The sequence below is a fragment of the Phytophthora infestans genome, genomic scaffold (genome assembly GCF_000142945.1).
Source record: "Phytophthora infestans T30-4 supercont1.8 genomic scaffold, whole genome shotgun sequence".
Classification (NCBI taxonomy): Eukaryota; Oomycota; class Peronosporomycetes; order Peronosporales; family Peronosporaceae; genus Phytophthora; species Phytophthora infestans.
Genome location: NW_003303751.1, coordinates 148,222 through 218,596, shown reverse-complemented (window position 1 = coordinate 218,596; position 70,375 = coordinate 148,222). Strand labels below are relative to the sequence as shown.

The window sequence follows — 70,375 nt, the reverse complement described above, 5'->3', positions numbered from 1 at the left end:
GGACGTGAACGGCCTCTGAGCATTCGGTTGAACAATGTGTCCGAACCTAGACTGTGTACCTACCAGCACACGACTCGATCGCAATGTGGATTCAAAGATGGGTATTTGCCGCGAGGTGACGGCTATGTGCGTCTGGATTCCAAAAAGTACCAAGACTGGCAAGTGTTGACCTTTGAAGGTTGTAGAGACCGCGAACTATTTCAGCGTGAGTGTGATGTCTACGACCAATGACTTGCAACTCAGCCTTCGGCAGTCGAGCGACCAGACTATCCAGAACCCCAGTGGGGTGCTGGCAAGGCCTCTTAAAGACTCGCTTAGGGGTTTAGTGATCGTCTGACATGTGCAGAGCGCTGATCAATGATCATGGAGGAGCGTGAACGTGTGGAGGCCTGTCTAGCGTCTGATGGTGACAGCCGGGGTCTCGGCTGGTGGTCAAATTTCCACAGAATCTGTGGACACTTATACTACAGCTCACGGCGGAAGCAATAATGCAAACGAACCCTCGGTAGCGCGTACACACGAGCTAATGAGCTCGGTAAACGATATACATACGCCAACGAGTGGTCGTTTCAAGTCTGGGGTGACAACGGAAGCGACAAGTAACAGCACTGGATTAGATGGAGTCACCAGTCTCGATGAAGTTGTCCCGGCCTTGTGCGCAGCCAAATTTGCGAACGAATCATCGATGATTGGTCCAGAGGATGCAGACGTCGCGCTTAAGATGGTGAATACGGCACCGAGTGTTCGTTACGAGATTGGTGCGAATGCCTAACTGTCAAGAAAACGGTCATACGAGGCGCTGAACAGAAGTCAACAACTCAATATGTCGACTGCCAGCGCATTCAATATTGCGAGAAAAAGAACTGAGCAGGTGGCCCAGAGATGGGAAACCAGGCGGAGAAGGAGATGGACACAGTACCGACTGTTGAAATCGAAGCGGATGCCCATGCTGAGTCAAGAAAAGAGTCCGTTGCGACTTTGGACGAGACGTACATGTCGGTTGCTCGCGTGTTAACGACCAAAGGAGATGAAGCAGCGGAGGACACAAGAAGTGATTTCTGCAAGCTCCCACCTAACAACAGCGGCCAGGAAGACTATGCGAAGGAGTTGGCATTCCTGCCAGACCATACCGAAGAAATCAACACAACAATAGACTACAATGCGCCCAATGTTGCTGATCCCCAGCTGTTGACCGATCGCAGGAAACGTCAAATCGCAACGCTGAAGAACCATGAGCACATCCTGATTTGCTAGTGGTAACGCACTGCCGCCGCCAGCCTACGGCGCGAAATGCGATATCGACACGCAGGGGCACGCCCCAATTAAACAGCGTGCCCGACGCGTGCCGTTTCGATTTCTCGGCAAACTGCTCGAGCTGCTACGCGCTTTGTTGCGAGCAGGACTGATCGTCTTTTCAGACAGTCCATGGGCATCGCCGATCATGATTGTGATAAAAAAGAACGGGCTGGACATCCGACTCTGTATCGATTACAAGATGGTGAATGCCATCACCGCAATCATGGAATATGCAATGCCGCTAGTCGACGATCTGTTGACCGATCTCGAGTGTAGCATATGGTTCTGCTCGCTGGATGCTGCTAGCGTATTCTGGGCTGTCATGACGACCTTGCGAGCACGTAAAGTGTCGGCGTTTGTCTGCGCACTCGGACACTTCAAGTGGTTACGAATGTTCTTCGGGTTAAAAAACGCGCCGATGATCTTTCAGCGTATGATTGACAACGCGCTCTGGGGGTTCATTCAGCCAAAGAGAAGCTGGTTTGAATACTCGGAGAGGATGCGTTTAGCTGATGAACAGTCCAAGGAACGTCATGGAACAAGCATCGAGGCATTCACGATTGCCAAGTCGACTAGTTCTAGGAAGACCGCCTTGTAGTACTTTCGAAGGAGCACCGAGAGTTGCAACGAATAGCGCTGTCGCCTTAGCTGGTCGTGGATATCAACCCCGCCCATCCAGCGATGATAGTCGCGCATCGCTTATGGGCAGGGTATGATTTCCTTTCTGCCGCCACGTAGATGCCGCCCTTCGATGGTACAGCAACAACGGCATAAGTTAGGAAGCCGTCGTCACTAAGACACGACCCAAAAGTAACTTACTGCAGGTTTCAATAGATGTACTGCTGCCAGTCGAGAGAAGGTAGACAGGAAGGCGGTCCCACCAAAGCATTACCTGTAGAAGATCGCAGCCCTTTGCGACGGCGATCGTGCTGGTCCCGCGGGGGATATGAGCTGGACGAGTTGCTGCTTTGGTCACGAGAGCTGGCGGAAACCCTTTCTTGTTTGGCTGTATAGTGCCAACCGTGTATACATTCCGAGCCAGGAGCTGCAAAGCTAGTTGGATCGACGTATAGAATCGATCCGTAACCACAGCGTGGTACACACCTTCTTCTGGGGCAGGAAAAACTTCATGCAGATTACGGATAACCGCTGCAGGGCCAGAGCTCGGGTCTGCTGAAAATCGGGTCGTCGATTGACCTCCGAGCTCGTCTGAGTGCTGGTTAGTCCCACAAAATACTTCCAGACTTCGATGCAGCACAATACAACATTCCAAACAATACAGAGGTAGACAAATACAACATGTGAGACTTAGGCAAAAAAAAATACTCCACGATGGAGGCCGTCAAACTACGTACCGTAGACAATACGCTGTGTCAGCACAGCATGTCATAAACAGTTTTGTGCCCCATTGGTGGGGCTTGTCCTTCATAAATTGCCTGGTCACGTTGTGACGACTTCTTGATGGAATCATGGCCTCGTCGAACGACACAACGGGAGGGACGTTGTATCCCCTTGCAAACGTCTGCTGTAGCGTGTCCACTACGGAGCGGACTTTCCAGGCGCGGTCCGTTTCAGCTCTCGGGTCTGTTTGTCGGTAAAATGCAGGTTTTGCATGATGCGCTCAAAGCGCGACTTCCCCACGAAGTCGCCAAATGTGCCTTTTGGAACAGCGCCTACCCGGGTCGTTCCCCAGTGATCCGCAAAACGGCGCTTGTGAGGGACCAACATCCTCGCGATAAGGAGCCCGATACAATGCACAATGTGCTCTGGCTTTATTTCCTTGTGTTTCTTGGTCTCCAGCAACATCACAGCTTCCCTAGTCAACTCTGCATCATCAGCCACTCGCTTCGCATGTATTCTGTCGACCCGTCTGATGATAGTATCGATTACTCTTAGTAGCCAAAGCCGACGAGGCATGAAGAAGAAGAAGAGTTGTAATGGGGACTCGGCTACTTCAATCGCTGCCTCCGTTGGTCCATTGTCACCACTGTATAGACTCGGGTATGGTTCTGCTCGTTTAGGATGCGATGCGGTATCTAAACATCATACAACATATACCACATTAGTTACATGTTGTATATACATCATCTCACAAACCTTACCAAACTCCCAGCCGTCTACTCGCATCTTCTTCAGAGCAGCATCATCCTGCGCGAGCGCTTGCATCTCGTCTTTTGTCAGCGTGTCCCAATTGTTTGTGGTTGTGTTCCACTCACGTCGCAGCTTGCCGATAGCTTGCCTGCAGACGTCGCTTCTCCAGCTCTCTTTGGGCTTTCCTCTTGTCACGATTGAGGAGCGCTGCACCGTCCAAACTACCATCACTATCACTTGAAAGAATTTCATCTGCATCTTCGCTGAGAAGGTCGTCGTCCGTGTGCTTTGCAGACAAGTCCTGCTCCTCAATATACCAGTCATCCGAATCTTCGCCTTCGCCATCCAAGTCCGAGTTGAGAGCTCCATTATCATAATCTTCAACGGATGCATTCATAGCTGGAGCGGAAGACGTGAGTGGCTTAGTCGTGTCCATACTCAAAACCCTGTCCCAAAGTAGTTCACATCACGCGTCAATATACATCTTCTATGCGCTCACACATGCAGTATATATATCATCGCAGAAGCTACCTGGCCGTTTGATGTCTGGTTGGAGGCAGGGCTGTGGCTTCGAGTGGTATTGGTGGTGATCTGAAACAACATAACATTAGATACAACATTAAAACAATTAGTTAATGTAGTATGTTTAGCATGTCGAGATTCACGTACTTTGATGCAGACAGCATACTCTCGTCGTCTGCATCTGAATCCTCAACTGGTTCAGCAAGGTGCGGACTGGCGGTTTTCTTCTGCTTCTTCGCTGCGGGAGGCTTTGACGATTCTTTCCTCCTTGCTGCTGCTAGTGCTTTCAGCGCTGCTTGGCGCGCTTCAGCCCCGCTGCGTTCTTCGTCGACCACGTGCGCACGTTCCCTTCCTTTCTCGGCATCACGTCGCGCAAATATAGACTCCACACGGGCTACAGCTTTCATTTCTTTGAACGCGTTCCTTTCCTTCGCCAAAGCTTCGCGCTGGGCCTTGGTCATCTTCTTCTTCCCTTTTCCAGTTTTTTTCTCCGCTTTGGCCTTAGCTGCGAGACGAGCTGCCCGCAGCTTCTTTGCCGCTGCAATGTACGACGCCGTCTTTCCAACAGGTGGTCGGCTCGGAAGCGCCGGAATAGATTGCCCACGAGTCATAGCCGTCGTCGTCCGCCTTACCTTCGTCGCGGCCACCGTAGTCGTCTGCGTTGCCCCCGCGGCCTCGTTCCCGAAGTCAGCATCCGTCTCCCTCTCTCCGTTCAGGTATGCTGTGTGTTGGGCAGTCAAGCGCACCCGATACTCCGAGCTTTTGCCTTCCAGGCGGGCGAGGAACGCTTCTGACTCGCGACGCGTTTTGCGCCGGCCAATCGTCTCTGGTCCCCGTTGCTTTTTCTCGAATGTGTGAAATCGGTGGATTACACGAGGCGAGAGTCAGCAACCTTTGTGACAAATCGGAGGAGTTTTGTGTGCGTGTTCTGTGCATTTTCAGCCTAACCCTGTGCATTTCACTGTCTTTAACATGTTGTATATACAACATGTGGAAAAACAGGACCTGGCGCCCCTTTTGGTCACATGTCGTCAAATCCAACCTATAAGCGCGGGGGGGGGGGGGGGGTAACGGCGTCACCCGCCTCAAAATGCTCAGTAATTCGTTGCCAAAGTAGTGACGGGGCATCCGTCTGATCAAGGATGGAGTTGATCTTGAATGTTGTCCGTAAATCCCCCGAGAGCGACAATGCTAAGGCTGAGAAAGCCCTCACCTTCCTTGCCTTGTACCACTCAGCGTACTTGGGCCTCTTGTAGCCCTCCACGGAGTCAAATCTCTCAGCACTTTAGGTAATCTCGCCCAGCAGGCGGCTCTCGTAGTGCAACGGCACATCACTAACCCACACCGTGTATTCTTCCTTCTTCGATAACGGGGGCAGCCGAATGTCGGCCGTGTTGCGCAGCGACTTCGTGTGCTCTGCGAGCTCTGCGTCGTCGTAGCGCCCGCCGGGGTTCTGGTTGTCCAGCATGCTAGGTAGGCTGCTCTGAGCTTCGCTGTGCCCTGTGCGGGAGTCACTGCCGTCACTTGGATTGCTTTGTGGCGGTGGTGGCTAATTTCTGACTGGAAAGATGCGAGCTCGCAATCTTTCAAGTAGATTTTCTACCAATGATCGGCCACCTTGAATTCCGGATAATGACCGGATAAGGTGTTCGGCTTCTTCGTGTGACAGAACATCATCGTCACGTCAGCCTCATTATCAGCCAATCGGCGCGCTCCTCGACTCCCATTCGTCAAAACTCCGCCAGCGTTGGTCTTCCGCACCAGGTGCATCCGTTGTCGAGCCGTGGACCCTTGTTGAGCTCATAACCTGAGGTGACGCAGAGCGCGTCACTGGACTGATCTCTAAGCGTAGATCACTTCTTAGCGTAGGTGCCATTAGAACAGACTTACACTTAAGTAGTAAAGCAATCAAAAGAGGTACGTAAACACAGTGAGTGCCGAGCAAAAGGACACGACAGGGCTGCAGTACTGGTGTGGGCTTGCTCTTCTCTCTGGGGTTCGCTGAACCGCAAATTGAGTTGTGTGTGTGAGAGAGAGAGCAAGCCTTACGCAAGCCAGTACGCCTCTTGTAATGGGCCCAACTCCAATTACATAAGTAGGTAGATATTTCTTTAGTTATTACATAAGTAGGTAAAGTGGCACACGGGTAGCGTGTGCCAAAGTGTCATCATCTGATTAGTTGATAGTGAGGAGCCAGACTCACTTATTGACCAATCAGATATAGACATGTGTTTGAGTGGTTCACACGAGGCCAGGGGTAGCCGCCCTGGTCCTAAATAAATCAGAGTTGAATTTGACACAAACCTAAGACTTGGTTTTATTATTGCGAGCTTCCTCCGCACTATAGTGTAAGCTAGTAACGGTATCTCTTACCCCGTTACACCTGGTAGCACTTAGTAGTCCTTCCAACGACCAAGTCTACGATGAGCCAAGTCGAGATCTCCGGGGCGACCCTGGAGCATGCTGTATTCCCCCATCTCACTCGCGTGGAGTGGGAAGCGCTTCACCGCCTCGTGGCGGTGTCCGGAGACGCTGTCGTCGCATCGCTGCTGAGCTCAGCGACGCCCGACCAGCAACGTCTTGCAGCACAAGAGTTCATGGAACGCGAGCTCGCCGATGCGAATCGGCGGGTGTCAACTCCCTCGCGTCCATCCCAGAATGACGTCGTCAAGATAAAGACGTCTACGTATTCTGGCGCCGGTGAAAACCGGCTTCCGCTAAACCGGTGGTTCCGCGAGATCGACATCGCAATCGCCTCGCGACACATCGAGGCGTCATCGGCCAAGATGAACTTCCTCCTCTCCCGGTTAGCCGGGAAGGCCAAAGAATGGGCCCTTGGGAAGCTGGTTGTCGACCCCGAGGCTTTCCCGACTCTGGAAACTCTCCAGAGCGACTTGCGCCTCGCGTTCGAGCCCCCGCAAGATGAGTCTCGCGTTTGCGCAGAGTTTTTCGCTCTGCGGCAAGGGCAGATGTCCATGCGTGATTACGTCCAGAAGACGCGACATCTGGCGTCATGCATCGTGACCAAGCCAATCGACATGGCCTCGCAAGTCCACGTATTTGTGTTCGGCATGCGCGAGGGTATGACCCGCTACTGCCTCACCAGAGCTGAGCCCTCCTCTCTCGAGGAGGCGTTTGCACTCGCGATTCGCGAGGATTACATGGTCGCTGCATCGTACGCCGCAGCCATACCTGCGGAAGCCCGGGAGTCTACCCCCGAGCCCATGGAGATTGACGCCATCAACGCGTCGAGCAATCGACGTCGCGGGTCCTACCGCGGCAGCGCTGGGCGAATCAATCGCTCCCTCATTTGCTTCCGCTGTGGGAAGAAGGGTCATCGCGCGGCGGAGTGCCGCGCGTCAGCTCCCGTCGTCTCTCACGTCGACGCGGAACACTCCTCGGTCGCTCATTCAAAAAACGACCAGGACCAGTAGGTGCGGGGCGCCCTACTGGCTTTAGCGAAGGACCGGGCCCTCCGGTGGCAGCCCAACCTTCGAGCCCTCCCGTGCTCCAAGCCCACACCAATGCCACCACTACGCCGGGCGACTCGAGACTGATCATTGTCAGTCTCCACGTCACCGGTGCCCGGCAACCACTGCGCGCGCTCCTTGACTCAGGAGCGACCAACAACTTCTTTCGCGCGTCGTGTTTGTCGGTACTACCCAAGAACGTCCGCGTCCGGAATGGTCCGGGCGAGATCCAAGTCAAACTCGCAGATGGTAAGGCTCGCCGCGTTGCGCGGCGTGACGTGTTTTTGTCGTACACGTTCGACGGCTTCCGTAGCAAGGACGACTTCTTGGTGATCGAGATGAGCTACGCGTTTGACTGCATCCTGGGCATCCCTTGGCTTGCGCGATATCAGCCGGAGATTGACTGGCTGGCCCAATCAGTCAAGCGTCGAAGTGGATTCGACGTGAGCGAGGTCTTCACACACCTCTTGGTGGCGCCAAGAGACTGGCCCCACGTCACAGTCGTCGACAAAACAGCAACGACACAAGCAGTGCGCAGAGCGAGCGATGGCCCTTTCTGCATGGCTTGTGCTACGTTGTTGGACGAAGAGCCCTCGCGGTTTCGCGAGGTAGATGATGAGGTGGTTGAGCAGCGGCTCCCACAGTACAAGACGGTGGTCGAGCAGAAGCTCCCACAACACGAGATGATGGTCGAGCAGGGGCTCCCACAACACGAGACAGTGGTCGAGCAGGGGCTCCCACACAACGAGACGGCGGTAGAGCAGAGGTTCCCGCCGAACGATTCGGCGGTCCAGCAGATTGGGCTCCCGTCAAACGATGCCGCGGTTGAGCAGGGGCTCCCGCGTGTTCCCGGCCCGGTCGAGTACGGTCTCCCGCGCCTAGAGGAGGGTGATGCATCGTCGAGTAGCAGTGCGTCAGACTCGAGCGTAAGCTCGAGGAAGTCGAAGAAGAAGTCGAAGCGACGACGCCTGAAACCTCGTCGAGACTACACGACCAGCGATAGCCCGCTGATGGAATCGGTCAGCGCGCTGGAGTACGTGAAAGGAGGCCCGAATCGGTCGCGCAGCATCGCAATCGCGAGCCCGCCGCGCGAAGCGGCGGCGATCACACGCCTTCCAGGCTTGTCCTGGACGAACTTTCTCTGGGACCTCAAGGCTGGAGACGTCGAGCAAGTATGCTTGGTCACCGAGGCAGTCTCGGTGGATGAGGCAGCAAATGCGGTCGCAACGGACAGTGAACGTTCACGTCTGCTAGGTGCTGAACCTAAGTCTGCTCGAGAGGAACGATTCCAAACGCAGTCTTGGGAGGCCTTGCGGGAGTCAGCGAATTTCGTATACGACACCGCCTGCGAGTACGCCGACGTCTTCCCGGATGAGATCCCCGCCGAGCTACCGGCGGATCGTGGGGTTCAGCATGAGATCGACCTCGCGCCAGGTACGAAGTACTGCTTTACCAGACAATGGCCACTTCCGCGTGATCAAGTGAAAGCAATCGATGACTTCTTCGAGGGCCGCCGAAAGGCGGGTCACGTGCGTGAGAGTACCTCTCCCCATTCCAGTCCAACGTTCTGTGTGAAGAAAGCTACAGGGGGATGGCGTATCGTTCAGGCATTCAACAAGTTGAATGATGACACCATCCCCGCGCAGACTCCGATCCCTCGGAAGGACATGGTACTGGACTCCATGGCTGGCAGCGTCATCTACAGCGCCATCGACCTGACCGATGGATTCTATCAGATCCTGATGAGAACATCTGATGTGCCTCTCACCGCCGTAAGTACACCGAGCGGGATGCTCTGGGAGTGGCTCGTGATGCCACAAGGCCTCAAGAACGCGCCTGCCACCTTCAATCGCATGGTCTCCCATGTGCTTCGCCCGCTTCGAGACTTCGCGCCGAGTTACTTCGACGACATCTTCGTGCACAGCCGCGCTGAGGGCAACCTCAGTGCCGTGGACGTACATCTGAAACACCTGAGACAAGTCTTCCAAGTGATGCGAGAGAACAAGCTCTACGCAAACCTGAAGAAATGTGTCTTCTGCGCATCGGAGATTCCGGTGTTGGGATGCTACGTGAGCAAGAACGGTGTGCGCGCGGATCCCGAGAAGGTATCGTCTATCTGTGCTTGGCCAACGCCGACAAGCCCCACTGAGTTGCGTCAGTGGCTTGGCATGGCCAATTACTTGCACAAGTACACGAAGAATTACGCTGGGCTGATCCAGCCGCTGTCCTCGCTGCTGAAGAAGGACGTGATCTGGGAGTGGAAATCGGACCACCAAGATGCATTCGACTCGGTGAAGAAGAGCTTGGCGTCTGCGCCGATACTGAAGCTTGCTGATGACTCAAAGCCATTCCACGTCGTCTGCGACGCGAGCGATTTTGCCATCGGTTGTGCGCTGATGCAGTTCGATGATGACGAACACGAACGCGTTATCAGCTATCAGTCGCGCCAGCTGAAGCCAGCCGAGAAGAATTACCCAGTCCACGACAAGGAGATCCTGGCAATGCGGTACGCTCTGATCAAATTCAGAGTGTACCTGCTCGGTGAACAGTCATTTGCGGTTTACACTGATCACGCATCGCTGCGGACAGCGATGAAGAGCCCTCACTTGTCGCAACGGATGGCCCATTGGCTGTCATTCTTCTCCGAGTACAACTTCGTTGTTCACTACAAGCCGGGCAAGAATAACATTCTCGCCGACGCGCTGTCTCGGCGTCCGGACTACGATCCCCGTGAAGCGCTAGGACATCAGCTCGCTGATGAGGACGACGGCGAATGTGCGGTCTGCGTGTCGTCAGGCTTCAACCTGACGTTGACCACGCCCACGCTCCCGCTGGGCGACGAGATTGCTACAGCGTACGATGATGACCCTATATACGGCGCCATCATGAAGCACCTGCGTGCTCCTAGTAGTGACACGCTAAGTGCCCTGTCAAAGACCACGCGGAATCAGATCGATCGATATCGACTGGACGGTAATCTGCTCAAGTACAGCATCGACAGGTTCGATGGACCTCGAGTCGTCGTCCCAAACGACGCTGATCTACGTGCGCGCATAATCCACGAGTATCATGACGCCCCGACTGGAGGACATCTCGGTCGCGAGAAGACGTACGCGGCTCTGTCGAGAGACTTCTATTGGCCGCACATGTACAAGTGGGTACGCAAGTGGGTCCGCACATGTGAAACTTGCCAGCGAGTCAAACCGTCTTCGACGTCTCAGGCCCCATTGCGCCCTCTTCCGGTCGACACGGAAGCCTGGCGCTCCATTTCGATGGACTTCATCTTCGGTCTTCCGCCCGATACAGCCGGGCGCACAGGTGTACTTGTGCTCGTCGATCGTTTCAGCAAGATGGTCCATCTCGTTCCGGTGGCGGCCTCAATAACCGCGGAAGAGTCCGCGGCCCACTTCGTCGACGTGATTTTTCGTCACCACGGCCTGCCGAAGTCTATCGTGTCCGACCGCGACCCGCGGTTTACATCCGCGTTCTGGTCACGCCTCTTCGAGCTCTTGGGAACCTACTTGCTGATGTCAACTGCGGCACATCCGGAGACGGATGGACAAACAGAACGCGTCAACCGCGTCCTTGAAGACGTTCTCCGCAGCTATGCAACTTCGTACACGAGCTGGAGCTCGTTCCTACCGCTAGCCGAGTTCGCACTCAACAACGCCGAGCACTCCTCGACGGGTATGACGCCGTCCTTCGTGAACAACGCTCGCCACCCACGTGTTCCGGCACTTCTCGCCGTGGGTCACCCCACGGATGCTGGCGGCTCCACCCTTGGTGGGGGAGAACCTCCTTCGGTCGACATGGATGCTGAAGCTGCGCTCAGCTCTAGGGACAACGTGTCCGTGTCGTGGTCATCACCGGTACGTGAACCGGTGTCTCAGCACGCACCGGTAGCCTCACCGGTGTCAACAAGCCTGCCGGCGCACTCGACTTCAGGGTTATCTTCGGGTGTAGCCAGTGCGAACGCCCTGACTCGTTCTCCGTCCAGGCAGTCCATCGAGCCTCCTCGGCATACTGCATCTCCGATAACGAGATGGACGTCGCAGAACTTGATCGATCCAGGCAGCAAGATTCGTGAGCAAGAAGTTACCACGGCAAACTATACACCGAAATGCTCGGTGCTTCCTGCCGATCGCTCGGCAGTTGCGGAATTTGTCATGCAAAGGCAATCCATCGCAAGGTTCGTCCGCGACGCACTGCAGAACGCAGTGGACAAGCAAAAGGAACAAGCTGATAAGCACGGTCGAAAGAACGTGAATGTATTCAAGATAGGAGATCGCGTTCTCCTATCGACCGAGGGAATCCGCGCTTCCGCCGTGACCAACCTCGGCGGCAACAAACTTGCCCCACGCTTCATCGGTCCTTTTCGTGTAACCAAGGCTGTGGGCGACGCCTACACCTTGGCCATCCCGTCATCACTTAGACTCCACCCGACGTTTTACGTCGGGTGACTCAAGCGGTACTTCCCTGCAACGATTCCTGATTCGAGCCAGCAGACGGAGCGTGCGTCGGGCGACCAGCCTGACGAGCCTGACGCGCCAAAAAGCCGTCAGCCCCTGGCGCCCGCTCTCGCGGACGATCTTCCTGCTGGGCAGAGCCAAGAACATGCGTCTCCAATCCCCGTAGGCGAGATAACAGCTCTCGATTCGACTGACGAAGCTCCGACGCGATCTGCTCAGCCCGCCAGGCACGATCGTCCGCCCGCTCAGCCCCAACCTGAGCGTCCAACGCGCGGTTCGAAGCTGCCTCCACCTCGCCCTGAACGTACAGGGCGTACGCCGTATCATCGTGAAGGCCCACCACCGATAATTGACTCGGTGGGTGTGCGCGCTGGATTGTGGAGCGTATCGTTGACCACGAAGATCCCCACAGCTCGACCGCTCAACGAAACGTCCGTAGTCGTGTTCCTTGCGCGGTTCCGACCGCGCGCCGCTACTTGGTACGTTGGCTCGGTTATCCCCCAGAACATGATACGTGGGAGCCCCGCGCCAACCTTCTCCGCGACGTTCCGGACGTGATCCACGAGTATGAGACCATGCTGCTTGAGAGGAAGAATTCCGCGGGTCACCCCGCGGAGACCGTGAATAAAATCGAGAACGGCCACGAGTACGACCCGCACGAGGAGGTGACAACGACGCCGCGCTCCGACGCGTGCAACGTCGGCGTGAGCCGCGGCGAACACTGACACAACTTGTCAGTGCAAGAATGAAAACAAGAAACCACCGGCGACATCGAACCGGTGACCAGTGGGTTGGCAACCCGACACGCTACGACGGCGCCGAAACGACTTCAATTACCAGCGGCGACACGGTGGCCAACAAGTATCTGATTCTGGTGACACCAGCGGGGACAATGTGATGCTCACTTGGGTTGCTCAAGTGGTTGACTTCCGTCGACAAGTCTCATGTCTTCGAGATGTTCGAAGCTATTCCGTTCTGGCAGCAAAAACAACACTCGCGTGTGGGTGAGTGAATGCGCCTCGTGGGAATCGAACCCTGGCGTCCTGACTGGAAGCCCCATGCATTGACCATTGCGCCACGAAGTCGGCTTTGTGAGGTTCCTCATGTCTGTGATCCAAGTGCCTCCAGCTCGGAGTCTTCTAAGTCGCATGTACGCTGGGCACTTCGTCGATGTGTGTCTTGGGAGCCGAGACGCACAGTGACGGTCCTCGCAGTACATCCAGAGCTTGTGGCGCACCTGTCGACCCTGGGCTTGCCCTTGTTACCACCGCCAGCGACGCGCTGGCGCTGCCGCCCTTCGCGCTGTCTCCGATGTCTCCGCCTTGTCGGTTTTCGAGTTTTCTTCAAATGTGTTCCGTGCGCTTATGTTGCGTAAGCGCAACTTAGAGAGGAGGGTGATGTAATGGGCCCAACTCCAATTACATAAGTAGGTAGATATTTCTTTAGTTATTACATAAGTAGGTAAAGTGGCACACGGGTAGCGTGTGCCAAAGTGTCATCATCTGATTGGTTGATAGTGAGGAGCCAGACTCACTTATTGACCAATCAGATATAGACATGTGTTTGAGTGGTTCACACGAGGCCAGGGGTAGCCGCCCTGGTCCTAAATAAATCAGAGTTGAATTTGACACAAACCTAAGACTTGGTTTTATTATTGCGAGCTTCCTCCGCACTATAGTGTAAGCTAGTAACGGTATCTCTTACCCCGTTACACCTCTCCGCAAGTTCTATTCGATACATAAACTAATATAAACCATACTTTACCTAAGTCAGTGTCGTCGTGAGCAGCACGGCGGCACGGTCGCTCTTGTCCATTGATCATAGTAAACTTGGTATATCCGCACGCCCGCACGTCAGTAAGTACGCAGCCGCAGGCTGCAGCAACAGACGTATGATAGGATGCAGGATCGGCTGTCAGTGTCAATGCCGGGCACTGACAGTCCAATTGTATGTACTGCTGGTGCTGGCCTCTTCACACAGGGGCTGGCATCTCACAGGAGTGGTTCTATTGCATCTGATTCGGCAGAGTTAACTAGCTGTTCGATAGTTCTCCGCTCATCGGCAAAGTCGGGTGACTACGTAGTAAGCTCCATCCTCTTTTTATACATGGTCCATCACAGCGAGAACGAAAACCCACATTAAAAAAGTACTAGATATGTGATGGCCACAGATCTGAAAAATCTGGAACCCTTTGGAGAAATCACAGTCGGAGCTCTCGATTTCTTCATTTTTCACTTCATGGCACCGATGGATGAGTCAGCTTTTACGTTTGAAAGCTCACTTCTTCACGAAATCAATATTGCAGAAACACAACAGAGAGATGTGACTGGCGCACCTAAAACGGTGAGGAATTTTAAGTGGGACGCATATCCTTACTATCTTTACCGGTCGTATTATCTGCACACATTAGTTTCTTTATTTGCAAGTGTTCCATGCAGGTCGATGCAGCTCTTTAATACATCGATTCTCATGCGACTTTAAAAGTTGGACACAAGCCCTCGTATTTTTTCGATCAAATGCACGCTCTACACGGAAAAAGGTAGCACAACAGAGTGTTTTCACTGATGCGACGTCTTATTCCTACATGGTCAAGCTGTAGCAAATTAATACATTTGACTGTGGGATTGTTGTTCTTTATTATTTCGACAAACTCCACCGCCATTTCGCCCGCCACAAGCCACAGCTACTCCAAAACAGGGTTAAGAAGATCTTATCAGGTTTTGGGCCGGCACGTGCTGATCAGGACAAGCAAAGGCTGCGTAGCCAGCTTAAAATTGCAGTTGCGGAAACGAGTGTAGTGGGTTAATGCTTACGCGTGACATTTATTCAGTCTTTTCTTACCACTAACAATTATTAATAGATGCTCGCAGCTTCTAAATGACAACGTGAGTTTTTTTTTCTCGCTTTTAGTAAGCCCAGCGATGGTGCTACGGTCTGGAAATTGCTCGACCACATCCCCTCATAAAATCGATTTGTGAATTCTGATCCTGGTATGGCAGCAGAATTAGCGTGGAATACTTTATTAAATAACTCTTTCACTAAAAATAGCTCCAATGCCCGATTGGCTAATAAGTTAAAAGAGATCGTAGCCAAAAAGAATCAGATCCCTGATTCTGTCAGCCTTAAATTCCCTAAAAAGGTGTCGCTTGAGGGATAGCTTGCATTGATATGGCGGGCGTCCGCTGTCCTCCCGTGAGTGGCGAAGCCTCCGTTGAACATCGCGTGATAACGACAGGACCAGGCAAGAGCGAGTGGCAATTTGCTGATCGTGGCTTGCGCTTCTCGTCTCGCTTCGACGGCGGGAACATGGCTCATGTACAGCTGAATCCGTCAGGGTCGTTCGACGTCAAAGTGTCAGAAGACGCCGCAGCTTTTGGCATTTCCACGGGCTACACTACCTGGTTCTACTTTGAGGTAGAACGGACTCTTAAGGCCGCCAAACAACCGCAAGATCTGCACGTGACATTGGTGAATCTGAATCCACAGCGAGGACTATTCAAAAATGGCTACACGATCATGCACAGCTCGGTTGAAGCCGGGGACGAGCCTGCCGCAACTACAACACCCCCCTGTATCTTCCAGGACGAGGAACGATGGGACCGGTTGCCTTCACCGCTGAGTTTCGAAAAATCCACGGAACTTCCAAGACAACCGACGAATGAGGTAGAAAGTGGACAGGGATTAGTACCACAAGAAACAATAGTAAAAGGAACATCGAACGTGACGGACGCAAAGAAGGAAGTGAAAATTCGACTGTCGCTCAGCTACAAATTCAAATTTGCTCGAGAGCGAGTGCGATTCGCATTCTGCTACCCGTACACGTACACGAGGGTGCAGGAGGAACTTGCAAGCTTGGATCGGCAATTTGCGGACCCAAAGCAACATTCAGTACAGTCATCGACATCACCTACGCCTCCTACAAAGGAGGAGATATCTTCGAACGTGTACTATCATCGCGAGCTGTTGACTCGCTCTCTCGAAGGTTTACGTGTTGATCTGGTTACCATTTCATCCTATGACGGCATCACGTCAAGCCATCAAAGCAGCGAGCGTAATCCATCCAAAAGTGCGTATCGTTTCGACTCCAAGCAGAAGAAAATGGTCGTCATCTCCGCTCGTGTTCATCCAGCAGAGACCCCCGCGAACTTCATGCTAAACGGGATGCTCCAGCTCCTTCTGCATCCAACAGACGAGAGTGCTACTGCATTACGTCGACACTTTGTCTTCAAGCTCATCCCCATGTTGAACCCCGACGCAGTGTGTCAAGGTTTCTACCGTACAGACACACGCGGTGTTAACCTGAATCGCGTCTATGAAGACCCACAACCGGACTTGGCTCCAACGGTGTTTGCATTGAAAAACCTGCTACTTGACCTTGTCAACGACTATGGGGGCGCCCAGTCTATCACAGCACAGGAGAACGTGGTGTATCTGGACCTACACGCTCATGCGAATCGACGTGGCTGCTTCATCTTCGGTAACAATCATCTCCCGGACATGCGAGATGTGAGTGATGCAATGGAGACGGCAATTGCGCGTCAAGTCCAAACGCAACTGTACGCTCGGCTTGTAGGACTCCACACTCCGTTTTTCGACTACATGGCGTGTTTATTCGACAAGGAGAGCATGACAAAAAATGATCTACGCGATAATAACAATGCCACCACGTCGCGTCAAGGATCAAGTCGTGTGGCTCTGTATCGAGCTACTGGACTCACGTACGTGTATACCATTGAATGTAACTACAACGAAGGTCGGCGTAATTTACGGACATCCACCGTGATGCCATCGTCATCTTCTAAGCGCTCGAAAGCGTCAACGACGAGCATTCAACCGGATAATCTGCGGATACCGCGTCGAACAGCTCCAACGAGCACTCGGCTGTATCTCAAATACTCGCCGGCGGACTGGAGAGACGTCGGCGTTGGCGCCCTCATTGCGCTCTTGGATTTGTTTGAACTTCCTGGTGCCGGACAGCGAATACAAGATTCTTCGTTTCGGTCTCGCGATGGGATCATGAAGAATCTGCTAGCAGAAATCAGAGCCACCACGCCAGGTGAAGCCACAATTTCTGTAAGACCAACTAGGCAGAAGTCACGGCTGGTTGCTAAGCAACAATCCAAAGTCAAGTAGTTAGACCCAGCGTCGCTATTTGGGTTAATTAGTAATTAATCGATCCAAAACGACTCTAACTTTTTATGCTCAGATCCAAACTAATGTTAAACACAAAACTATATTTATTGCAGCACTGATACGCCTATTTTATGAGATCTACGGGTGGATTGTCGTTTATAGTGGGTTTTCTCCTCTAAACGTGCTTAGCCTGTCATTTGAAAATCAGCACCTTTTTTTAATCAAGTAGAATGGCCTGTACCAGTGGTGTCACCAAGGTGAATGTTGATCACTGTAAATTACGACTAGCCGAAGTAATTTAATCCACTTGAATGTTGTTCGAACAGACTTCAGCTTTCGCTCAGAGTTGATGACCTTGCTTGGTCTCAGTTTTGGTAGATTCCCCTGTGAATGTATTTAGAAATGTAAACCTGTTTTAACTATTTACAACTATACTAGCAGCTCTTCGTTAACCTACGCGTTATTGAATGAGCTGCTGTGCCGTAAGGTGTCTAAAATGACCTCCTCAAGACTGCTTTGTCCTTATATTTAATACAAAAGTCGTCAAATTCGATAGTATAATCAAGTATAGTTTTAATTGCATACAAAGTGGCGAATGGAGGTGAAGACGTAAACCTGCTGCACTGCAGTAACATCATTTGATTCGGCAAGAGCCTACATTGAATAATTTCCTTTGTCCTCGCCGAGGCATTTGCAAGGACTACAATTAAACGTACACTATTATGGCCTACTTTAAATGAGAATGACACCCGCTGGAAACATGGTCATGAGAGACCCAGGTAACACGATTCAGAGAATTACCGGTAACGCGTTAAATTTCTGCTTACATAAAGTAGTCTGTCTCAGGCTAATTACTGCAACCACTGTTTTACATGCAAGGCAAATACCGTTCCAGATGCCATTTCAGATGCCATTTCTAAGAGCCTTCACTTCAGTTTACCCATCCCGGCATTTCAGATGGCCACGTCTGTTTCATGAATCACGCAGCACAAACCTTCCACAGCATGCCCAGCAACTCCCTCAGTTGCCCAACCACATGGTGATTGCTCACTGGTAAACGGATCTCAAGTACGTGTAGCTTGCGCCAGCGAGTTTCCTGGATTGCTGGACTGAAGCTAAGACATGGCAAATATCTCGACTGTTGGAGTAGGACCATGTTGCACGGGGGGGGGGGGTCTCTGCGAGTCGCAGACAGCGACACGGTGGTAGTGGTGAAGATTCGGATAATGAAGGCAGATGTTAGCGCCCAGCACCTGTAACGGTTTCAAATGGCGCTGTAAGATCGACAGAAGAACACTGCTCAAGTCAACAATTGACTTGGAGCGGCAAACTGAATGAGCTCTAGATGAACTGGTTTCGACTTAAAATTTATGTCGCAATTGCACGAAGAGGTGATCATGCAATGCAAGCAAAAGCTTATGACCGTGTTTTGTCAATACCTAATTACAGTAGCTTATCGGTCCTTCTCACAATGTCATGTCAGTCAATGCAAAATGAAGACGATGACATAAGCTTCAACGCCATCTTTTTCTTAAAAACTCCAAAGTTTATTAATACAACTTTTTTCTATTGTCAAGCGTCTCAAAATTCGAGAAGACTCGACAAAAAGCCAGCTGACTGACTGTGGTGGCGCCTTGTCCATCTGGACGAGTGTAGGGCATGTGTGCGACTCACGCCATGTGTAAAGAGCGTGGATCAATGGCAGCGAGGGGATCACAAGAGTCAGCAAGGCTGGCGTCCTCTTCCGTCGCATTTCCTGTTGCGGATTCCAAGTGCCGGCTTGAGCAGAGAGAGGCGTTCGAAGACGTTGGCAGATTTGCCCTCAAGCTCGTACTCTTTCGTCCAGCTCTTGGAGATCTTGCCACTTTCGGATTTTGCGTGGTAGTGGCAAGACAGCACATCCCTTGGTCGCGGGACAGCAGCCTCCAGTGTCCAGAAACCATGGCGGAACTCAACAAACGTCAGCTCAACATCTCCGCGGTGGAGAACGAGTAAGTGGCTTTATGTCTTCGTGCTGCCATCTCCAATGGGGTCTCATGAACATGGTGTCCTCCGTCGCTAGTATCACTATGGTCCCATTGAACGATGGCGGATATACCGAGATGCACAGTCCTCCGAACGTCCGGCTCCGCACCGGCACCATCGGCAGTGAGGATTTTAACGACAAAGGTGCTAACCTGCGAATCGACATGGACAAGGGCCAAAAGAAATCGATCAAGTCGGATATGCTCTCTTGTAAGTATTCTGTAGTCACTTCGAATCTACGCAGCCCTTGACCAAAATTTGTGCATACAGCGGAATTTCGATTCAATGCCGAGTTATCACTGCGTGTTGCATGTGGTGTGATCATTGCGTCGTTCATCCAAACACGTGATCCGGACTACAACCCGTCGATTGAACACGACAAGAAGTGGTTCTTCTTCCCGGAATGGTACTACCTGGGTGGTCTCAGTTACTGTGCTGTGGCTGTCATCTTCTCTGCCGGAAAGAACGTTGGAGCAACGCTGACTCAGGTTTGCCAGGCGTTTTACGGTGTGGGTATGGCGCTGGTGTACAACCTTTTGCTCTTCTCGTTCGTGGACGTTCACACCTTCGACGGCTCGTTTGACGGCTACGTCAACATCTCGAAAACTGTGTCCTTCGGAGGATCCCAGTACTATGTCAACTCACACAACTTCTACGCTGTGCTACCGTGGATGGTGATCTTCACCGTCGCTGTTCTACTGCTGCCATTAGAGAGCAACACCAAGAAGTTCGCATTGGCCAACAACCTCTACTTCAGTAAGCTCTCTATTTTATTTTACTTATCATTTCTAATGACGTTTCTAACGTGCTAAATTCGTAATTTACAGCATTAACAATCATTAACCCCACGGACCCGCTGGACTCCAGCAAGCTGAAGGAAACGGGCGATAATTACTTCGAGACCAGCAACATTCTGAACAACCTGGCGATGTATTTCCTCGTGGGCTTCGTCGGAACGCTCATTTCGCTGCTCATTATGTTTATTCCCTATCCGATTTTGTAAGTATCGATAAATTACCATTTTCCGAAACCGAAGGCTAATCTTTCGCGTGTAATTTATCAGTGCGATAGCCAAGCTCCGTGAGGAAACCAAGAACGCATCGGGAGATGTTCTGGATCTGCTGAACGTCATTGTGGACTCGTATTGTTTCAAGAACAAAAATGTGGATCACATGAATTTTCTGAAACTTAAACTTCAACGCAAATTTGACGCAGCAGCTGCACGTCATCGTCGTATGAACGCATTGCTGGGGGACGTCTGGTGGGAGCAGCTCTTCGGGTTCCACCTCTTTTTCAAGTTTAATCGCTCGATGACCAAGGGATACGTGCGTCTTATCGGCTCGCTAATTTCGGATCTCCGATCACTGAACAACGCCATGCAGCTCGAACAATATGATCATCTGCACTTCATGTACATGAAAGTCCTCCAGCGAGAAATTTACGTCATCCAGATGCGTTCCGGCGACCTACTTCATGAAATTTCGGGTGAAATTCACGCTTCCTCTCAACGTAAGTTTTGTTCCCTAAAAATTGAAAATTACAGATTCTAACGTTATTTTGTTTTGAGAAACAGAGCTCAATCTTCAAGCAATCAAAACGTTGAAAAGGCAGATGGAAAACACGCTGCGTCACTACCGAGAAGCGCAAATTCGCTTACTACAATCGCACAAGGTCAAGCCGAAAGACGTCGAAGGAAACGTCCCGTTAAACTTGTTCCTGTTCTCGCTCAACTCGTTCTGCAGCACTTTGATCGAGTACCAAGACACACACAACAAAAAGGATTTCCACGGTGGTCGACGAGCACGTTCAGGCGTCACACAGGCCATCAAAGATTTCTTTGTGGTGCACCGGTACACCCGAGCTCGAATCCTCGAAGCTGCCCGAGTATCCGTCGCTATCATCATGGGTATCTTCCTGGCTGTGTACATTTACGGCTTCAGCTCCACCACTCCGAGTGCTGTTGCGTACGTGATGGGAAACCACATCGGAGGCTCGTTCAGTGTCACTGTGAACCGTGTGGGTGGCGTCGTGGCTGGAAGTGTGGTTCCTTCTGTGTTCCAATTTTTCATTTCCCAAATTTGCAATCCGGAGTTCCTGAATGTATTTCTATCCGACCTGCTGCTCTTCATTTGGGTCACCTTGTCCATGTACGTCAAGTTCGTGGAAGGCTACAGCTCCTACGCTGGTGTAGTCTCCGCTTTCATCGCCGCTGGAGTTCTCCTTCGTCAATCTGATGTATGCTACGCCAACGGGTCTGACAGCTCTTCGACGATCGCTATCAGTTCATATTCCAGTCTCGCACAGACTTCGGTGGGTCTGGTGTTGTTCATTGTATTAGAAATGGCCATGTGTCCTGAAAGCGCCACCGGTTTACTTCGCAAGAACATCCAGCAGACTCTTAAGTTGCAGCAGAAAGCTTTCGGTATTTTATTCGGCCATCATCTCTCAAGCTCCGGACAAATGAGTAACGAGACGATGGAAGAGGTTCGAGACATTCTACAAGTGCAGATCCCAGCTCAATTAGTGGAACAGCGTGCGTTGCTCAAAGAAGCCGAAGCCGAGCCGCAAATGTGGCGTCCAGCGTTCTCGAAGCAGAAGTACGAGGCAGTATTCGACAGTACCACCCGGTTACTGAACAACAACAACTTGTTGTTTAAACTTGTACGCTGGTACAACTACCGTGTCGAGCAGAACTTGGCCCAGTCCAACTCGGTTGATATCCGCGACATGGGCATCGAAAGCGCACGTGTGTTTGACACAAACGGAGGGCGAACAACGCATACGAAGTGGCAAGAAGCGAGCACCCAGTTCTTGTCTGTTGTGGACGATACCTTCAACACTTTGCAGATGCTTTTCGGGGAGTCGTTCCTGTACTCGGATCCGGATCAAACGGCCATTTTCATGCAGATGAAGGAAGCTTTCCGTGTCGCGGACAAGGACTGTAGTGGCGAGATCGACGCCGATGAAGTCGCCGTGATGCTGGAGACCATTTTCGCTCAATCGGGTGCAGTGAAACAAGAAGAAATCACCAAATACGTCGCGGATTTCATGGAAATTGTGGACAAGGATTGCAGTGGAAAGGTGTCGTTCGAGGAGTTCATGGCAGCGTTGGAAGATGGTCTTAAACTCGAGGTGGAAGTGTACCATCGGCGTAAACCCAAAGCAGCTTTGAAGCATACACTTACAAGTATAAATGAAGACAGTCACGTTGGCTCGCGTGCGGCTCGAGCAAGCTGCAGTGTCACGTCCTCCAATAGTGCAGACATGACGAAAATTACATCTAGTATGTTCGATACCAAGTTGCAAGGAGGTCGCGTGTTGAGTACGGTGTCCTCGGCACAGAATACTCCGAGGAAAGGCTCTGGGTACACGAAGAGGGCGTCGTCGATCACTTCGCCTATTCGACGTAACCACGACGTGTTGAATGTCGAGGACTTTTCGACCAGTGATATTGCTGCTCAGATGAAATCTGCTTATGTCGAGTGGCTCATGGAAGGCCACCGATTCAAGCGCGTGACGATGGAGGAGCTGCTCTTGCTCAATTGTCTGGTCAGTGGGGCTGAGGGGATTGCCAGAAACCTGACGCTTATGGAAGAGATCGTTGTGGCTTCATAGAGTGGCCATGGGGATCTATGTTGTCTTACCTTTGTGAGTGTAAAATACAATATAATACTAATTTCAATCGCATCCTGGCTACAATTACCCATGGTTTCTCTACTGAAGAAGTTTCTGGAAAAGGTGTGGTTTTGCTCTGCATTCATTTGGTCCGCCCGCCAGTTTTGAAGCGCAGCACGACAGTACAGGCCCGACAGAGCTGTACATCCGTGGGAAGACCAACAGTACTTTTAAACACTTTAAGAAATTGTTTGGATGCTGCCCACGATTTTTTTCGGCCTGCGGTTCGGCAAGTCGAACGGACGAAACGTTGCTTGGGACTGCATGTAGAATGGAAGCAGATATTTATTATTTCGTCAGCAGCTTTTGGCGACCTATGATATTTCTGTCACCCCAACCATCAGGCCTTCCGAATAATACATTGCAGTGAAAATAATATGGCAATATTAGTATGGAATAATGAATTTTTCAGTTTTGATGATAAATTAAGTAAGGTAAGTAAGGTATTTCCGGTATCGTCATAAATTATTTGTAGCCCATGCTGTACAAAACTGCTCAATCCCAGCTACGCAAAACTGAGAACCAAACACTGCTTGGTTGGTTGACAAGTCCTTGGTCATCAGTCCTCCTCATTTTCCGATTCACCTTGTCTTTGACAACTCCCTTCACTAACAAGCAAGTCTGTGACCTCTTCCTCAAGCCCGTTCTTGACAACAAGGATGAACTGACGGAATACTTTCGCTGTCGCTGCTCCAAGATTCGCAAACAAGACCTGATAAGCCACATTCGTGCACAACACCCCAACTATGCTGTCGACATTGCCAGTTGTGGGCTTGCCAGTGGTACCCTGATTAAGTTCGTGGAAAAGAAGAGTCGAGCCATCTACAGCTGGATTGACTGGATTTTCTTATGCAATCTCCCATTTAGCTTTCTCGACAACGAAACGGTGGCTAAATATGCTGCTGTACCCACGATCTCACCCGAGACAGCTGAGAAGTACATCGGCTTGGTAGTGAAAGCGCTGGAGAACTACGTTTCAGGCATTCTTCCTAAGAAGTTTGGCATTGCTTGGGATGGATGTTCGTTTCGGTCAGAACACTATGTGGCAGGTTTTGGGGTCTTCGGTCATGACGGCAAGATGGAGAAGATCGTGCTCGTCATGGCTCCTCTTGTAGAAGATGACGTCGTGGACCATTCTGCTACTGCTCACATTTCTTTTCTTCAAGCAGTGCTGGGCTACTTTGGCCAAACGCTGGCTGACATGCTGTACATCGTCGCGGACAGCTGTCCCACGAATGGGTTTATCGCTGCAATCATGAAGGTACCTTTCGTGGGATGTGCGAGCAACCGCTTTACCGTGGTTGTCGTGAAGTACATGGAGAGCAATGGGGATCTGATTGACAAAGTCCAGCTCTTGATGCGTAAATTACACGGTCTAAGCGCTTCGGCTAGTTTGCGAGCCAATTGTTTTTTTTTATTTTCTGGTATTTTATCTAATTGGGTTTTGTTTTTGGTAAATTTTAGAAACAAACCAAGTTGAGGCCACTTGTCTGTCAGACAACACGGTGGTCGTCAACTTTTAACATGGTCCGATGCTATTTTGATCTTAAAGATGCAACTAATGCCATGGATGACGCCAAGACTGCACTGGTGCCGTCAAGGCGCAACCCCCCCCAGCTTAGGGGGCTTCTTGAGGAGTTGAAAGCATTTGAATCCTCCTCGAAAAATCCCCAACGTGCCGACCTGCTGTCACTTCTAGACGTACGATACATTTTCGACGCGCTTATCGCCGACCACCCTGGTGTCGAGGGGTACCTGGGTCAGACGCTGGTATCGTCCAGCAACCTGAGTTCGAGGATGCCTGTGTCACCGTGCTACCCGGAAAGGCGGATAATATCACGGAGGCTCAGCGCTCGCTGCTCCTACCGTTTACATCTCACGCTGCGACGCCCCAATTGTCGGAGGACAAGAAGCTTTGGTTTGCGGACCAAGCGCTCTCGAAGCGCAAGCTACAACGTGAGACGGCCTGTGAGTACCCAGAAATTGCAGTCATCCCGCCGACGTCCACCATGTGCGAGCGCGTTTTTAGTCAAACCAAAATGTCATGGGAAACCATCGCCAAGGACTGCTCCCTATCCATATCGAGCTTATTTTGTTTATTAAGGTAAACCGCCACCTTTGGAATGTGAAAACCGTCGCTGGTGTCGTTAATGCATCCAAATGAGATGTATCTTGGAAGTAGTGGTGTGATATTGTTCTTATCGTAACGGTTACGTATTTGTCGATATCAAATGTTTCCCTGCAAGTACTGACTTCGCTAAAAGCAAGGGTCTCATTGCAGTTATATTATCGAAAGGCCTGCCCGTCAGTATTCATAGCTGGACAAGGTGTAGACGATGTGTGCTGGACGACGGTCCTTTGAATTGTTTTTGGACTAATTGGCGCAGTGAAAATTTCCCATCGCGACGACAAAGTACAGCTCTAACGATACTAGCAAGATCGCGGTCAGCTGCTAGCTTGTCTAGCAGCTGGATAAAGCACTTCGAATCGAAGCTATGATTCTCAGTGCGCGTTACCTGGACGAAGCAAACGAACTTGTCTTCTCTATTGACAAAAATGGCGTCGTAGCCAGCTTGATTCAACTTTACTGGAGACAGCCACACCGGCCTATCAAGCGATTTATCGATCGAAACTTTGCTTGGATCAGAGCACAAAGCCGTGTTTCACGGAGAAGCTCTGGATTACACTACTGTATGTAGGGTGGTTGCTTCACCATTGGTTTTACATTGTACAGTGTCAGTAAGGAGCTTAGCATACTCAAAGTGCCAGAAAATAACGTTTCAATTTGATCTATACAACTTTACAAGAATATTAGACCCCATGCGTTCCTTATTGCTAAACTTTACATTACTGGTATACCTAAGTGCATGTATTTGTAAAATTAATCTATATAATGTTTACAAGGATATCAGCTCCCATGCTTCCCCATTGACGCGCAATACTGTACAATTTTACTACAGTCCCGTATACCGTAGTAAATACGCGATCACAAGAGATACATTGGCGGTATGGAATGTTGTACGCATCATCTGCGTGAAACATTCACGCGAATAAAAATAACTTCGGATATTTGTAATTTACAGTGATGTTACCTCTTGCCGACACAAGCTAAATTCACCTTGGTGACATCTTTGGTACAGATAATATTCATTTATACAATACCATTCTTTTATTTAAGTAAAACGACGTTTATAATACAAGCTGAAATGACAGGTTATGCACGCTTAGAGAAGAAAACCCACTATTTTGGGGTACGACAATCCAATGTAGATCTTACGTAACAGGCGTATCAATTGCTGAAGTAAATTTATCTAGGTTTTGTGTTGAAAACTTTAGCTTGGGATCTGAGCATAAGAAGTTAGAGAATTTCGAGGCCAGAATGACTCGTCTCCTATAACCCTGGATATAATATCCAGAGAAAAGCTTTTAATCCCTCCCAATTCGAGGTAGTAAAACGGATAGTATCCATGGACGGATTCATGCAGCATATGTTTGCCAGCCTCTGCAGTCCGGATGGGCCCTTCATCACGGCGACAACTCTTCCGACGTACTGACTTACGAAGTACGTGTCAAAACGACGTTCGGCTGTATGAAATCAAGACATCAAACGATTGATAACCGTGTCCGAAGAAATACGGACTAGTCCTTCAGAAAATATGGCAAGGTTCGACACCTCCTCGATCGCTCCGTCCTAAGCTCTGACAATATATTCTGTCAAGAGATCAAACATGAGCCCTGCAATTCCACCGGCCACGAAATCGGAAAATTTGGTCTTCAACATTTGTTCATTTTCATCGTCTGTCGGAAATGCAATGCCTTCTGGACTCCATAAAACCCGCTTCGTACATAACGAAAAAACCTTTTCCCTGATTTATACTTTGCACTGTATAAGTCTCCATAACTCAAGCTCATACTTCGACCACGCCACGACTTGAACCACTATAAAGTTTAGCCGCTCCTTTAATATGTCTTCCGTTTCCTCATCTTGGCTGCCCATAAAGACGTTTTGCTTTGTTTTGTCGATGAACAGAGAAAAAGGAATTTGAATGTTTTTGTAAGCTCCACACAACGAGCTCATATAAATTAGTATGTGGGTCCCTTTCTCACGCCGATGCATGTGCTATCATTTGCATATGATGCGCGCTTCTTCCACGTACGATCTCGAGCATCCAGAAAACTAGTTTTTTTCGAGATGCCGAATATAATATATGTTTCTGCAATTCTATCCCATTATGCTCGATGATGCAAGTCCGCTACCATGATCCCGTTGCCGGTCACAAATAGACGCCTTAATAGATTGAGAATAGTGTATCCAGGTCAAATCCCAATTCGTTGCCTCATATGAAATGCGAAAGCGAGAGGTGTGCATGGTTTTTCTGTCCCCGACACTCTAGCAATCCACAGCAGCGATGGCTCCTGATTTGAGCATCTCTACATTAAACCCACCAACAGAATCTACACTGGTACGGCTTGTCACGTTATAATAGTTGTAATAGAGGGAAAATTGTCAGCTGAGTGGAATTGTGGTTGCTAAAGACATTACTGTCCTGACTGGTCTCCTTGTACTTGTCCTTAGTCTTTTAGTACTCCAGCTTCAACGTCAACCACTTGTTCTCCTTAGCTACACATGTACGTGGCTTGGTTCAGCCACTAGCATACAACCTGCAAGCTTAGCCTTACATCATTGCGGCTACCCAGCCGCTTATGAAGCTAGCATGAGGTGCCAACATTCAGCTATTGTGTACGACAACCTCACACGGCTATCCAGCCGACAAATGCCATATTTAGCTATAGAATGGCTATTGGAGGAACCACCAGTCACGCCACATGCACGCTACTAGTAGAATAAGAGCTGTGGGGAATACTTTGGGAGCCAAATTTGTCGAGCGAAATAGCAGCCACAACGTAACCGATGGATATGTGCTGCACATATGGATTTACAAAGATGAAGGGCGGATTGATATTTATCGCTATCGCACTGCAGAATATAAGGCGCTGAGTGAGGTGTGGGTGAGATAAGTGGGGACGGCGGCGAGGGAATAAATGAAAAACTTTGATGCGGTCTACAGCAAGGTAAAACAATTCTTCGAATAAATCCTACGAGAGCAGGATGTAGTCTCATATGGGTCCCAAGTATTGCTGAAGATTTTTAGGTTTTCGTCCGGACCTTGATCCGTCTGGTGGTGATGGTGTCGTGGATTCCCGCGGAAGTAATGATCATGAATGCATCTATTTCGCCACTTGCTTCATCAAGGAGATCTTACATCCACTTTGCTCCATCTCTAGCGTGTGTGCCCATTACTTAGCTACTGAATTGACAGCAGAATTGCGCTACTGCTGTAGAAACAACGGCTACTCGGTCGCTAAACATAATATAACATATGATTCACCTCCAACAAATAGAATGTAATAGCTCCACTGATGCAGATGCTCTAGCTGCCGTCTGAAAATAAGAATGCGTTGAAAGGCGGTGTACCCGATCCCCTTTTCATCGACATAAGATTCGAGCAGTGTAATCACTCGACTAAGAAGATTATCGACCTCACCGAAAAAAAGGATACACCTCAGTCGACTTGCAAAGGCCTAGGCGTCGTCGGTATTTCCTTGAGCTCATGCTGGGAAGCCACCACCAGCAGCACGTGGACAGGGCCCTCGCCTGCTGCTATGTCTTTCTGGGTGACTAGAGGCTGCACATCGACAGCCGATAATCCAGCTTGACCAAATTTCTTTACTTCTCTGTCCCACCAATTTATAGGGATTTCGTTTAGTGTATAATACACGAAGAATGTAACAGTGATCCCATTGGCTGATATCGTGCTCCTTCTAATGATTTGATGACATTTAGATACACATCGACTTAACAAGCAGTAAAACCTCATGTAATTGAGCGCATATTTTAGCGAGTGTTACTGCCGTCTTACAGCCCATAGACGCTGGCATTATCTCGTCTTTCAAGAGAGCGCATAGAAGAAAACGACTGCAGTAATTTATGACCAGATCAAGAGCGGTGATAACATAAATAAGAAGGCGTATGCTTTAGACTACCGGTAGTTGTAAGCGATGCAATGGAGTAAGGAGATTTGGCAAGAATTACAAGGTAAGTCTACGATCCAAATCTGCTTCCGCAGACTGGTAAATGTTTTGAGGCGTAGACGAAAGGCGCAACACCTTCTAGCTCTCCAGCTACGGAGATGATATTGATGTAGATGGTATTTTAATCCGCGTTGGTATGTTGACACTGTAAAACTTGTCCAAATACTACGTCAAATCTTATGATAGGGTCGGACCACGATACCGGAAGTGAGATAATGTACTGTAGCCCTATTCAGAAGCTTCAGTCCATCTGTGTCGCTTACCGACTGACCGTTCATCACATCAGACTCGGTTTTCACCCGCACGCTGCCACCGTCGCTAGATGGCTCTTGCTAGAGATACCGGAAAAAACACGAAACAGCAGATCGTGTTTTTTTATCTTGGCCGTGCTTTGCCAAAGAGGGCTGCACTCTAACAACATCACGTCTCTAAAAATAGAGAAATCTGCAGAACTCACAGTTACACCTTCACAGTACAACACCGTAGCAGCAGATACCACAGCACCGCGATAAAACAGAACACGATATCATTTTCATTATTACCGAGACGAAGCAACGGCTACAGCACTTAAAACAACAGCGCATACACTTACGGCTAGACCACTCACAGCAGCCACGCAATTAAAAAACGTATACCAACAGAATGGTCTTCTTTAGGAATGCATAGAGCAAATTCTGCGAATTCAGTTAATGTAGATCTCAACGAACGTTACTGTACAGGTTGAGCAAGTAAATGCAGACATTTTAGTGAAACAAAAGCAAAAGGAAGCATTCATGAATGCAGTACGATGAAAAGTTTAAGTCGCAATTCAATACGAGATTCCACACTCAGCATTATCGCTTTTCCTCAACGTAGCCCAAGCACAGGCTCAGGAAACGCAGTCGCAGATACGGGACCAGCTGGTACAATCCCTTGTGCCATGGCATACCAGTTAAACTTAGCTCAAGAACAATGAGGCACCACAATCCACAGTTGTCGCTGTCCTGCTGAAAGCACGATGTGTAGTTGTCGTACGTCAGCTCGGTATTTACAGGCAACAGAGGTTCCACCACTTCCTTGATGCTTGCTTTAATTTTTGCGTAGTTCATATCCTCTTGTAGTGGATCAAAGAGTATGCAGACCCGATCCCCCACGTCAATGAAGAAGGCTACCCAGTGTGCTCCATCGTAGTTTAGCGCCCCAATCAACTTGCTCTTGGTGGGTGTGAATGCCTTATAAGCATTTGCGACTATTCTCTTTCGGTCGGGTTCCTTCGGCTCGCGAAAGGAGGGACTCACCACACCGACGTCAGTGTACTTCTCAGCCAACACTTTCATCGTTGTTATCATGGCTGTCGTGCTGAGCCATTGGTTTCGTCGAAAGCTGAGCAAACGGTATCCATCGATAGCCTCTTTTCCAACGGAGAATAAACGCAGGGGTAACTCCTTAATTTGCTGTAGAATGTAGTCCTGCGAAACGTATTATGATAAAAATTACTGACGTCAGCACGTATCCAATCTCGCATAACTTCTCGTAGCAGTAACCGTGTGCGAGAAGTCAACGTACCCTTCTCTCCTGAAGTGGCTCCCAAAACATGACAGGAACCTCTTCAACAGCGGTAGCCCTCCATTTTACATCCTCAATCCATTCTAGTGTATGTTCAACATCCTCAATCTGATTTTTTGCGTCTCCATATCGCTCTAGGAACATAAGTTGTTCTCGGGTGACATCTCCGTATTCCTCCCACACCGCCACGTACTTCTCGACGTTCGTTAGCGGCAGGACTGACAACGGATTTACCGGTATGCGAAGTAAAGGGCAATGCCACGATTCGATTTCTCGAGGACAGACAGCGGTTAACAATTGACGATGTGACTCACCGATTACCTGCGGATAAAATAACACACGCGTCAACAAAGATAGTTTCTCCGATACCACGTTGTAGCAATAATTTCCAGACAGTAGACAGTCGAGCATTATGGGAGTCACTGCCGGCTTGCTTTTTTGGTCCTTGCACAATTTTGCCAGGGTGCGCACGCCAATCTTTCGCTGAATACGCGTTATTTTAGTCTGGGCCTTTCTTGACAGTTTTTTGTTTTGCACTGGCTTCGTGAAAGCGTACTTACGTTTTCCGAGCTTTCCGTTCGATTGCTCTTTCATTTTTGAGCCGGAGCTTGACGTTGCGGGCTTTGCTTCATCGTGTTCTGTTTCAGGACCTGGCGCGTTTGGAGCGACAGTTATTCCGACGAAATCCTCCAATGTTCCAGTTCGAACTGCGTCCCGGAAAAGTGTAAGCCATTGCATGCCCCTACTAAACGTGGGTGTTGGCTGGAGCGCTAGTAGCGTCACGACTTCTTCACCCAGTATCTTTGCATTTGAAAACTTGACAGATTTTGGCAGCGAGGTCGGACTAGGGAATTGCTTCTTGTCGTTGTTCTTAGCCATCACGCTGTGGTACTCGAATTTCCCCCGCAAGACTGGTCCATTCGTAATGTCATTCGCTGGGTGGGATCGCAACCATCGGGGGCAAATAAGAGAGAGTGGTGGAAGAATGCTCTCGTTGCCGTTTAACTTCCTGTAGTACATTGCGTGATGACACGGGAGCAGAAGCGTTTGGGCAAACGCGCAGTCGCACTTGTAGCTCTATAAAAACAACAGCAGGGTAGTCGTTAGTACAGTTGTCGCCCGTTTTACATTTAGGTATCCCGATCTGTACACACTTAGCAATCTCTGAAAATCAAAGAATTATATAGTTTTACCTGTAAATCGAGATCGTAGCTTTTTCCAGAGCGGCGACTCTGCATGATCACTCGGTTGTCGTGATTCGTGAAGGCGTAATCAGCGTCACCCGACGATGCGTACATGAATTCAGATTTCACAAGATCGAAAGCGAACGAGCTTACAACGACGCCAAGATGAGCCAGCTCCTGATGCTCGTCCATTGGAGGTCTTGACCCTGCCTTATTGTACTCCTCCACGTATTCGTCTTCGGCCAATTCTTGTATCATTATAAGCGCGGATACCAACTCATCAATCCCGTAGTCCGATCTGATCAACTGTTTGAGCTTTCCCCACTTTGATTCAAGCCGATTGTTGGTGTTGTTTCGAAGGTGGGGTATGTTACCACGCTTATATCGGACCCACTGCTCTTGCATGTTATCCCAGTTGTTAATGAACAATTTCCACAGCCTGTGTTGCGTGTCTCCTCCAAGTAGGTCCAGAAGGAAAGCTCTCTGGTTATCGTACTCGCTGGTACTCGCGGCGTCTATCAATTGAGCCATAGACGCCTCAATTATAGCCTTTGTCTCCGTAGTTCCAACAACTAACTTCCCCACTTGCTTAGCGAACCACTGCTGCACGTGAAACTGACAAAGTAGTTGACGAGTTCCCTCGAAAACCTCAGCTAGAACCTCCTTCTCGTGGAAAGCTTTATCTGTCATAAGTACTTTCACGTTTTTGTAGCCGGGATTGTTCTTTCTGAATGTATGGAGAACCAGACGGAGATTTTCTTTGGTTTCCCGTTCAACCAATGCGTGTTGAACGTACTGACCCTACGCAAACATCAAATAGGTTCGTTAACTGTCGAAATGATTCCATATAAACATTACTAGTGTACCTTTCCAAAACAGTCATGCACAACAAAGCTGAAAAGCTTGTATGCGTTCGTGTTTGTGTCGTGAGTTGTATCTACCATTACAACTTCAGGAAAAGCTTCGAAAAGTCTTTTCATCCCAGACGATTGAAAGACCACCGCTACAGCCACCTCTCTGGTGGTGTCCACGAATATCTTTGCCGTGTTCCCCTCGTCCTGCTTGGTAAACTCACGTAGCACGCTTTCGGTTCTTTCAACGTCTGTAGTTGATCCCTTTGCTGCATGTTTAAGCTCCTGCAGCATGTTATGCACATCTTTGAGCTTCGTTTTCTTCCCTATATGTAAATAAAATCACACACAAAAGCATTAAGTAATTTGTGGAATTAGTCAGCCTCTACGTAGATAACCTGTCTGTTTGCGGATCCAAGCAAGAATGCCTTTAGGCGAGGAACCAGCAGCGCGCATGTCAGAAACTGTGGCGAGTAGCGCGGGATCTTGAATTGTTCGATTGGCTGCGTAATAGTCCCATAGCATGCTACTCAGGTTGTGGTTGTGAGTGCCAGAACTGCGAACGTAAATGTAGTGTCGTGTTCCCATACTCGATAACAGAGCGTGTACCTTCGCGGTACAACCTGTGTAGCGCACCGATCTGTGGACTCGGATTCCTTTGCCGCGTGGTCGTTGCTTGTGTCCGTGCGTACACACTAGCGTTTTGAAGTAATGCTTCCATGCAATTGGAAAGTGTCGAATACCGTCATTCATCTGCATATTCCTTTTTTTCACGGTCTGTGACGATCGAATAATAAAACACTGGTTGGTCTGGGCACTAAACGATTTAAGTCCGTCATGAAATTGTTTCCAAGAGCTCCACCTCGAAGGGAAGCCGTTCAAAACACCGTCGCTGCAGTTGCCGTAGTTTTCCGGTATATCCAAATTGACGTCATCTGAATTCTCGAAATGTTTGCTATCAGGTATCCCGAAGTGCGCGCTTTCACGTATCCCGAACTGTGCTTCATCGGGTTTCTCGAATTGTGAGTCTTTAGATTTCTCAAATTGGGCCCGATCTGGGGCTTCCAGCACCGTATTATCCGTCAGATACTTCAGTTCGCTTCCAAGTAGCGGCAATTGTGTGGCGACAAAAGGTACGGGCGAGCTTTCGTCTGATGACGAGCCACTCAGCTCGAAAAACTGTCGCGCTGCAGCTACATCATCAACTGGCGAACGACATGATTTTTGTAGCCGCGTTTCTTCATCTTCTTCCACCACCTCATTCTCGGAGAAACGTCCTTGTCGGCAAACGCGCTGGCTAATGCGATTCCTATGACGTTGCGGTGGTGCCGTAGCCCGCTCCCTTGGCATCATTTTCGAAGGCCCGTGCTTTGCTGCGTACTCCGCACGCATTTGCTGTACCTGAGCCTTCACGGCCTCTTCGTTCAGAACTTCCTCCACTAGCTTTATCGCAGCAGATTGCGTCGCTTGCCGGAGCGGCTGAGAATTTGGCAGCTCTCTGGTTCTCTCGAGGTTCTCGCGGCTAGCGCGAAGGTTTAATAGACGATCTCGACCTTGGAGAAGGATGTGACCCCGCTCCACCTGCCCATCGGGATCTTCTTCGCGTTCACTCTGCCGTATAGCCCCAGCACGTCACACGTCAGTATAGGCAGTCAAACAAACGGAACAAGTTTCCGTACCATTCACTCTTCCCCACGCGAATCCTTCTTACAAATGAATGGCACTCAAATTTTTATAAATTCGATTTCTTTGAATATTTGAAATACATGTCTCAGATCGAATTACCGATCCCACATTTCGGCATACCGGAAACCACACTTAGAGTCTACACTTTTACGGTATCTCTAGAATTTTTCGTCGCTAGATAAAGCCTCCGCCTGCTGGCATTTGTATCCACCAACTCGGATTCTTGTAGCGTTTTAATCGTGGCAGAAGCTCATCCACCGAAAGACTCGTGTCGACGCTCATGACAAAAGATGTTATCGTCACACCAACAGAACCACACTTTATCTTCACCTTTATGACATTTTAAAATGCGAGATGGGATATTCTTTGAGAGGCTTATGAAACTTTTAAAGTATGGGAATAGAGAGGGTTTATTTAAGAAAGGTAAATATTATGCTTTTTAGACTTGACTAGAAGAAATTGCTGCGTTTTAGAATAACTAAGTTTTATAAAAGCTAAGAATGAGGACGAAAAACGATGCAAGATTGTCAAATTCCGCGTGATTTTGCTCTTAAGACCAGGAAAAAAATCGAGCGCGGCAAGAGCAATTGCCTCTGTCTGATTAGTACCCGACGCCATTTTGTATGGAATTAAAACTGTACTACTACTTGATTAAACGATCAAATTTGACGACTTTTGTCCTTAAGTGAAGTGCACACTCTCCGGGAAGTCATTCCGGACATCTTACGGCACAGCAGTTCATGCAATAGCGCGTAGGCTTAGCGAAGAGCTGCTAGTATGGTTGTAGAGAGCTATACAGGGATACATCTCCATACACATTCAAAGGGGCATCTAACAGAACTGAGGGCCTCAGTTTTGATCAAGGTCATCAACTTTTGGTCTTCTTTAATATCTTTAATTTTTTGTTGTTGGGGTTAAGCTCCTCCCGAGACGCCGTAGGGTCTCTCTGCAATCCAATCTGCATGACTCGACCAGTATGCCACCATGATGCCCGGGTGTAAGCTCCAATACATGTACACCATTTCAGGTCCGCTCTCCCCAGAGGACGGATTCAATACAACCACCTCCCGGCCGACCTGTGCATAGGGCTGGTCAGGCCTCAGTTTAAATTTACCACCAGCCGTATTAAAAAAACCAGAATGTCTTTTTTTCTGATACCGCTTAGGTACGGATCAACTTTTGTCCTTTTTTTTAGCTTCCTACCACTTCGAGAACTTTCGAGAACTCAATGTCGCCCTTTCACCGCTTTCCACACTTTGCAATTTCCAAGATGGGTAAAACGTACTCTGAAGACGTTCGTGCACGTGTCCTGGCGGCAGCGCAAGCAGGCGATTACTGGCGACTGGTTGCGGCTCATAACGGTGTGTAGTAGAGACCGCGCGGGATTGGGTGCGTCGTGCAAGGAGCTCTGGAGATTTTACTCCCTCTCCGGACAAGAGAGGTGGTGCCCAAAACCGAAAGCTCAAGGCAGCTCATATGGAATTTCTGGAGGAAAGCTTAGAAAAGAACTGCTATCTAACGCCGGAGCAGATCAAGGAGATGCTGTTCGATCGCTTTAACGTCAGTGTCTCGGCTGAGACTGTGCGAGCTAATTTGGACGCACTTTGTTACACAGTGAAACGGTGCATCGCGACGGCAACTACCGCAACACCCCCACCAACATGCTTAAAAGACAGCAGTTTGCTGTCAAATTGCTGCAGTATGTGGCGGCGGACGAGAAGATATTGTATCTGGACGAAACTAACTTCAACCTGTGGATTAGCCGGAGCAATGGATGGAGCGTTCAAGGGACACGGGCGGTGGACGTGAACACGTGCAGCAAAGGCAGCAACATCCATGCAATTGCCTGCATTTCTCGCGATGGAGTTGAGTAGACGGAAGGGCGGTTCGGATCGTTTAAGTGGGAGGCCGCAAACAAGTTTATTCGTTGCATGCTGCGTGCGCAAGTTGCCATGGGGATCTCAGTAGCATTGTCGATGTGCTGGACAACGCACCATGCCACAACCGCGCCGAAGTAGTGTTCGAAGAGGAAGAATTTGCTCAAGTAGAAAGCCTACGTCTCGGTCCGTACTCTCCAATGCTTAATGGAATTGAGAATGTATTCTCGGTGTACAAGTCAGCAGAGAAGAGGTTCATGGCGGTAAACCGACGCAATATTCTCGACGTTCCTCAAGACACGACCATCACAGCTCATCGCTCGACATTTTTGCTGCATGCGACAAACAACATCTTCAGTGAGGTCGTCACATCCGAGCTATGTCTTAAGTGTATCCACCACACTTTTGGCTGTGTTGCCGATGCCATTTTAATGAAGTACATGGTGGTAGGAAGCTAAAAAGGACAAAAGTAGATCCGTACTGTAACGGGGTACGTAGCCCTAAGTGTACCCTGGTTACATGAAGTGTGACACTTCACACTTCAGGAGTATGACACGTCATACTCCGAGATATTTGGTACAAGGTACCAAGGTCGCTCAAAGCCAACCATTGGTTAAATGACATTGCATTTCTATAGGTAACTAACAGTTTGTATTAAACCCAAACTTAATCTACCTATAAATATACTCAGTTTACAATCTACCTTATTTGGGTCACTTCGCTCTCTTAAATAAAAGAGGGGACCTGTGAACTGCCGTTCACTGAGAGTTTGTATACTCTCGGAAGATAACTTCCTCTTGCGCAAGGTGCTGTGTGACCCCGTCACACTTGGTAGCACTTGTAGTCAATTCACGCCATCGCGGGTAGACTACCTGAACCTCCGAAGTTCGTTGCTATGGATAGGCACGACTTCTCCCATTTGAACTACTCTCAGTTCGAGTCGGTTCGGAAGATGGCAGGCATCTTCGGGATGGAGGCCCTGCAGAGCCTGGTGGTGTCAACACCGGCTGAGCAGCTCGAGCGCGTCAATGCATTCGACGCGTACGAGCAGGGCCTCATCGCGCATGTGCGGGAGAACCTGCAGGCTCCGGCGGCGGAAGCAAATCCGCCTCACCCGAAGCCAATACGGCTGAAGTTAAAGCCGTATGAAGGGAAGGAAGGCGAGAACCTTCACTTCTGGGTCCGAGAAGTAGAGCTCGCGATGGACGCGGCTCTGATCTCGACCGAGCAACTGCGTGTTGCTTTGCACTCTCCAACCTTAGCGGTCGTGCTAAGAGTTGGGTGTACACTCGGGAAGCAACATCCCCTGGATGTTTCACATCCTGGGCTCAGCTGTGCGAACAGCTCCGAGCCGCGATCCTCCCGGCGAACTACGAGTACCGCCAGCGTTCGCGCTTCCTCGCGTGCAAACAAGGAAGGCGCGAACTGCACGAGTATGTGCAAGAGATACGAGAGCTCACGGCGTCCCTAGTGGAAAACCCACTCAATGAACACATCAAGATGACTGTGTTCATGGACGGCATTCGAGTGGGCCCCGCACGCACTCAGCTGTTCGGGGTGCAGGCAAGCACCCTTGAAGAGGCGATTCAAGTGGCTCTTCAAGAAGAGTACAGCCATCGCCAGGCGCGTACGCCGGCCTCAGCGTGGCCTGGGAGCTCCTTGTCGGCTCCCGGTCGAACAAGCCCCAACGGACCAGCTCCCATGGAGCTCGGGTCCGCCGAACAGCGTGACATCCGCTGCTTCGGCTGTGGGAAGATGGGCCACTTCAAGCGCGACTGTCCCGCGGAAAGACTCCGCAGACGGTCCTTCCCCAAGCCCGTCCTCAAGGGTCGCTGGCAGAAGCCAGGATCCCGGGGACAGGGGAACGCAGGGAACCAGTAGGGGCGGGGCGCCCTACTGGGGAGCAACTAAGTCTTCGTGATGGGTGCGCGGTTGGCGCGTACCACGAAGACTTAGCCCCTGAGAGTCTTCGCACTCTCGAATCGGCGAAGAGCAGCAGCGGGTTGCTCGTAGTACACGGATGTGTACGTGGATACGATCATCCCTTTAGAATCTTGATCGATTCTAGGACGTCGAAGAATTTCGCACGCCGCCAGACGGTTGCTCGCAACAGCAACAAGTTGTCCGATGTTTTGAGAGAAAGCAAGGGCAACGGGACGGTGTCAGTACGACTGGCCGACGGGAAGGTCGTCACTGTCCCCAACGCCCAAGTGGATCTGGCCGTCAAGTTTGAAGACTTTGACAGCCTCGAACAGTCCACTGTTCTCGATATGGATCCATATGATATGATCCTGGGCATGCCCTGGCTTGAGAAGCACGAGCCCTGGATATACTGGCGAGGCAAGGCAATCGGTGCCAGCCGCCCCGCGCAGTCCGACAGAGCATTGGTGAGTCATGTTCCCACCTCTGTCAGGACCCGGGGAGCCCGCTGCCAGGGTACCAAAGCATCCGGCAGATGCTTGGGAGTCGTCGACGTATATGACGACTCCAAGGATATTTTGATGGTGGCCGCGCCCAGAAGAGGCGTCGGCCAAGTGGGTAACTTAGGTCCACAGGCGGGTAACTTAGTTCCGCAGACAGCTGCAGCTGTCATGAACACTGAGAACAGCGTGTTCAGAGTGGGTAACAGAGTTCCACTCACGGTCGCCCAGACCTTAACTGAAGAGAAAGACGTCGGATACGCTTCCTGTGTGGGTAACACAGTGCCACACGCGGTCGCCCAGACCTTAACTGAAGAGGAAGGCGTTGAACACGCTTTCTGTGTGGGTACAACAGTATCACACGAGGCCACGAGTGCCTCGGATGTCGTAGCGACGACATCCCTAGACGTGGGCAGCAAAGCTCCCCGTCACAGACGCCGTCGGCAAAGACACTGCCGCCGCCTCAAGTCGGATCCGAACTTCGTTCCGATCGACGTCGCTTCAAGCGACTCGGAGTCCAGGGCCCGGGCTCCTCCGACAAGGCCGGTGGAAGAGTGTTATCACATCTTCGATGGCGAGACAGGTTTACCCGTCAAGGCATCTGGTGTCCACTTGGAACCGTTGCCAGAGGTTGCGGAGATACTGAACCTCGAGGAAATGACGGCTGAGTCTTTCCTGGCCAACCTCAAGGCTGGAGAGATTGCTGAGATGGTACTCATGAGACCTGAGACCACTCAGGAGGAGCTGAACTCCTCCTCTGTCTTGGACGAGAACGTCCTGGAAGACATGAACAAGTAGCGTCAGGCGTGCTTGGGATCTGAGATTCTCAAGAACCCCAAGGATCCGGTGTATCCTTTGGTGACGGAGTATGCGGACGTGGTGAACAAACACCCACCGACCCAACTCCCACCGAATCGAGGCGTACGGCACGAGATTGATCTCGTGCCCGGCACAAAGTATTGTGTCACGAGGCAATGGCCTCTCCCGCGCGAACAGTGCGAGGTCATTGATGCCTTCTTCGCCGCGAAAGCGAAGGCAGGCATGGTGCGGAAATCGAAATCCCCGCACTCGACGCCGACTTTCTGCGTTCGGAAGCCGAACGGAAAGTGGCGTCTGGTTCACGCTTATAACAAGCTGAACAACGCAACGGTGCCGGCCCAAACACCGATCCCACGAAAGGATGTGTTGTTGAACAACATGGCCGGGAGCGTACTGTACAGTGCGCTGGATTTGGTAGACGGATACTACCAAATCCTGATGCGAGAGAGTGACATCCCGCTCACCGCGGTAAGCACTCCAAGCGGCATGCTTTGGAAGTGGCTCGTCATGCCGCAGGGCTTGTCTAACGCCCCGGCGACGTTCAATCGCCTGGTGACGCAATTGTTCCGCCCTTTGCGTACCTTCGTACAGACGTACTTCGACGACATATTCGTCCATAGCCGTGCCGAGGGAGGCAAGACGGCCATGGAGGTGCATCTAGGACACCTCCGTCGAGTGTTGGACGTGATGCGAGCGAACAAGCTCTACGCCAACATCGACAAGTGCGTTTTCGCGTCACCAGAGATTAAAGTTCTCGGTTGCTTCGTCAGCAACGTGGGCGTTCGGGCTGACCCCGACAAGGTCAAGGCCATAGCAGCATGGCCGACGCCCCGATCCCAGAAGGATCTTCGAAAGTGGTTGGGCTTGGCCAAATACCTTCACAAGTACAGCGCTGGGTACGCGGGCTTCGCTAAGCCCTTGTCGAGCCTCCTTCAGAAGGACGTCGACTGGCGCTGGGAACAAGAGCACCAGGATGCTTTTGACAGCATCAAGGCCAGTCTCCAAGAGGCCCCTGTCCTGGCTCTGCCGGACGAGACGAAGCCGTTTAGCGTCGTCTGCGATGCCTCCGATTACGCCATCGGGTGTGCATTGCTGCAGGACGACACGGCTGGACAGGAACGAGTCATCTCGTTCCAGTCCCGGCAGCTCAAAGCCGCCGAGCGGAGCTACCCTGTCCATGACAAGGAGCTCCTGGCAATGAAATATGCCCTTGTGAAGTTCCGTGTTCACCTTCTGGGCTCTAGGCCCTTTGTGATCTACACAGACCACGCGTCCTTGAGGACGGCGACTAACTCGCCTCACCTCTCCCAAAGGATGGCGAGGTGGCTGTCCTTTTTCGCGGAATACAACTTCCGCGTCGAATACAAGCCGGGCAAGCTCAACGTGCTTGCGGACGCCCTCTCTCGGCGTCCCGACTATGAGTTGGCCCACATCACGCGGGTGACATCGGATCTATATGATCGGATACGCATGGCGTATCGGGACGATGAGGCTGTCGCGCCTATCGTCAAGCTCCTTAAGGCCGGAACGAGCGCGAGGTCCGACTGGCTCTCGTCGCGACAGCGCTCACGGCTCCACCGATATGAGTTGAAGGAGGGCCTCCTCTATTATCGGGTGGAGCCCACTGATCCTCCACGGGTGGTCGTACCCAACGACGAGGATCTGAAGTTCGACATCCTCGCGGAGGCGCATGACGCGCCCTCCAGCGGCCACTTGGGCCGCGAGAAGACCTTTCTGTCGGTCTCTCAGTCCTTCTGGTGGACCCACATGTACAAGTGGGTCGCCCGATACGTCAAGACATGCGAAACATGTCAGCGGGTCAAACCCGCAGGGCACTCTTCGGCTCCACTACAGAGCCTGCCCGTACCGGCTGATTGCTGGAAGTCGATGAGTCTGGACTTCATTTTTGGGCTTCCCGCCGACGGACACGGCAACACCGGAATTTTGGTGTTCGTGTGTCGGCTGAGCAAGATGGTACATCTTGCTCCAGTTCCCGTCACTGTAACGGGCGAACAAACCGCAAGGTTGTTCGTCGATGGCGTGTTCCGCTATCACGGTCTCCCGGAGACGATTGTCTCGGACCGAGACCCGCGGTTCACTGCTGCGTTTTGGAAAACGCTGTTCCCTTTACTGGGAACTCGTCTGCAGATGTCCACTGCGTATCATCCGCAGAAAGACGGCCAAACAGAGCGCGTCAATCGAGTGTTCGAGGACACTCTGCGCAGTGTGTGCGCGGCAGCGCCACGTACGTGGTCGTCGCAGCTTCCAGTTGTTGAGTTTGCGCTCAACAACGCGGTGCACGCGTCTACGGGGCTCACGCCGCTCTACTTGAACGGCTTCCGCCACCCCAGAGTGCCCCTCACTCTTCGAGGAGACACTGACTCCTCTATTCTAAGTGGGGGAGAGGCTCGGAAAGCCCTTTCCTCCCAGGTCTCGGATGTGAGGCCAGTTTTGCTGCGGAAACAGGTGGAATCCTTTATGGATACCAAGCTGAACATTGTCAGCAGGGTCCGCGATGCCATGGCAGCGGCCCAAGATAAACAAAAGGAGTACTCAGACAAACAAGGAAGATGAAACTTAAGTATATTTGAGGTTGGTGACTTAGTGTTGCTAGACACGAGGAACCTACCTCTAGACACTGTTAGCTCTGTCGGCAGCAACAAACTGAAGCACCGCTTCATCGGACCTTTTGCAGTCCTGGCCAGACATGGTGCGTCGTACATCATCGACCTTCCAAAGTCAATGACGACGCACCCGACGTTCTATGTCGGACGTCTTAAGCGGTACTCTGACCCGCAGGGGGTTGCTGACTCGCAGATCCCCCTTGACCCAGCTCCTCGAAGCGAGGGCCGGTCACAGTCGTCGACGAGGGCGTCGGAGCAGGCACCCAAGTCTCGGTCGGGACGGCAAGGCTGCGGTCAAGACCGTACGCCGGAGGTGCTCCATACGAACGGACCCCGGCGCCATACGCCGAGTACGCTGAGTACGCCGGACACGCACCATACGCGTACGTCTGGGAGTGTGCCGCAGGCGGCTCCGGACGTGACAACAAAGCCTCGATCCGTCGGATCATGCGAAAGGCCTCGTCCAGATCGGACGAAGAGGCCCGGCGATCCACTTGCAGGTGCAGGCTCGCGACCTCTCGCTCCACCAGGTCCAGGCGGCCCGCAAGACGAGCGAGCTCGCCCTGATTCCCGGCCTGGGCGGCAGCATTACCGCCAGTCCCAAGGCCAAGTGCAATCTCGAGCACGAGGACACGTTGACGGAGGCGGTCAACCTCAGGGTCCTGTGTCGGACCCGCAGTCGGAGCACTCGGACGAGAGTGGCTCTCGGGAGGCGCCGAGTACTCGTACTCGTACGAGGGCACCTCCGCCCCTGCTTGACCGGAATGGAGAAGCCCACTACCACGTGGAGCGGATCCTCCAGGAGCAACGATGTCGCGGCAAGCGACAGCTCCTCGTGAAGTGGAGGGGTTATGCCCACTCCGAGAACTCGTGGGAGCCGATTGAACGGCTCCTGATTGACTGCCCGAAGGCTGTCGCAATCTGGGAACAGAAGCGGCGGCAGCTTAATAAGTAGTCCGGGGCTTCTTGCCCGAACGGGGTACGGTCGATGAATACATACCGTACCCGCGCTCATCGTGAGCGCTAGAAGCCGCGCGCTTCAGGATGTCCCTTGGCAGCATACGCTTGCTGATCAAGTGGGCAAACCTCACACGAAGATCACGCTGGTCCAGGATGTGGGACAGCTGCTGATCTTCATGGAGTTCCCATAACTCCGTGGGCGAGTACTTGAGAGTCTCCACCCACGCCCAGAACATGTCCTCACAAGAACTCCACGTGGGACAGTTCTCGGGCATAACCCAGGGGTATCCCCAAACAGGATAGAGACCACCCCGGGTCTCGGGCTTCTTACGACAAGTCGTGAAGTCCTTAAGGGGAATGCGGTGTTGCGCGAGAAGCACACACCGAGCAGCCTCCAAGTTGTCGACGAACAACTGTTCTTTCTGAACAAGGGCTCGTTCATAGATGCCCCTAGAAGTGTGGCCGCCCACAAGGCTACGAGGAGCGACGAGAAGCTCTAAGAAGAGGTCAGCCCCAGAGCTCTCCTCGGGAGGCCAATACCCTCTTGAGTTGATGGCAGCTCCCTGGCTGACGGGTGCCGCCACCGAACCCCCACGCACACGCTGGGCAGCTTGGAATTCCTCCTGCTGCTGGTCGAGATCATTCGAGACCTCCCGGGGCTCAACGATAGCACCCTCCTCCTCCTCTTCTTCCTCCTTCTCCTCCTCTTCATCCGAGGAGCCGAAGAGACTCTGATAGGAGCGTCGAGTCTCCTTCTCCTCGCGGAGTGGAGACTTAGAGGCGGTACGCTTCTTTGAGGGCTTGGCGCCTTCGGCTTTAGAGGCCTTAGCGCGCGCAAGACCCTCGGCAAGCGAGAGACGTTTGCGAGGATTCTCTTCCTCATCGCCACCGGCTTTGGGAGCGCCCTTAGCCTTAACGGCCGGACTCTCAGAGCGCACAGAGGTCCTGGGACTGTGATCACCGTGATCACTAGCGGGCGACTGCACGCTGCCTTCTTTGTGCTCACTGGGCACTGGGCTGTGCCCTCCCACAGAGCCCGCAGGAGCATCCTGAGTGCTCTCGGACTCGGCATCGTCTTCACTGCCCGAGTTGAACTCGCGTTCTACGAACCGAGGGTTCGGACGGCTGTCTGAAGACGAGGGCGACGGACTGCGGCGCCTGCTTGCGCGCTTGTCCGCAGCCGCGTCACCCGAGGAACCGATCGCCTCGGAGGCCACCTGAGTAGCCTCCTTGAGTGCAGAGCCTTTGCCGTGAGGCTTAGTGCTCTTGGCCTGCGCCTTACCGGTTGCAGCCTTGGAGCGTGTCTTAGCACCGCTCTTAGTAGTGCCACGAGGCATGTTAACGGTCGAAGTGGAGACCTAGACGAAGAGCGCACAGGTTGCTGCTCGAGGCTCTAACTGTGAAGTGAGCCTTCGCCGCGCTCGCGCGGCCAAGTCGATGGTTTTCGAATTTGAGAATGAGAGTTTGTGATGAACACCTCTTCATTCAGATTGGTCGGTAAACCGAACCTAAGTGGGGGAGGATGTAACGGGGTACGTAGCCCTAAGTGTACCCTGGCTACATGAAGTGTGACACTTCACACTTCAGGAGTATGACACGTCATACTCCGAGATATTTGGTACAAGGTACCAATGGTTAAATGACATTGCATTTCTATAGGTAACTAACAGTTTGTATTAAACCCAAACTTAATCTACCTATAAATATACTCAGTTTACAATCTACCTTATTTGGGTCACTTCGCTCTCTTAAATAAAAGAGGGGACCTGTGAACTGCCGTTCACTGAGAGTTTGTATACTCTCGGAAGATAACTTCCTCTTGCGCAAGGTGCTTTGTAACCCCGTCACACGTACCTAAGCGGTATCAGAAAAAAGGCATACTCTTTTTTTCAATACGGCTGGTGGTTAATTTGATCTAAGGCCTGTCCATCCCTATGCACAGGTCGGCCGGGAGGTGGTTGTACCTCTGGGGAGAACGGACCTGAAATGGTGTAGTTATTCTACAAGAAATACGTATTAGTAGTACTCTACTACTATTGATTACATGCTGTACATGTATTAGTATTAATAAGGCTTATCGTATTAATACCGGTAAGCAGATCTCAAAAAAACTCTTCAACCTTTTTTCTGATCCCAGACCGGAATCAGAGATGATGGCTTTAGCACATCACTCCGAATCTCGCTTGTCTGCTGTTCATTTCCGGACTTGACAAGCCATGAAGTCTTCATTAAAGAGCGCTATCGTCGCCGCCGCATTGGCAGCTTTAGCTTTGGCATCCACTCCCACTGACGCTTCAGTCAACGACATCCAGCGCAAGCTCATTCTCGGTGGCTCAGTCGTCTCAGCCAAAGCGAAGACGTACACGGTTGGTCTCCGGAGCTCCGCAGACGGCGAAACTTTCTGTGGCGGATCGCTTGTCAGCCCCATACATGTCCTCACGTCCTCACAATGCGCCGCTAAAAACATCCGCTGGGCGTCAATTGGATCTCTCCACGTCAGTGGGAGCAAAGACGGAGAACAGATCAAAGTGGCGGCGGTCATGAACCACCCAAATTTCTCATCGAATATCGACTTTAGCAGTGATTTCACGCTGTTAGAGTTGGACACTCCGAGCTCTTATAAACCCGTGAAACTCGCTGGAGCAGACGATTCGGACTTCAAGGCTGGAGCTGCAGCAACGGCGATCGGATGGGGATTAACTGGCGAGAATGGCGCAATGTCCAACGAGCTCCTCAGCGTCGACCTGACTGTCCTTAGTGACAAGGAATGCGAACAATTGGTCACTATTGACAGCTCGATGCTGTGTGTCAAAGGCGTAATCAGCAAGGGAGCCTGCGCCGGAGACACTGGAGGACCGCTTGTTGTTGAGTCTACTAGCAATGGCCGAGACATACTCGTAGGTGTGGTCAGCTGGAACAAAGACAAGGGCTGCGGACAAGGACCCTTTTACCCTGGTATGTACTCGCGTGTGTCACGCGCTCGAAGCTGGATTGATCCTATCATCGGCAGCTCGTGTTTTGATTAGACAGAGAATAAACAGCTTCAGTATTATAACATCAATAATGAAGCTAAACGGAAATTGTATTCATTTCTTAAAGCAAGCACCGTTGTTGTTGTGGTCTGATAGAGGACTTGTACTACCAAGTTGAAGTGGAACTGCTGCGACGATGCGAACGGCTCTTGTCTCGGGAGACACAACGTAGATTTTCGCGCTGACTTCGGGGCCCGAATTCAGTCGCAGAGATGGAACCAGTTCGCGAGCTGCGCGGCAAGAATAAGGGCAAGGACAACGACGACCGTTCAAACGCTGGTCCGAGCTCGGCGTACCGTTTCTCGGATGCTAGCGGTGAACCTGACGTCGGAACCTAGAGCAACTCGCGGAATGACTAGGATGACCGTCAGCAAGCTGATCCTGATAAATCGACATCCTATTCGTCGCACTCTGGAGCCTCCAGAGTACCTCCAGACTGGAGGCTCCAGTGGAGGAGCTAGCGGCCACTCGTTCGGATCGAGGAGCAGTTCGACTGGGATTGGCAGCGAGACGAGCGTGACGGGGTATTCTGGCGACTCGGGTCGTGACAAGTCGAGCTACTCGAGATTCGGCGGAGATAGTGACGACAGTTATCACCGCCACGTTTCCAAGGAGCACTTGCGCCGTGATGGCGATGAAGATGGATACTATTCCAGCTATTCGGAAGACACGAAGCACGAATCTCATGGAACACATGGAAGCACAAGTCATGCTGGCCGATTCAGCGGCATGGACATGTCCGATGACAGCCAGAGCTACGGGAGTTACGCGTCGGGCGACAGCAATTACGACTAAGCTCCTAAATCATGACAGGAGACGATCAGTTTTGCTGTTGCAATTGCGACTGAAATTTGTTTCAGAGTCTAAGCTGACTTCTTGTCCACCAACGGGACCCGCTTTTAATCCGCCAGTTGTGTACAGATAGCCGACACGATGAATGCATCCCGAACATCCTCTGTACTACGTACTCGCGGAACTTCAGACTCACTTTTAGTAAATTTTAAAAAAGAATAAAGGAACACAATTTCCTGCTTTTAGGGATTCAGAATCATGTAATTGGTTAAGCTTCTGTATGCGCCTTTTTTCATTTCCCAGAAGCACGTGGGCGAGCACAAAATAACCTTCATTCTTCTTTCTTCTCGGCAAGCGTAAGCTTGCTTCGAACTTCAGCGATGGCACTCAGACGAGAATTCAATGAGCCTGACGGGTCTGAAACTGCTCGAAACGATACTCCGGCGTGCGTCAAGATTGGAGAGATTCTAGACCTGGGTGATTACCGTTCTGAAGAATATTCCTTCGGTGGTCTAATCTACCAGCTACTCCTGGGCTCTTTGCTAAAGATGTCGGCTTAATTCCGGTGCCACTAGCACTGAGCACGCGACAAAGTTGATCGCGAAATGTAAGAAATCTCGCTCGAAAATGAGCGAAAAAGCGCAGAGGAGTTGGCAGTTCCAGGCGGATCAAACGGAGATCCGGCACCCGTCGTGGCAAGCTGGAATGGAGAAGTTGACGAACTGCACTGCGCTGTGTGCTATCCAAGCTGCTCGCGTGCGGAGAAGGAAGTTATCTACCCAAGCACAGAGATACGAAATGAGACGATGGAACGGTAGCCACCTTGGTACTTCAACCACTGAGTACACACGAAGGTGGTGACCTTATAGTGTATCAGCATGGTCGTGGAGAACACCGTCATGGTTTTGGAAAGACCGACGGTACTGCGGCCTACTCCCCACACTACGTCGTGCACTACCCGGATGCTGAGTATTCTATGGAGAAAGTAACGAAGGGATATCGCCTTGCATTGATATACTCCATTTGTCTGCCAATGCTGCAAAGCTACCTTAAACGAGACCCCACCAAGAGCATGGCTTATAATCTCGCCAGCGTGATCAAAGATTTGGAACCGAAAGATGACTCGTTTGCGTTGCTATTGCGTTTTGATTACAACAAGAGGGGTGTTGAAGAGTATGGAGTGCAAATTCTTCGAGACATTGATAAAAATCGCCTTGGTATTCTTGAAGAAGCGAATACCGTCGTACCCGCTGACAAGAAACTTCAGTTTTCATTGCAAGACTTTCCTGTAAGTGTTACAAAAGATATAGTAGTGGTAGCGGCTGGAGCGTATGTCATCGCCAACGTTGCCTCCACTGGTACTCAATGACCGGTAAAAAAACAGGACACCTGCGATTTGACGAGTTCTTCAAAAAGCTTAACTTCATCAATTCTACAAACGGCGCATTTACCCAGGACTGGAAGACTTGTGAAGATTCGGAGCTCAAATTGAGTGACTCTTGGCCGCTCAAAACTGTAAAACACACACGATTTGCGTTGGTTGGGTGGCCTATTGGTCAACATTTAGTAAATATGGCAAAGTTAATGTCTGCGGAAATTGCCTGGTCTCTCAAATACCTGTAAATGCTACCGTGCTTTACAAATGTCTCTTCACGACTTATGCCAAGCATGGCTGTGGAGACGCCAAGCCTTCAGTCAGATCTTGTCGTACTTTTTGCGAGCTGCTGCTTGATTCGAACGATCAAGGGCTAATAACACGACGCTAATTCGAGTGATTACCCAGATTGTGCGTGCGTATGCGTGGAGAGAGATATAGGCGAAGCATTGCTGGACGTGTTGGGCAATTTAACCGGTCAAAACACATTTTATGACAGGCGTGGCGTGGAAATGCTGTTGCTTGTGGCTGGTTGCATGGATAATGGAGTAGCCAAGCATGCTTTGATTAGTGCAGCATTGGAAAAAGAGGAGTACAAACTGCGGTCTCCAGAAGCGCTTCGAGTGTTGTGGAATGCTGTCTGGCTGCGTGATAAGTCGCCATTCGATATGGCTATGACGAAAATGCAGAAGAGGGGGCCACTTCGGCAGTTTGTCGAGATGTTTACCCCATATATCCAAAAGTATGAAGTGATGAGTGAGCGGGTACAAGTGCTTAAAGCGATTGCTGCGAAGCGAACGGCTGATCCTCCTATACCGGTATCTTCGTCCAAGAAACGGCGTGTCCGCTTGGATACATACGAACTCTGAGGATTTGATCATGGAAAGGAGAGCGGGTCAAAGAAGAAAAAAATTAATTTTGAAGCCTTGCAGCGAATATCAAGGCTGCCGAAATTCATAAATCGGAGCACTACCACACAAGGAGTTAGCAAGGGAGACAGCTAGGTAAGAAGCTCCGTAAATGAAACGCAACACTGTCTATGTGATCGGTAGTACGTGTATTTGGTCTCTCATATTTAATCTTTACTTTTCTGCTAGCTAATCACATCTCTTGGCGCCATAATCCTGATTTTTGTCAGTATCTTCTCTATTCCTTGATCTCCTCAATGGATTCGTGGCGGGTGCTCTTCCCGTGGTGCAAGTGGCTGCGCGGGCGTGTGATGCTAGGCAATTTGCCACGAAATGGCGCTCCTACAGACTGTAAAGACAGCTGTTGGCTGCTGGTGACATTGCCTAAGCACCAGCGCAACGCCAGTTCCGACTTGCTACCAAAGATCCGGGAATCTCTAATTCTATTGTCAATTGTGGCAGCAGCGGACCATCTGGTATTCTGTGACATCTTGCGTGAAACATGTGGTGTAGATGGCGACCTCAACAAGTTTGACAGTCTCCGCGTCATCTTCGTATTGGACGACCACACCAGCCGCTCGCTTCTGTGGCCCGAGACAGTGTACAAAGCACTGTTGGCTTGGGACGGAGATACAATTATGAGTGAAGAGTTCCTCTTGGTGAAGGAGGAACTCAAGAGGATCGCCGAGAAGAAATTGGGGATAATTGTTCCGGACACAGCCATCCCGTTCTGTCTCCATTTCGCACCTCGAAATATTAATTTGGTGGGTCTGCAACAATATCTCCAGAGCGTGCAACGAGTACTCGATAAAGCAAAGAAACAAAGTGCACCAGATGCTGACAATCAAGACAATGAAGACGGTGGGACGCTACAGTCTTTCGTCTTTGAGGCCATGCAATTAAATTTGAGAGACTTTGAATTGAACGAGTCGGTAGCACGAGCGTTAACGGAGCTGGTGATGTTTGGAGCCAAGATATCGTGTCTACAGCTGCCGTTAAAGTCGACAGACTTCTTGTCCGAAGACGAGTGTCCTCGCCAGCCTCTTGCAGATTGTCTACTGGCTGTTACGGGAGGAGGACCACGCACTCGATTGTTCTCGACTGTAGCAGAGCAACCATACTACAAAGCTGGGAGCCATAGAAGCAAAGTGGAGACGATCGTGGTGAATGACGTGGATATTGACGATCGGCGGTTCGCAGCACTGTGTTCGACGTTACGTGGAGCATCAAATGTGAGAGAACTTGTTCTGGAGTCTGTATTTACCCAAGACGCTCGAGAGCGGCGTGCTCTCAAGTGGAAGTGGTTAGCATATGCTCTATTCACTCCAACCCGCTATAAAACATCAGTGAAAAAGCTCGCTATCACGGAGTCACAACTTCTAGTTGATGACGTTGTAGCCATCTCGTCCCTCGTGAGCACATGTAACCCAGCACAAGAACTATTTGATCCTTTGTGGGCTGAACACGAGGCCAGTCAACGTGTCAAACAGTCCAACAAGAGCCAAGACAACGACCAACCCAAGTGGGAAACCAGCAAGTTGGAAGAAATGGTGCAATTAAAGAAAGACACGGTGGTGTATCTCGAGCCTCTGTGCACTCAGGAAGAGTGGCTGCAGTCCTCAGTGGTGCTAGAACAGGACGCAGAGTTCGCATTAATGAGCGCCAATGACGAGTGGCTGGAAGTTCTCGTGCCAGGGTACGGCAAATGCTGGGTAGACCCACGCGTCGCACACGATCGGTACGTATCCAACTCAGAGTCGTACAATTGGAGAGGCATTACGGATCTGAGTCTGGTCACGCAGGTAGCGAAGAGCTCGACGGATAAAGTACTGATCCAGTTCTTCCAGTTAATTGGTCACGATCTAGTTAACCTCGTGCTGCATACCAATTTATTACGTGAACAAGGCCTCGGTTCGATCCTCCGGTCGTGTCCCAATCTTAAGAGACTGGAACTTAACGGTGCCCAAGTGGAAGATATGTTCGTCTTCACCCATGGATACGACGTGGGGTATTGTCAGCTCGAGGCTCTTGCTATTGAGCGCTATCGAGTGAGACCAAGGAGCTTAAAAGAGTTCGCAAAAGTGCTTAGTGACGCTGACCGAGAAGCTGCACGACACATACGGGAGCTGTGTATCGGGAAAGTACGTCTTCAAGACATTGACGTCGCTATCGCAGAGTACGAAACGATGATTGAGGCGTTCGCGAGGATGCTGGATACGAACCGAACGCTGGAAGTTTTGAGGTTTTATGTCCAAGGAGACTTCTACACGCGCTTTGTCAAGAGCTTTACGGCGCATAACGGAGAGCAATTACCAGCTGAGGAGTTGTCAAAGACACGCAAACTTGCGTTTATTAGTGCTCTTGACACTGCCAAGAAGACACGGTTAGAGGGAAAGGCGGTGCGTTTGATCTTTAAGTACGCAGCACGGCGTGTGACTCGAGAAATCTCCATCTTGAACTACTGAAAATCTATCCATTTTCCCCACAAGACGTTTCTATAATCCATCTTTCTCTTCCGATTGATGGCACAAGGCAACACCCTTTTCTAGACTTGGTGCATATCCATATTTGCCGGCGCAGTGTCAAGATCAAGAGCGCTACAATGGGGAACGGCGATTCAAAGGAATGTAGATCTAGCGAGACCGGGTTCTCTCAGGCGGCAACGAACAATCGCGCTAATCAGCTAAACCCAAACAACTCCGCGTACTATTCGTCACGCGGTCAAAGTGGAATAAACTCGAGAAGCTCGAAGGCGGCGATCGATAATCGCGCTAATCAACTTAACCCCAACAACCCGGCGTACCACAAGTCACGTGCACACGGATAACATCGTCCAGTTGGATGATGTCGAGTTTTGTAAGAGCGGCTAAAGTTTCTAATTGCAACTCAAGTTTTATCTTTTAAAGTATTTTTACTTAATGAAAAAAACGGCAAACCCTCTCTCATTAGAACAGAACCTCTTGTCACAAACGACGTGCTTGACTACCGATAACCCGAAGCAAATAGAAGCTTGCATTTCGCCGTGCAACCTGGGAGCATGCGTGCATGAACTTACTGTGGCAGCTCACACGAGAATTTGCCACCGAGAACCAAAGCGAAACAAGACAAATGGGCAAAGGAACCGGCAGCGGCAGTGGATCCAAGGGCGGAGGCTCCAGCTCAAGTGGAGGATCGGGATCGAAGGGTGGGGGCTCGGGAAACACACAAGCGGCTGCGGACAACCGCTCGAACCAGATGAACCCGAACAACTACTCGTCACGCGCGCACGGGTAAACCACGGGTTGAGCAAGAACCAGATAGTACGGGTTTGTGATGCTACAACTTTGCTGCTACTGATCAAGATACAAGGGGTTGCAAGAAGAGCAGTGAAGCAAAGGAGCATCGTTGTCAAGTAAGCAGAGGCAAGCCAATGTGGCTGTAAAACTTTCTAATCCAATTTTCTTTGACCATTTGAAGCGTAGACCTTGATCCTCGTGTACGGTAGAAATCCCGTTCTCACGAGGAGAGTAGAAACTTGCATTTAGAAATTCAATCTGGGAACACGCGAGTATTATACGAAATCGACACTTCACCTTACATGTTGTGGCAGCTCACAGCTTAATCTGCCAGTTGAAGTGAGAGCCAAAAACAAGAACCGAATTATGGGCAAAGGCGGCGGTGGCGCTGGGTCCAAGGGCGGAGGCCCAGGCGCAGGTTCGGGATCGAAAGGAGGGCCAAGTGGGTCAGCGAAGGGAGGTGGAAGCTCTCATTCGCAAACGATGACCGCAAGTGGTGGGCGACAACATTCAAGCTCCAAAGGTGGAGGTCATCACCCCGGTAAGTCTGCAAGCCACAACTCGAGCAAACAGGACACGACTAGCGCCATGCCCAAGTGGGCTGTGCGAAGCAGCTCAACCCCAACAACTTCCGCTACCGAGGCGAGCCGACGCAGTAAGAGTCCTACGGTAATATTGTCCACGTAACAAACTTTGAATGAAGTCGTAGTCGTTCCATTACTGGTTGCTTTTCTTGAAGATGTCGGACATCATGTCCAGCATAGGATGCATGTAGCCATTCTATGTAGTCGGTCAAAGTATCCACTCGGAGTCCTTTTCACGCGCTAAATATTACGCCGTTCATTTCTCCTTTCGCCTCTCCAACGCTTAATCGATTGACAAGTATGGACTTCCTCAACAAATTCGCGGGCAGTGACTCGAGTCACAAGGACAAGAGCAAGAAGAGCGACTCGATCTTTAGCAAAGCCATGGACGCCGCCGAGAAGTACCACGCCAAGGAGAAGGCCTCCGAGTTTGCGCAGAAGCGTGTGACCAAGCGAGAGACAGAGAAACACCAGCCCGGTTACGTCGCCAAGGACAAGTCGACAGTCGACAAGGCCGTGGAAGCCGCTGAAGACTTCCTCGCCAAGCAGGGACAGCCCAAGCCACAGCACACGGAGCAAAAGAAAGACAACCAGATGGACGATCTCTTTGGCAAGGCCAAGGGCTTCCTTTTAGAATTCGACAGTTAAAGCTTTGAATTTAACGTTTTTAATTCGACAGTTAAAGCTTTGAATTTAACGCTTTTTGTATAATTCCGCGTATTTTACAGTTGTTGTTCAACTGTATTGGGACATTGCACATGACGTACCTTGTCATTCTAACTGGAAGATGGCAACTTGAAGCAGAGATACTGAGACGTACGAATAGATCTAGACGAGGCCTCAAGGTGGCACTTCACAACTGCAATTGACTCCAACTTGGCAAGGATGGAAGCTATTCGCGAGATGATCGGCAAGAACAAGGACAAAGGGAGCAAGTCCAAGGACAATGACGACCGCTCCGGCACTGGACCAGACACGAGCTCGGCGTACCGTTCGTCGGATGCTAGTGGTGAGCCTGACGTCGGGACCAAGAGCTATTCGCGTGGCGGAGATGAATGGGATGATCGTCAACAAAATGACCCTAACACGTCGACGTCCTATGCTTCTCGTCACGGAGGACCCACCCACTATTCGAAGGGATCGAGTGACGATTCACCCCCAAGCGAGAGAACGACAACGGGCCGTGACAAGTCAAGCTACTCGGGTATGGGCGGGGATGACGATGACGATGACAATGATCGTCATCACAGTCCCAAGAAGCACTCGCACCGAGGTGGAAACTACTCACGCGAGGCTACTGGGACCAGCATCGGCGATGACGAGACGGGAGACATGGGTGGAGGTGCTCACGGATTTCGTGGAATGCATGGAAGTGCGAGTCACGCTGGACACTCAACCGGCAGGGGCATGTCCAGTGGTAACCAAAGCTACGGGAGCTACGCTTCGGGAGATAACTACGACTAAAGCTGTGGAGAAGGTTTACAATGCCTACGTTGACTGACAACCACGAATGCTGTCAGCGTTGCATCTCTTTTTTAGTCAGGCGTACTTTAAGAAAAATAATTGCCATTTCTTTTGCTTATTCGTCGAAGTATTTTCTAGATATGAAAAATATGAGCGCTGTCATAATAAAATTCCGGCAGTCACTTTCCATCCATCAAAACTTCCCAGTGTTCTCTCAGTCGCATTTTTTTTCTTTGACGCGGAGCTGCTTTATTGTCGTTATGAGCGCTATGGCTTTCCGACGGGATTTTAAAGATGGCAAGTGGCCTTTTGGCGGACAAGGAGGGCCGAATGATGTCCCTTCTCCGACAGGGGCTGCGTGCTTGAAGATAAGTGAAATTCTGGCTTCGGCTGATGAACATGCAGGTGAATATTCGTTCGGTGGACTAGCCCAGACTCTCCCAGTCGTTCCTGGATTATTCGTCAACAACGTCGGAAGCATTCCTTTGCCTCTTGCCCCCGAGCATGCGGAGAAGCTGATCGCGAAATGTGCTAAATCTCCTTTCGGACACAACATGGACACGAAGATGGACGAAAGTGTCCGCAAGAGTTGGCAACTAGAACCTGATCAAGTGGAGCTCACAAATCCGTTGTGGCAAATTGGAATGGAGAAGCTGACAGAGACGATCGCTACTCGTATGGGTTACAAGGGTGTTTCATTGCACTGCGTCCTCTACAAGCTGCTGGTGTATGGAGAAGGAGGCCACTTCCTGAAACACCAGGATACTGAGAAGGAGGACGGAATGATTGCGACATTGGTAGTCCAGCCACCAAGTACTCACGAAGGCGGCGATTTGATAGTTTATCGAAACGGACAAGTAGAGCACCGTCACGATTTCGGTAAAGCTGACGCTACTGCGGCCTATTTTCCACATTACGCCGTGCACTATTCGGATGCTGAACACGCTCTGGAGCAAGTGACGAAGGGGTATCGCCTTGCTTTGGTATACTCAATTTGTCTACCGGAATCGAAGTACCACCTCAAACGGGACCAAAACATGACCATGAGTGATGAGCTCGCCAATGTGATCAATGGAATGGGTCCGGAAGACGACTCGTTCGCGTTGTTGCTATCACATGAGTACACTAAAAAGAGCATTGGAGAGCTGGGAACTGATGCATTGAAAGGTGTGGATGGTGCGCGAGTTCGCGTTCTGAAAGAGGCGAGCACCCTCGTTCCGTATGATAAACAACTTCGGTTCTTCATTGCGAAACTAGATGTCAAAGTTGAGACTAAACTGAGTGAGGATGGATGGTGGTTGTATAATGGGGAGCAAGGTCTTCACTGGTACTCGTCGTCTGGGGAAGATTTAGAACACTGGGGAGATACACTGAAGTCAAAGAAGCTGAATTTTCTCAATCCTGGGCTAGAAACGTTTTTCCAGCTTTGGCAGTCTTACGGAAATTCGGAAGACGTCTATACGGGAAACGAGGGAACGATCAAACGCACCAAGTACGCAAGATTCGCGGTTATTGCATGGCCTGCCAATCGACACGTGGAAATTGCGGCAGCTCTCGTTTCTGCGGAGTTCGCAGTCGAGCAGTTGATGTCTCATAGATCAGTTGGTGTGGCACAGCTTCGGGGTCTTCTCGATGCAGCTTCTACCGCGTATAGTTGGGGAGTAGAGCCCACTTGTGGATACCCTTCTTACGCTTCTGTCCGGTTTTGCCGTTCTTTTTGTGAGCTGTTAGTGGAGGCTAACGACCTCGAGCTGACCAAGTTGTTTCTTACCAATTGCTGTCCACGACTCGGCTATCTGGCTGATAACACAACACTAATCCCGGTCATGACCAAGATCGCGCGTTTATTCTCATGGGATGACATCAGTGATGAATTGCTGACTGTAACTGGTAACCGGACCGAAAGCTACAGTTATCGAACGTGTGGCGTTTCGACGGCTGAGGTGCTGCTTCTTGTGGCTAGCGGGTTGGACGATGGGATCGCCGCGCAAGCTTTGATCGATGCAGCTATAGCGGAAAGGAACTACATCTTGAGATCACGAGAAGCAGTTGAAGTTATGTGTAATGCTGTCCGATCTGGTGATAAGCAAATCTTTGACCTGGTCACGAGTGAAACACAAAAGGTGAAGCCACAAGACCTTGGCCACTATGTTGAGGTGTTTACTCGCTATATCACGGACTATGATGAAGCGAGTCAGGAGTACGCAGTGCTCAAGGTGATTGCTGCGAAGCGAGTTGAATGGTTGAAAGAAGAGATTGAGAGACTGGATAAGCTTGACAAGACGTTTTCATGGAGAATGCCTTTCGCTGAGAGCGACCTTGTGGATTTTTTTCAAAGTCCGGAGCAATCCTTAACGGTTAAAGGAATTTTGACTTTTGGTGACGCAATTCAAGAATTTGCCAATCTTAGTGATGCGAAGGAGTACGCTGCTATGATCCTCGAAGATGAGGAGCAACTGTGCTCGTTTACGACCGAAATTGGAGAAGACGAGGGCATTTTTGTGACGTTCACGAAGACGAAAACGTGGTTTGAAGACTCGCAGACGAACCTGGCTCGATTCCAGTCAGAATTAGCTCATCTGAGCCAAATCTACTAAAGATTGAGAATCTTGGAGCGGAAAAGGAGAAACCCGAAGCAAAAGCGCCAACCAATTTCCATTCATCTGAAAACAAGCACCAAAGTTAGCTTTTCTAATACATGTGGTTTCCACAACGGTGCAGCGTCCTGCTGTTCGAAGTTTAATGAGTAAACTCAAAACTTGCCCATAGCACTACGTCGGGCCCTTAAGGTACTCATAGAACCGCAAGTAGTTGATGTAGATGCGATAGTTCCTATCGTAAATGCCTGTTGACGAGATAACGTTGAGCTTGTTGTACATCATCGCTGTTGTTCGCCTATTCACAATCCAGATCGTGAAAGGGATTGTCCAGTACAGAGGTCGGACGTAGTTGTCGTGTTTGGCCTTCGATTTTCGGTGATATTTCAGTAATGTGGCCCACCATTCCTTCTCGCGTCTATTACCTCTTCCATGCGTATATATCGTGTCATCTTTTGTCATACATGTAGTACTGTAGTGAGAGCCGCCACATCACACCGGCAGTTTTTTTTTCTAAGCCCTATTTAACAAGGAGAGGTGGTGGAGCAGCTCCTTCCCGATACGACGAAGCCGGAAGAGGTCACTCGATTCAGCCTTGACAAGGACACTTGCTGGCGTAGTTCGGCTGCGTTCGACTTCGCAATCTTCAAAGTTGCTGTGCCACGAGATAACAAGCTCGTCCGATGTAAAATGTCCCTCAAAGTGAATGACACGATGAGTGTTGACGTGTTCGGATTCCCTGGCGCTCTTCAAGACCAACCTTTTGGTCACGCTTACGCCATCATTCCAGCTAAAATCACCGGTTGGCGCGGAAACCAAATTATTCTCTCATCTTTGTCAGCTCCTGGTCTATCTGGAAGCGCGCTTGTGTGCACCAAAAACGGAGTACCAGTGAGATATATTGATGGACTTGATGGCTCAGTGAAGAACGAGCAGTATCAATCCTATGGCTTCTCATTTCACAGATTAATCCCCGACTTACCGTCTTCTTTGCCGCCTGACCGAAGGTAGAACAAAGAATGAGCTATAGTCTGTATAGCTCCAGTGGAAGTGAGTCCACGTGAATTTTTCTGCAATGGTGGTCGTGGACGAAAGAATAGAACTTACTTTTGCAGATTCCAGGGAAAATGTCAACACGTGTATGGGTTACCACAGGTCTGCCAAATAGCGTCGAGCGTATATTTTGAAATGATCGATATTGACAGTACCGGTATGTTATACTGCATATAGATTGCTCACCTCTCATACCAAAGCTAAAAACAAATTGTACATTTTAATGCATTTAGCGCTCAATTTATGCTGTTTCAGAAGGAGTCATTAGACACTCTAATCTGTGCCAGTCATGAATAAAGCATTTGGATAATGCGTCGCAAGACGTCTTGCTGTTGTTATTGTCGACGGCGGTGATGGTTTAACGATGATATCAGGACGGTTAAATGTCATTTAGGCTCCAAGTTTATTCGTTTCTTTATGAAATCTACTTAGCCAACTATAATTAACACCTCTTGTGTTTTGTTGCTGTCTTGCCGCTCCATTAAAAATCGTATCATACGCCCCTGTCGGCGACACGTCCGCCAGCTAAGTAGTATGGACTTTGCTCACTAAGCAACTCTTAGAAAACAATGGCTTGCAGCAGTAACACATTTGAGCTCATTTTGCTCAATCGAAGTTATGGATCAAGTGACAACGCTTATTAGATGCGTTGTTCTTACGGCCGGTTCTTACGGCCAGCTGTTGTACATGTACTACGATTTGGCAGCTCAGTCAGTTACCTCACTCTCAGATAATTTATTAATATGTCTTCAACAAAACAGTTGTTGTTACTAAAGTCATTGCAACTTGCAGAAACTATTATGTACAGAATGTTACGTATATTAATAGTATGGCTGAAAAACACGCATTCCTACGTGTACTATAAGCACCTTGCAGCATAGGAAGCGTCTTTGGGGACTATTTCATTTGAGAAAAGGTAGCACTCAAATATTAAAAGCAGGATGCAATATTAAATAGTAAATATAATACCTCATCATACTAAAACGATTTATAGTCTTGTGCAAATCTCCATATGAACCACATGAATTTACCGATGTAAGCTACATAATTCAGTTTTAACCAATCGAAGCCGCCTTCGCTCCGCTCCGCAGACAGTGAGAAGGCTCAAAAATCTGAGTGTTTCGTGTGACGGACGGACGGACACCGTGCTAGCATTGATAGTTTAGGACTAGCCGGCCGCTGCCGCTACGCGGTGTAGTGGCATGGTTTGCTGGAGATGCGATGGCCGCAAATTTAAGTGCTTCTTGGTGTCGCGTACTTTGTGAGCGTCGTTCACCCAGTAGATCTTAGCTTCGTGTACTTAACCACTTACCTTTCCAAGTCTCATCAGGCCCTGTATAATATCGGGGTTTGGAGCGCTACCGTTACCCCGTTCTACAGGTTGGATGTCATGGTTTTCAATGGGCCGCGCTCTTCCGTGCTCTTCCTGGCTTCGTAGCTCCCTGCTTACCCGTGGTCCACGCTGCTTAGTGGCTATGCGCGCTCTCTCTTAGGTTCATGTTCTTTAGTACGGCCTTTCCGTAGCTGCTAACGTTTCTCTGCTCTTAAACGTTTACGTGGGTTGCACCGGTTTCGTGGTATATAATCTTTCGTGGGCGTTTGCCTCCCATCACCAGTTTCTAGACCGGTGTATACGGTATTGTGCTCGCGTAGTGCATCTGCGTTGCCCGTGTTATCGTGTTTTACAATGGCATCGTGCTCCACGGTGTGCAATCGTGGTCACCCTGAGCACCCCCTGTGTCTCCTGGCTGCTCCGCCGTCCGTGCAATCGAGTTCGAATCTACTACTGTCCTCCGTGGCTCGGTAAGCTCAGGTTCTACACTGGTATCGATGTCCGCGGCTCGATGACTTTCTGGTTATAGCTCCGCGGCTGTGTTTCCCGTCTTTAGTGGCATAGCTCGTGCTATCGTACTAACTTCTGGTGTCGGGGTTGGTCTGTCGTCTGGGCGATTGTTAGCAGCCGTGGTAGAGTGCTGTGGGTCTCCGTGAGCTCCGGCTCTACCCTAATATTGTGCTCCAAAGCTCGGTGGTTTCCCTGTTATGCTCCTCCGTGACTTGGAGTTTAATTTGTCGACCGCGCTTCGTACTCTACCGTGGTGGGAGAACTCCGTGCACTCACACACCTACGTAGTCTACCGTGACTGTGAGTGCGCTCTCTTCCGTGGCCCGTGTTACTCGTAATGTTAGGGTGTCATTATTTCAACTCTCATCCACTTCCGTCATTTCGTGCCGCTCCGTGTGCTTCATGACTGCGAGCTCTATCGTAGTTCGTGCTTCGCATGAAATTTCGCGGCCTACTTTCTTATGGTCCGTGGCCTTCCGTATTTGAAGTTGTTCATTCTATCGCATCGTAAACATAGTTTGACTCGGTGTTCCTCCGTGTTTCTTTTCTTGTCTATCCACGTACCTCCGCGCTAGTTCAATCGCAAACGATGTTTCTATTTTATTTGATTTACGCTATATATCGTGTTGGAAAGTCCGCACAATCTCTTTAGGTCGCACACTGCGCGCACAAATACAAAGGAATATGATCCTTTTTTTTCGGCGGCGGAGTGGTGTACATTGCTATGCGGGGTGGGATCGTGGGATACTATCATCACATTTTTAAAGTTTTCAAATATTTAAAAGTGGTAATAAATTGTGCAGCTTTATCTAACGCTAATATAGCACCGGTACTTTAGTTTAAGTTCATTAGTATTAGTAATAACATCTGTTTTTTTCTTGCGTTATCAATTAATTATTTGTAGTACTGCTACAAACGTCGGTTAACAATTTAATAAATTTTTTTAAACAGTACTAAGCTAAAAAATTATAAGTTAAATTATTTCAAAATTACTATGAAGCCGAAAACATCATTTTAAAGCCAATAAAGTACTAAATATCCAATTAAAGCTGAAATATAAGTCACCGGGGCCTACAATTTTTAAACAGCTCCTACGATAATATAGTACCAATGTGCACATCAGCGCCGCCTACTAATGCTAACTAATGCGCACACAGGCAGCGCCCTTTGCGTCGAGAGACGCTCCGAGGCTGAATATGAGAGCAAAATGAACGGTGCATTTAAGTACGTTGTGTGGACCACATATAACGTGGCCACCACATAATGTCAATTTTAACCAATTGGGGCCGCCTTCGCTGCGCTCGGCAGCCAGTAGAACGCGCGTATTTGTGTCCCCTTTATTAGCCCCAACCCTCAAACGGACTGACAGACGCAGACCACACTCCATTACGGGGTTAAGACTAGCCGTTCGCCGCCGCTACGCGGCGGAGTGGCATGGTTTGTTGGCGATGAGGTGGCCGCAACTTTAGTGCTTCTTGGTGTCGCGTGTTTTGAGAACGTCCTTCACCCTAGTACGTCGTGGCTTCGTGTAGTCAACCACTTGCCTTTCCGTAGTATTATTCGGCCCCGTATAATATCATGGTTTGGAACGTTTCCGTTACCCCGTACTACAGGTTGGGTGTTGTTTTCTTCAATGGTCCATGCTCTTTCGTGCTCTTCCCGGCTTCGTGGCTCTCTGCTCACCCATGGCCCACGCTGCTCAGCAGTTATGTCCTCTCTCTTGTGGGTTCATGCGCTTTAGTACGGCCTTTTCGTAAATGCTAACTTGTCTCTGTTCTCAAACGTTTATGTGGGTTGCACTGGCTTCGTGGTAGTTACTATTTCGTGGCCGTTGGCTTTCCATCGTCGGTGCTCTAGCCGAAGTGTGCTATTCCGTGGTTTGGTGACTCCATGCAGTCGTGTTGTTCCGTCGCCCGTGTATCGTGCTCTCCAGGTGAGGCTCTATCGACCGCGGTATCACGCTATCGTGCAATCACGGTGTGGTAATGCTGTCTATGGTATTGTGCTCACGTAGTATATCTGCGTTGTCCGTGTTATCGTGTTTTACAATGGCATCGTGCTCCACAGTGTGCAGTCGTGGTCATGCCAAGCGCCCACCTCCACGTTTATTTCGTGGCTTGCCCGCCGTCCATGCAATTGAGTTCTAATGTACTACTGTCCTCCGTGGCTCGGTAAGCTCAGGTTCAACACTGGTATCGCTCTCCACGGCTTGGTGATTCCCCGTCTGTGGCTCGGCAGCTGTGCTCCCACATGGCTTAGTGGCACAGTCCATGCTATCGTGCTAACTTGTGGTGTCGTGGTTGATCTGTCGTCCGTGAGATCGTTAGCTACCGTAGTATCGTGCTGTCGGACTCGGTGAGCTCCGGTTCTACCCAAATATCGTGCTCTAATGCTCGGATGGTCCTCCGTTAATGGTATACCGCGGCGTCATGTTTGGTCGGTCGACTGTGCTCCGTGTTCTACTGTGGTGCTATGGGAGAATTACTGTCCGTGCACTCTTACCGTTACGTGCTCTACCGTGGCTTCGAGCGTGCGTGCTCTTCCGTAGCCGTGCTTTTCAGCATGCTAGGGTGTTTATATATTTAGTTCCTTTCCGTGGCCCGTACACTCCCGTCATATTCTTGATCTTCTGTCCTTTTCATGGCTGCGTCTCTTCCTTCCTTCACGCTACTTATAAAACTTCGTGATTTGCATCGGCTAAGTCTTCTATCATCGTCCATGGCCTTCCGAGCTTCGTGTTGCTCTTCTATCCTATCGTGTACATAGTGTGGCATGGTGTTCCTTCGTGTTTCGTGCTCTTGCTTAGTCACGTGCCTCCGCGCTAACTTAAACACAATAGCTGTTCCCATTTTGTTTGATGTACGCCACATATATTGTTGGAAAGCTCACATAATATCTTAAGGTCACACACTACGCGCGCAGATACAAAGGAAGGTGATATTTCTCCCGGAGGCAGTGTGGGGTGCAGGGGTGTAAGCCACAATAGTCATATTTTAAAGTTTTCACATTATTATTAATAGTAATACAATTGTGATTTATTATCGAACGCTGATATAATAACTATGTGTACTACTACTACAAATAGCTGCAAGGAAAAATATAAAATGTCTTGATAATAGTACTACTCAAAACATATTGTAAGTTTGATTTTTAGAAAGTACTATGAGGCCTAAAATCTTATTCTATATCCAATAGCTACTAAAGTTTCGATTGAGGCCTAAATAGAAGTCATCAGGACCTACAAAAAATTCCAACAGCTCCTACGACGATATTGTATGTGTGTGCACGTCGGCGCCTCCTATAAATGCTAATTAACGCGTGCACAGGCAGCGCCCTTTGCGTGGCCTTGCAAGCCGCAGCTGAAAATGAGAGCAAAATGAAATATAAGCGGTGCATTTAAGTACGATGTGTAGTCCACATACTGTGTGTACAAAACGCAATACCGCTTTTGGCCAATGGGGGCCGCCTTCGCTGCGCTCGGCAGCTTTTTAGCGAATCGACGCCGCCTTCGCTGCGCTCGGCAGCCAGTAGAACGCGCGTATTTGCGCTACATTAATTAGCCCTAGCCGCGAACGGAATGACGGACACTCCACTAGAGGGGTAAGATTCTGGTAGGGAATTAGGTTTCCGGTGCTAAATGTAAATACACCAGTATGCCAAAAGCTCTGGCTCAGCGAAGGATATATTAGAGAATTTATTAATAGTTTCTTGATTAACTCAAGTTTCTGGAGCAACAATTGTCTGGAAAGGGTCAAGGCCGATGGTGCATTAATATGTTCCAGTGCAACATCAAAACCTTCATTATTCCACAGAAGGAGCATCCGTTGATATTCTTTTTCGCGCTATTCCAACAGCTAAAGTTTTCTATTTTGTTTTCAGTGGCAATGTGCCACACAAGCTTGGAAAACGTCTACAGCTGACGCAATTGGTGTCTGACAGGTTGATTGAGAACACTGTTGTAATGGCGGTAATAACTATCCAGAAATTAGAGTTTTGAGAGCGAAGGAGAGTGAATATCCAAGAGGAAATACCAAATATTTATTCTTTGAATGTTATACCAGATCTGACAGGTTCAAGAGCAAATACCTGGAATTGTAATTTATCGAATTTAAATATAAAAGAGCAGCTACAATTTACAGATTCTAAAAAACTTAGGCCGTGTTCGAGCTGAAAACGTGATTTCGCTTAAAAAAAGGTATTTTATTTAATCTGCCTAATTTTAGCTGCATTTCTGCTTCGTAAAAAAAGTCTAACTAAGTTACCACCAATTTGGATTTCGAAGCATTTAAGGTTTTTCTCGCATGCTCGGCATTGTTGAGTGCAAACTCCGCAAGAGGCAGGAAGGAACTCCAGTTCTCGAAGGACGGGGCATAACTGCGCAGAACAACTTCTAGCACTCGGTTGACGCGTTCCGTTTGCCCGTCAGTCTCCGGGTGCGCCGCCGTCGACATTAAGAGTTTGGTGCCCAGAAGGTCGAAGCGTTTCGTCCAGAACGCATTTCGAAGCATTTAAGGTTTTTCTTATACTTAGGTATAGAACCTCTAGAAACAGAATATAATTTTGCTAACATAGCTTTTTGAGAGCAAGTCGAATACGGTCTTAGAAGCAGATTCAAGAAAATTAAAAAAATATATATATTGGGACTCAACAGAAAGTCTGGGGCATGTTATTTGTAGCTGAATCCAGTATGGTCACTGAAAATAGATTGGTAATGGAGTCGGTTATAATAAATTCACAGTAAAAATATCTGTCATTACCAGTGTCAACGTCTGTCATAAAAAAACAACCAAGATCACCTGGTCAAGTGCCAGGCTGTGACGTTCTTGAAGATCTCGGCTACGTATGTATATTTTTCTCAATTTTTTACCACACACACCAAACGGAGAGCATACGAGACCGGCGAGAGTCGTGTGAGCATGAGTGAGCAGGGCTGACAATAACTAAAAAGGAGCGATCGGCAGCAGGTAAATGTTAGTGTTTAGAGCCGATGCTGCAACTTTGAAACGTAGATGCTTAATTAATGCAAGGTCGATGTCGTAAAAAGCGATTAGCGAGCAGACATACAAACAATACGAAGGGTCGAAGTGTTAATGCCGCTTTTACCGTTAATATTGTTTTTACTCATTGTGGTGGGAGTCAGCTCTTGATCCCGTTTCGAGACGTCAGAGGCACGCAAAGGCCCCCGGGTTCCTCGGCTGGTTTGGTCGGAGGACCGAGTGCAGACACTACTACAAGCCAGGGTGGTTACGTATGGGTCCAGCTTTCTCGAGAACAATGCGCGAGCGCAACTTGCCAAGCTATGGGAAAACGTACGGCGCAAGTTGAACAAGAAGTACCACATTACTTCAACTATCAGCTAAGTACAGAACAAATATCAAGCCTTGAAGGCGCAGTTTGCAGATATTTGAGCGAATGAGGTGTCTACCGGAAACAAAGAGAAGGCTATCGCGCTACCGTCTTACTGACCGCTGCTTGTGTACTACTTTGGAGACAAAAAAGGGCTGCGCAACCAGGATTCTGGGCAGTCTGAGCCACCGATGCCACGCAACCAGGCAACGATGTCTCTACAGGAGGAATCGCTATTGGTTCAACGTGACGAAGAAAATCCGGACGAGCTGCTAATGTTCAGCCATAACGAGGGTGACCCGCTGTCATTGAGACTATCGATGACATCGCCATCTCACAGGGGGGAGAAGCAGCCGCTCCTTTCTTCGGACGCATATCAGAACGTTAGAGATGATGGCAAAATAGATTGAGACAGAGCCAACAATCATTTGGAGCTGTGACAGCATCTCCGATATGGAGGACTCCGACACCTATGTTGAGCCGAGCTATACGCGATGAAGCGATTTCTCGGCACGATTCTCTTCGAAGGCAAAACTGCCCGGCGCTTTCGCTCATTTTGGTGAGTCACTGGCCTCAGCTCTAGCTGCTCCTGAAAGTAGAGCTCAAGAGTACATTGCTGTGAGAGAGAAACTTGCTAGCGTGCAGCAACCGCAACCAAGAATCATGGCGTCGCTCGATCAACTTCGAGATGCGGTGGATCAATCGAGAGATGCGAACACTCAACTGCTTAGGGTTTTAAAGGGGTAAATGTCTACGAATTGATTCTTTAAAGTGCTGCGTTACTGGAGAATTCTACGTAATCTACATCGTGTTTTATCTCCAAAAATAACGCCGGTCTTTTTATTTACATGCTCCTGAACGCGAGCATCATTCATCGCACGACGTCACGCTTTCCTTAACCATTGTGCCTGGGTTTTCTTGTTCACTTTATGCTTCAGATCAATTAATCGTTTGTGCAACACGAACATCGCCGCGATGGCAATCGCCATATACTCTGGTGTCTCTTGCTGGAGCGGCTGTTGGTATATGCAAAATATGACTTTGAGGCGGCCGAATGCTTGCTCCACTGTGATGTGTGTGCAGCTGTGATGGTAGTTGTACTTGCTTTCCATCGGATCCATACCTAGTCGAATTGGATATGACGTTAGCACGTGTGGCGTTAGCCCATAGCCCGCATCGCCGAGGCAGTACTTGCCATGGGGGAGCTGTGCAGAAATCTTATGTCCAAAGATGGAGCGAATCAATACCGACTGGATATTTTGGGCACCGTTTCTTATCGAATAAGACACCAAGCGTTGTTTGTGATCTACTACCGCCTGTATATTAAATGCAGGATATCCTTTGCGGCAATATAACCCCTCAAAGTCGACAAGACGCTGAATGCGAATAAGAGTACAGTCGAGAGCGCAGACGGCACCTGGAAACCCACACTTTAGAGCAAAACCGCTCTTTACTTTACACGTTCTGCCGTTGTTGGCAAACGGATTGTACACCGTTCACTCTAATTAGTCGTGGTTCGAAATTAGTCATGAATCGTACTTATATGAGATACATATATAGTCATGCACCAGTACTAATCGTGCCCAGCCCACGGCGCCAGCCGATCCTTCGACAAGTTGTCGTCGGATATCGACAGCCCCAACTTATCAGAGTGCTCACTTTTCGAATTAGAATGAACGACACAGAGACACGATCACTGCAGCACTTGTCGGGGTAGCGGATCGAGCTCATTGCGTAGCTTGGATGAAGGGCAACGATGTCGAGGATAGAGAGAAGGGTCTCTACGGTCGTACGGTCGACCAGTTCCCGTCCCTCTTCTGGGCCACCGACCGCCGCGTCAATCTTAACAAGGCGCGAGACATGTGGGCGAAGCGCTCGGCCCTTCAAGCTGCACTGACCGATGACCAACAGCGCAAGTACACCAGGACGGCAAGCGGCGCAAGACACCAGTTTACGCACAAGGCTTTGATCGGTCGTGGGCGCAAGCTCGATGGACACTGGGCCTGGCTCTATCCGTTGTTACTTGCAGAATTTGAGCGGTTGCGCCGAGCGGAATTAAAGCGGTAATCCCGGCTCGTTATGGACATGGTAATGACCATGATCGAAGACAGCAAGCACGCTCTATACAACCCCGCGTACTTCTTTAGTGAAAAAAGGTTCAGTACACGGATCACGCCTCGACGTATCCAGGATTTCACCGACAGGCACAATATCGTGTACCGAAAGCTGAAACGAAAGAAGCAGGTTAGTGACAAAAAGATGGCACAAATTGAACAGTCTATAGCGTTACACCTTGGCATGCTGAAACGTGAATTTGATGACGGCCGGCTTGACCCTGACCAGCAGAACAACATGGACGAATCACATTTTGTCATAGATCTGGATGGTGGTAAGACACTAGACTTCCGAGGTGCCGACGGCGTGAAATACCGTAGTATTGTATCAGGTACGACATATTGCTATTATTTAACCAACTATTTATTTTATACTGTACCAAAACAGCCTACTGACCAATATTAACTTATGTTAGTAGGTCGAGAAGAAATTACAATTGTGCGTGTTATTGAAGAGGGGTAGAGACGCCAAGCTGCTATCTCCGATGCTAATATTCAAGAATGCCAAATCAAGCTACCCTATACAAGGCTTATCGGACAATGTTAAAGAAGTTGCATACCGCTCGCCTTTATCAGCAACAAACTGAAGCAGGAGTGGCTGAAGGACGTTCGCTGCTGGGGTCCATCAGGGCCTTTTGTGCAAGAGCGTGTGCTGTGGATGGACAATTCAAGTGGGCACGCAGGTGACGACGTTGCATCACTTGGAAAGGAGCTCAAGACTCGCATCCGCTTTTTCCCTCCTAACTCTACAGACTTCGTCCAGCCAGGCAGACCGGTTCCCTATACAGAGGATCAAAGTGTCCCGGCGGCGGTTGTGTGAGAGAAGAAACATGGAAGCAACTCGGCGCGGCGATTGGATGCAGGGTGCCAAGTCGTCGAAGTCTCTTGCAAACCCAGGTAAAAAAAATGTTCTAGATACTGCAGCTGAATGCGTCCGTCAAGTAAATGCAGAGACGGACAAGGAGGGAATCAACTGGGCTAAGAAGTCGACGATGCTGCGGCTTAGACGTATATAGTGATGGTACGTGACAGGTTAAGCAACTCGGCAAGCCTTTGCGAGAGATTGTAAAAACGTATCGTGCTGAGTTTGATAAAGGCTACGAAGAGTGCGCAGCGTCTGAGGGCCTGCTTAACAATATTTCGTACTTAACGTTTAGGACTCATTTAGGACAATATTCTTCCACAGTCCGAAAACTGTTCTTGTAGCCACCCGTGCACCACTAAGCTATTTTCTGCATATACCGCTGGTCAAAGCGTGAGGGCCGGCATTAAAACTTGATTTATCTACGCCTACTTTATTAAATTAAGCGTTGGCAAACATCCGAAAAGTGGTGATTACTAATGAGGGCTCTACACCGTTCACTCTAATTAGTCGTGCCATGACTAATAATGGTGATGAGCGATGAAGTCTGAAAATAGGCATGATTATTTTAGGTGCACGACTATATAAGGGCATGACTAATTATGGTGAAATCGATTGTCTATTTTAGGGACTGCTATTCAGTCACTGACTGCGTCAAAATGACTTACGAACCATTTAGAGTTATCGAGATAATTGAGATTCTCAAAATCTTAAGAATCTCATACGATAATAGAGACGATTTTATTTTTTGGAAAAAAATGAAATTTTAGGATATATAATTCGACACCTTATTGGAGGCTTTGCCTAGATTATGGCAACGACGTCCCTTTTTAGTGCGAGTACTTAACCTATTTCAGCGGAGATTAAAATACGAAGCCTTGCGGAGACAACCTTGGTAGGGCTACCCTACCAAGGATTTCATTGTGGGGCAACAGCAGCCAGGAACTCCGCAGAAACGAGTGCTCCCACGTTCTCCAAGTGTCGAGCAGCAGACCACGCAATAATCGCGAATCTCGAGTACTTTGTTCTCTTGATCGGCTCCCCACTGTCGCTATAGACGTCTTCAGGAACCCCATAAGGCTGCCACACTTGCAAAAATGATTCGTGTCCGGGATTCAGAAAATTCAGTTTCCTCGACAACATTTTATCATCCCAGCTACCCAACGTTGCCCCAGTCGTCGTGTACCAGTGAAGAACTTGTTTGCGGCTATACTCTTTCCAACCCTCTTCACTAAGAGCTGCGACAACTTTGACCACTAGTTTGACCAAAAATAAGCGAAGCTTCTTATCCGACGGAACGAGATTGTTTGCTTCTTCTAGAACGCGAACTCGCGCACCATCCACACCTTTCAATGCATCAGTTCCCAGCTCTCCAATGCTCTTTTTAGTGTACTCATGTGATAGCAACAACGCGAACGAGTCGTTATCCGGGCCCATTCCTTTGATCACGTTGGCGAGCTCATCACTCATGGTCATGTTTTGGTCCCGTTTGAGGTGGTACTTCGATTCTGGTAGACAAATTGAGTATACTAAAGCAAGGCAATACCCCTTCGTCACTTCCTCCAGTGCGTGTTCAGCATCCGAATAGTGCACGGCGTAATGTGGAAAATAGGCTGCAGTAGCGTCAGCTTTACCAAAATCGTGACGGTGTTCCACTTGTCCGTTTCGATAAACTATCAAATCGCCGCCTTCGTGAGTACTTGGTGGCTGGACTACCAATGTCGCAATCATTCCGTCCTCCTTCTCAGTATCCTGGTGTTTCAGGAAGTGGCCTCCTTCTCCATACACCAGCAGCTTGTAGAGGACGCAGTTCAATGGAACACCCTTGTAACCCAAACGAGTAGCGATCGTCTCTGTCAGCGTCTCCATTCCTATTTGCCACAATGGATTTCTGAGCTCCACTTGATCAGGTTCTAGTTGCCAACTCTTGCGGACACTTTCGTCCATCTTCGTGTCCATGTTGTGTCCGAAAGGAGATTTAGCACATTTCGCGATTAGCTTCTCTGCGTGGTCTGGGGCAAGAGGCAAAGGAATGCTTCCGACGTTGTTGACGAATAATCCAGGAACGACTGGGAGAGTTTGGGCTAGTCCACCGAACGAATATTCACCTGCATGCTCATCAGCCGAAGCCAGAATTTCACTTATCTTCAAGCACGCAGCCCCTGTCGGAGAAGGGACATCATCCGGCCCTCCTTGTCCGCCAAAAGGCCACTTGCCACATTTGAAATCTCGTCTGAAAGACATTTGAATTTTGGATTAAAAGAAATCGTTTGAAGCTTATAAAAAGAAAATGGAGAATGACGTCTTGTTGGCGGAAAATGACAAGCACCCCCGCTCTATCTCGTAAACTGATAAAATAAATCAGAAAAAATCAAATGTCAGAAGCTATC

General features: G+C 49.8%; 7 protein-coding genes across 7 annotated transcripts; 6 read left to right on the top strand and 1 right to left on the bottom strand.

Annotated features, from left to right (window-relative positions):
• Positions 1 to 15,016: 15,016 nt before the first annotated feature.
• On the top strand, positions 15,017 to 16,981 carry PITG_06195 (metalloprotease family M14A, putative; the record flags this gene model as incomplete). Its single annotated transcript, XM_002998318.1, has 4 exons — positions 15,017 to 15,376; positions 15,431 to 15,467; positions 15,591 to 15,838; positions 15,938 to 16,981. The coding sequence occupies 4 exons, from the start codon at positions 15,017 to 15,019 to the stop codon at positions 16,979 to 16,981; spliced, it is 1,689 nt and encodes a 562-aa protein (XP_002998364.1).
• Positions 16,982 to 18,743: 1,762 nt separating this feature from the next.
• PITG_06194 (uncharacterized protein) lies at positions 18,744 to 22,621 on the top strand (the record flags this gene model as incomplete). The annotated part of the gene is made up of 6 exons (XM_002998317.1): positions 18,744 to 18,972; positions 19,044 to 19,216; positions 19,277 to 19,762; positions 19,834 to 20,005; positions 20,070 to 20,515; positions 20,580 to 22,621. 6 exons carry the CDS (start codon positions 18,923 to 18,925, stop codon positions 22,619 to 22,621), a joined length of 3,369 nt encoding a protein of 1,122 aa, XP_002998363.1.
• Positions 22,622 to 45,280: 22,659 nt separating this feature from the next.
• Positions 45,281 to 45,766, top strand: PITG_06191 (uncharacterized protein; the record flags this gene model as incomplete). The annotated part of the gene is made up of 1 exon (XM_002998316.1): positions 45,281 to 45,766. The coding sequence occupies one exon, from the start codon at positions 45,281 to 45,283 to the stop codon at positions 45,764 to 45,766; it is 486 nt and encodes a 161-aa protein (XP_002998362.1).
• A 3,338-nt stretch (positions 45,767 to 49,104) lies between these two features.
• Positions 49,105 to 51,312, top strand: PITG_06190 (uncharacterized protein; the record flags this gene model as incomplete). Its single annotated transcript, XM_002998315.1, has 3 exons — positions 49,105 to 49,153; positions 49,205 to 49,647; positions 49,723 to 51,312. The coding sequence occupies 3 exons, from the start codon at positions 49,105 to 49,107 to the stop codon at positions 51,310 to 51,312; spliced, it is 2,082 nt and encodes a 693-aa protein (XP_002998361.1).
• A 643-nt stretch (positions 51,313 to 51,955) lies between these two features.
• PITG_06189 (uncharacterized protein) lies at positions 51,956 to 53,354 on the top strand (the record flags this gene model as incomplete). Its single annotated transcript, XM_002998314.1, has 3 exons — positions 51,956 to 52,116; positions 52,437 to 52,791; positions 52,911 to 53,354. The coding sequence occupies 3 exons, from the start codon at positions 51,956 to 51,958 to the stop codon at positions 53,352 to 53,354; spliced, it is 960 nt and encodes a 319-aa protein (XP_002998360.1).
• A 1,382-nt stretch (positions 53,355 to 54,736) lies between these two features.
• On the top strand, positions 54,737 to 55,395 carry PITG_06188 (uncharacterized protein; the record flags this gene model as incomplete). The annotated part of the gene is made up of 3 exons (XM_002998313.1): positions 54,737 to 54,877; positions 54,977 to 55,275; positions 55,371 to 55,395. 3 exons carry the CDS (start codon positions 54,737 to 54,739, stop codon positions 55,393 to 55,395), a joined length of 465 nt encoding a protein of 154 aa, XP_002998359.1.
• A 14,143-nt stretch (positions 55,396 to 69,538) lies between these two features.
• On the bottom strand, positions 69,539 to 70,206 carry PITG_06187 (uncharacterized protein; the record flags this gene model as incomplete). Its single annotated transcript, XM_002998312.1, has 3 exons — positions 69,539 to 69,613; positions 69,660 to 70,130; positions 70,198 to 70,206. 3 exons carry the CDS (start codon positions 70,204 to 70,206, stop codon positions 69,539 to 69,541), a joined length of 555 nt encoding a protein of 184 aa, XP_002998358.1.
• Positions 70,207 to 70,375: the final 169 nt, after the last annotated feature.